We start from the raw sequence: 72,089 nt of genomic DNA, 5'->3' as shown, positions 1-72,089 counted from the left end.
TCGAATTTCAGCCCTGTGCAGTGATTCAGAGGAGAGTTGCGCATTACATTCCCTTCAGAGAAACCACTTAGAGTGAGTGATTCATATCTGTGGCATTACGCGTGAAACAAAAGCGCAAACCTCTCTCCTCGATGAGACCTTTGGCCCTACCGTGTTTGTGAGCCGAGCGAGGAGCTCGTCCCTCCAGATGTTCCCGACCGTGGCGTGCAGCAGCTGAATCCACTGGCCTGCATGCATCTCCTTCCGAGCAGCTGTGCCACGCTGTCCCAGACGTGCAGCACATCATCCAGATGTGACTCCTGTGCAAGTGTACAGCGCGTGTAAACATTGATCAGTGATCGTGTAGATGCGGGTCTTGTTCCGTGTTCACTACTGGAGCGTTTCCGACTCCAGACTTTTCTTGTGTCTGTCCTCTTGATTTACCTTCATCGTTCAACAACTGAGTCGTGATCCTGAATTCATAAACAGGTAATGAAACCTAATGATGCTCATACTCCAGTAAATGATCAGCAATTTATAGAACGTTTTGATCCAAAAATAGGCCTGCAACTACCAGTTATTTTCATCATCAATTCATCTGCTCTTTTCAATGATGAATCGATAATCATTTAGTCAGTGAAATGTCAAGAAAATATGACAAATTAGCCAAAAAATGATGTCTTCAGGTTTTTTTGTTAAACAGACTATAAGGATTCTTTGGATCAATCATAAATGACATTTAACCTGCAAATGTTTGACACTTTTGCTCCAGAAATGACTTGATGAATCGATTAAGAATAGCCAAATAATTTTCTTTGTTTAATTAATTAACTGTGCAGTTTGTTAATTTGTTAACGCCATCTTCAAATGCCTACTCAGTTTTCAGGCAGTTTCTCAAAGTTATATCACACAATAATCATTAAATATAGATTAGATTAGATTTTTTTTTGCCATTTGCACAGATACAGGTCAGTACAGGTACACTGAAATTCTTATGTGTCTCCCAGTCATCTCATAACTACAGAGGCAAATAAAGGAGCAAATACACATGTCTGATTACTGGAAACTGAATAAATGCATCCTCTGTGACAGACAGCGCTGGTTTAAATCAAAGCTGTGAGTGAATATTAGAGTCAGTTGTATAGTGTGAGTCCTGCCGGGAACAGCTGGGCAGTGAAGTAATAGAGTAGGTTGCGTTTTCAACAGTCACTGGTGTGCCATCGAGCAAGGCAGTGAGCCCCGATGATCAGCTCTGTGAGAAAGTGTTGGAACTGACCTGAACTTTTCAGAGTAGAAAACAGGAAGCAAACTATTTTAGAGCACAAGTGCCCCGTGAAGTACAGCATGCAAGGAATGAATCCACATCGCACTGTAAAGAACTTCCTTTACGTTCTTTCTTTAAAGAAAACTCCACTGTTTGTTTTTGTTTGTTTTATGAACCACTAGGGCTCTATTATTTCTTTCTATTTGGGGGAATTTTTACATGTTTTGGAGACTAGATAAATCATGTATATATTGTGTGGGGCACAACATATAATCTGTGCTCAAAATGTGGCGAAATGGTCAAAATAACTTTTTTCCATTTTATGTTGACGATGTAGAAGAAGAAGAAACATGGCGCTGTTTTGTAAATACGGATGTAATTTGTGAAATAAATACATACATAGACAGTAATTGTCTCATTGTAAACATTAGTACTTTTATTGATTAACTGCAGAAGACACAGTTGCATAGTACAACAAATATCGAGCGCATTAACAGCAGCTCGTGTGCAAATCAAGCTTATAAGACTCCCGAAACAGAAGATCATAGTGCATTATGATAAAATCAGTTACATGAATCCCTCTAAAATAGTATTGCACATATCCGCAAGTTCTCCAGCATTAGATCAAAACAAAACTCATTCAGTGCATTCGCGTAATCATAATAAACTGTCAGAGATGATTCAACAAACAAAATGTGGAATTAAAATGTGGGGTTGTGGAATAAATCCAGATTTCTTTATCTGACTGATTGTCAAATAAAACATAAAAAAACACTCTTTAACAACAGCACAACACACACATTGCACCTCTGCTCATATCATGCATATTCATAAAACATCAGCATTCACCACGTTCCTCTCAGACAAACCCGTACATTAGCTGCTGACGCGCAAACACTCACACAAATAGTGCAAACATAACAAAAACTGTCACTCATTTCTTTTGCATAGATAAAAAAGTTAATATACTGTAGTTATAATTGCACAAAACTCTCTTGATTAGACATACACTAAAAGTAAAAACACAATTTGATAAAAATGATTACATGTTGCAATGAAATTATGCCCCCATCTAAAGGTATTATACACAGAGTAAAAAATGTTATGTAGTGATTGGTGGCTTTTGAATAAAATTTACAAGACCTTATTTAAACCACCAAATCATTTTGTACTGTAAATCATCTGGATTAACAAAGGTTATACTGCGGTTAAATCGGAATGTACTCTCGTATACAGTTATGAGATGGTAAATTGCGAAAAAACAAAACCTGCTATATAAAAACAGTAAAGGATTGATATGAAATTCATAGTTGATGGATCAACATTTTTGACACTGCTCCAGAAAAATAATTTCAAGTCATTCAAGTACTCCAGTCACACAGATTGTCAACAACTCAACTGAAACATCTAAAGTTTAACATGAGACAAATACATAAATGTAATCGCTAATTCGCTAGGATTTAAAAGATAAGTGAAAAGAAAAGATAAATGAACATGCAAAACTACATTTAAAAAATCAACAATTTAAGATCTAACATATTAAGAGCATCTATTGTTTAACTAGTGAACTAAACTAATAATTAAAAACATTGCAACAATTTGTTAGATGGTGTGTGTGTGTGTGTGTGTGTGTGTGTGTGTGTGTGTGTGTGTGTGTGTGTGAGAGAGAGAGAGACAGAGAGAGAGAGATCAAGATCGAGTGATCTAATCTCTGACCTACATGAAAATCTAGTGCAGATGTTTCCTGAACAGCTGTGCAGTGCAGCTCCCAAGAACACAGTGTACCACACACACACACACACACAGATCCACTTAGAAGTCCTTTACTCTCACAGTTTCAGCCTTGTGACGGTCAAATGTCAGTTTGTCCACTTGTATCAAAGTCTTCTGGTTTGCTTCTTCGTCACTAAGATGTTCTGTCGCAGCAGCAGCAGCAGCAGCAGCAGCAGCAAAAACTGACTCCTGTATCCACTGACAGTTTTAACTCTGTCCACTGTCAGGTCGTTGGAGACAGCTGCTTTCCAAGAATCCGTGCATCTCCGCCAGTATATCAGCAGTAAACGACGTAGTCCTGTGTGACTCACAGTCCAAAGAGCGGAGGGGCAAAAATCAGATGATTCCCAACTCCAGATGGATCACACACCTTAAAAGAAGAGACAGAGGAGAGGTCAAAAACAGCCTGTTAATAAGCTACAAGATGTCCTGATACTGATAATGCCTGTACAGTATGTGGAGCAGAAAGACTGTGTGTGTGTGTGTGTGTGTGTGTGTGTGTGTGTGTGTGTGTGTGTGTGTGTGCATTTTTAATAATTTATTCAAATGATGTTGGTGAACCAGTTGGCTCAAATCCCAACAATTCCCTAGTTGCTCTGATTCTACTGTGTTCAACTTCACTGCATTTACATTATAGGAGCGGAGACAAGTAAAAAGATATAGATCCCAGGGGACCATCTCGGTTAAATAAGCCTCCGAAGAACGGCATCTACATATGCAATTAATTACCCAACACATCACACACATATCCTATATTACTTGGTGGAAGGGGGGGGGGGGGGTGAGGACAAAGCTTCCTAATTCTTGTATATAGATTGTTTTTCAAAGCATTTTAATGTTTGGAAACTACTGATTTAAGTTTAATTAACTGTACATTAATGTCTGTCTATTAATGGTGGTTATTACGAAGTGTTGATGATGTTATATTTGAGGATTGTTGTAGCCAGATGTTTGAGTGAGGGATCATGTGCACGGACTCGAACATTCATGGCAAAATTTTGTCTCGGTGTTGCTCGCCTTTCCGAGTGGCCTTTTTAACACTTGACTGTAAGCTCCTATTCGCTGCCCGTAGATGGCACACTCATAACAGAAAGACCAAACTCTCAATGGCATAAACAACCGAGACACACACGCGGTAAAATGTACCAACAACAATTCCCCCAAAACTCCTGAAAACAGCCATGTCTGTATTTGCCAGTCTAGACACAAGCTGCTCTCCCAATCACCAACATCTCCTCTCCTTCTCCTCCTCTCCTCCTCCTCCTCCTCCTCCTCCTCCCCCCTCCTCACCCCCACTATCATTGTCTGAGCCACCAAAGTGTTTTTTCCCACGCTTTATTTTTCTCCGTCCTGTTTGCAGCCAGGCAGCAGCAGCAGCAGGAGGAGGAGGAGGAGGAGGAGGAGGAGGAGGAAGAGGAGGTGGTGGTGGTGGTGGTAGATGAGGGTGGGTGAGTGGGGGCTGGGGGTAAGAACTGATGGGGTCGCCATGGCAACCCCACATTGGCATGCCCCTGATTGGACTATGTGGTGGCTAATTATTCAGCGCATATGCTTAAAAAAAACAATAAAGTGGGACGTATTGAAATGCAGAGCCGAGCATCGCATGGTGCACGATTAACATACGAGCGCCCGCCACTGCTTTTGAAGAAAAGACGCCTCAGTTTACTCCATGTACAACTTGTGAAAGTGTTACATTTGTACTCATATTTTATGTTAATGTTCAATGTATTAGCAAAATCTTAAAGAATTAAAAAAAAAAAAAAATTGTCATCGTTTGTTTGCGAAACGTGAACTTTTTGCCATGAACTTTACACTGCTGTGTGAAAAATCAATTAAAGTGAATACATTTATGTATAAGGAGATTAATAATTCACGTGTAAGCCTATTTGCATGTGAGGATTGACACAAACTTTACATTGAGGTTGCGAAAAACTAAAAAAACAAGAGCAGCATGCTAATGGCAGGCCTTTGAGCACTGGCATGACGGACAAATTGTGTGTGTGTGTGTGTTTGCGTGTGTGTGAGGATGGAGGGTCTGCTGTGTGAAAGAAATCAGTGGGGTAGGGGTTTGTGTGTGTGTGAGAGAGGGGGGGGGGGTTAGGTTAACAATGGCCGGCATTGTTTACCAATCTCCCTCGTCCATTAATCAGGACGATCCGGGTCTAATTGGAGTTTTGGTTAAGCTGGTCTCCAGACCCCCGTTCCCTCCACTGGCCTAAATAATGGCGTTATGCCACAAGTGCCGCCACACATTGGGGAGGACAATGTGCCGCTTGTCTGAGGGCCCAGGATAGGATCCCCACCCTCTCCTCTTCCCCTCCTTTCTTAGAGCCCCCTGCGCCCCCCAAAATAAACCTCACACAGAAAACACAAAGAAGGCCTCTCACTATTGAGATCTCACTGTCGCAGGGACCCCTCTCCTCGTCTGTCTGGCCCCCGCTCCTCCTTCCTCCGTCCAGCCTTTCTCAGTCACTACACTGTTTCCTCCCTTAACACATAGGTGGAGGAGTCACTCATAACCTAATCCCTGTGGTTGGCTGGTTTTCAAATGTTGTACAAAAACCTCCTAAATCCAAATCAGGGTAATCTTAATATTTTCACACCAGCTGAAGGGCTGCGTTTCTCAGGCTTGTAAAAACCTTTAAAAAATTTAGAGGCTGTGTGTCAGAAATGCTCAAAGCAAGACCAGAAAAGCTGGCACGATGGTTTTCATCCAACAGCAACAGAATGAGAACTAACTGTATGTTAATGTAGCTTATTTACAGTTAAATCCTGAAATGTAACTGTTTACACAACAGACATTTATCTGATCTGTTGGCTTGTGAAACATCAAAAATACACTGTAAAGCTGAAAATAAGTGAATAAAATACTTTTGACCTGCAGGATTTCCCTCTACAGCATTAGGGAGGTTATTTAAATGTTATTTCCAGTAAAATCTCAAACTTTTAGACATTCCTCAAATCCAGAAATGTGGTTATTGATAAATAATTTACCCTGCAACGTATTTCCTTCATCAAGATGATTATCTGATTATTTTTTTTAGACAACCCCTAACTTCAGACATTCCTCCAATCCAGAAATCAGTAAAAGTTAATGATCCTGTGTTAAATTATCCATAAAGCAACATTTCTTCTATTGCACATGTGAGAAAACTAAATGTGCTAACAAGCAGAGATTTATGAAGACCACTGTGTTGCTAATTACGGCTCCTTGTGGGTGTCAGGGAGCGTGTAGGTGTTTTTTTCTTTTTTTTTCTTCTTCACATCATCAAACGAAGCTGTCTGTGCAGCGTAAATATTGTGTGAATGCTCCACATGCACATGAAATAATGCCAGTTAGAGCAACTCTTTCTAATCGAAAACCCTCGGAATAATCTAATTAACGTTCCAGAAAAAACAAGCAGACGAAAAGGAATATTTTCAGAGCGTGTGTGGAAAACCGCAAAATGGTCGATCGTCAACGACGTCTGCAGAGGGACTACGGGCACGACGAAAGCGACGCAGGAACCGCAGCTGCCCTTAAAAATGCCAGCTTGCCGACACTGAAAAAGCCACCGGCTCTACGGTTTCCTCCTATCTCATCCCTTCCCCGCATGTCTCTTGGGGCGATCTCTACAATTAACACACTGGCAGTAATTAACACTGTCTTGAGGCAACCAATGGCGCGGAAAGGATGGAGGGCGCCAACATAAAGTGGGGGGAAGGTGCAGCGCTGGCTATCCACGTTCCCCTCTTTTGCAGCTGCCATTTTGTGCCAGTCTTAACACCTAAGATGGTGGCAGGACTGTGACTTGCCGTGTGGGAGAGGAGGACAAACTGGCAAGGGAGGGGTCGGAGGAGAGGAGGATTATGGGATTGAGGAGGGAGATTCTTATTTTCATTCTTCTAGTCGGTACATTGCTGAACGGTTACCAACACGGGTGGGGTGGAGGGGGGGTAGGCGGAGAGACAGAAGGAGGCATAATCGTCAGATTGCTGCCCTACATGCGCCACACATAGAGGAGGAATTCTCCCACACATGGACACACAAAGAAACACACACACACAAACTCACATGTCAGAGAGGAAGAACAAAGTGTTTGTACAGTGTGGGCGCGAAACACAACACCCTGTGATGGTCTGTTTGTGTAAAAAAAAAAAAAAAAAAAAAACGAAAACGTGTAATTTACATGTGCTTAATATACGGCGCACACATCCAAACACACACATGTGCCCATGCATGAACACACACACACACACACACACACACACACACACACAAACAACCAACACAGCCGTTCTCATGGTATGGTCTGCCCCTGAGCATGCAAATGACATTCATTATGCAAATGCATACAAATCAGAACCAGCCATCTGAGAATCCAAGCTGGGAAAAAACGAAAAGAATAAAATTAAATGAATGAAGGGGAAAAAGCAGAGAAAAGGGAAGAAGGATGATTTGGAAGTGTGCATGTAGGGGAAAGTAATGACACTTTGGCCTGAACATATCAACAGAAAAAAAAAACCAAAACTATTGTTTGTTGGCAGAAATTAAGGTTTAAAAACATAAAGAGCTGGATAAATCTTAATTAGCTGCGGGCGTTGATACTGTATAAACAGGCGCATGAAAAAGGGAGCGGTATTTAAAAGTTTTAAGATCAGATCTCACAGCCTTATTTTCAAAGACGCTAAGTGATTTTTCCAGATGAAAACACGTTTGCATCTTAATTTTGCAGATTTTACGTTCCTAGAAGCTGCTCATACTCAACAAAGTTTCATTAAAAATGGCACAGACGGATTGACACGCGACATTTTCCCTCACTGTCTTGTTGACGCCACACTGTCGCCCTTGTTTGTGAGAAAGTCTGCATGGAAAAGCAGCAAAATCAACTGCGGAAGAGCATCAACTGGAGGGAGACACTAAATGAGGGCAAAGTGCTGCTAATTGCCTCTCAAGGTGTCCTTTGTTTTGCTTCACCTCTCTCACCAGCACAGCTTCTGCATGAAGCACCTGCATTATCAGCCTTCATGAATCACCCGAAACCCTTAAACTCTCCCAAAATAGAGGAGATGGTTGTGTCTCTTGCCTGGTTATTAAATTTGGTATCTAACTGGCTAAAATACTTGTGCACACTTTTTAAAAATAGCCGGTATGTGGAGTTACAGTTAGCAGGTGTCTGAATGTAAAAGGCGGCAGCTGAGTGTAGTTCACACCTCATCTAACAACAACAAACAGATCTCCCTCCTAAAAAAACAAAAAACAAAAAGGATCCAGGAGAGAAAACTGTGCTAAAACCAAAATTTAGCCAATTATCTTGCATTAATGAAAAGACAAAAAAAAACAAAAAAAAAAGTCTAATTAGAATCAGATTAGGGCCGGAACGAAGTGCAGTTAGACAAAGAAATTCCCGAGCGTGCGCAATGTGTTTGTGCATGTATGGCTGTGTATTGTGTTTAAGAAAAAAGAGGGAGGAAGGGAGAAAAAGAGGCCAATGACAAAAGGGAAAAAACGTTTGGGATTTTCAGGGTGCGAAAGTCTTAAATCTTTAAAAGCAAATCAGTCTGTATCAGTGTCAGCATCCTCACAGGAAACCTGATTTGATTTGATTTGTGATCACTTGGAGAGGCCACTCATCTTGAAAAATTACAGACTGGATTCAAGGCTTTAAATCTCCGAGGCACAGAGAGTAATCCTCTTCTACTGAGTATAAAGCGGTATTAAAGCATCATTTCACAACTTCTCGTTATCAATGGGTGGGATTTGCCACGTAAGAACATGAAAAAAAAATGTTTGTCAATGGCACACTTGCCAGTTTTGTGTCCTTCTCACACTTGACACTCGACTCAGCCTTTAGTGTCCAATTTTGGCTACACAGTTTAGTTTAAGCAGATTAAAAACCGTGGGAACACATTTTTGGGTCGCAGTCAGCAACGCTTGTCCTGCCGTTTATGTTCTTTCCGCTTTGCATCCCTGCAGTGATTCATTGCACTTTTGTCAGTTTGATGCATTTCCGCCTGAAGCTCGATGTTTGGACAGAATACTGAAGGATTAACTCCACACTAGTAAAACAATGGGAGGTAATTTATGGAGAGAAAAAGGCTGATTTATTAAAAGAGGTGGAGGCATCGCAGTGTCTCCAAAATCTGTTTACCAAGTGGACACGATGACGTGACTCCTGTAGATTCTGTGTTTCAAGAGATGAAAACACTTTTTTGGCTGCACAAATAGTAGCCGGTGTGTATTTTATTATTAGCTGTGTTTGTCGTTTCACATATGAGTGATACAACTAAAATGTTGAACTTCTATGTTTTCGTCCTCATCAACTTGTGGCTAAACAGTTTGTTCTATACCACTGATGTTGTACTGATACACTGGTTTTCAAGGTATATGGTTACATGAAAACTGACAGTTATTGTATATTGTATCTCATGTACAGTGTGTATCGTCCATGTCTATAATGTGTTATAACACATTATGAACATACTCCCAGTGTGGTTAAAATTCACCTAGTGCTGTATGATCATATTCAAAATGCACATTGTAAAGCATTTTATACTTGACTTACAAGGTCAAGTATCAGTACTTTATAAATCCTGTTCACTCACTGTTTTTGTAAGAATCGCAGTGTGTTAACGCTCTTATAATTGTAAGCCATTACAATCACTATTACAATGCATTACAATCTCGTTTTAGGTTACTGTAAGTGGCCATTGGGTGCTTTCAGTAAAGTAATAACATCCCCGTATTTAAGGCAGATATTAAACATTACAAGCTGGTTATAAGTTACTGTGAGTGGTCGTTGTTGAAGAAAAGTGAAAGAAGAACATCTTAAAAAACGTGATTAAAAACATACTTAGTAACGTATACTAACATACAGTGAATGGATTATAACGTCTATATGTCTATCACAGACACTGGAGTGGTAATGACTTGATTAATGCTGTAACACTAATAAATATTCATGAGTGCTTATAACTATGATGATGCAGTGCTATAGACACATTATAAGTATGTTCATATTGATGTAACACATTTTAGACATGGGCTTCACAGAAATTGTCACCTCAAGGTTCATGTCTGTGGGGATGTATTCAGCAAAATTATGACAAAGTGCCTGTTTAAACAATAAAACCCTTCAGTTTGCAATCCTTTGAGAGTCCCTGTATCTGATAATAATGATAATAATAGTGTTCACGTGCATCGTAATACTGTCAAACAGTGATCTCTCTTAATTTTTCATACCTTTGCAACCCTGTATGCCACTGATTCGAGACAAGTTTGTGTGAGGAAATATTCACACACAAAAACTAAACCTCACCACACCAGTATGACTACGTGTACAACAAGCAGATTGGATGTGTTTTGTGAGAATAGAGGCGCTTGATTATCTGTGTTGCCTGCTGCTCATTAGCTCCTCTCTGAGAGCCCCCTCCCCACCTTATGTAACACAGCTTCATACCTTCACGTCATCGGCTGGCATCGTCCGAGCCCACTCCTCTCTGCTGCTGGCGCTTGTTCGTTTTATTTAGCTTTTCCTTCCTCCGTGCAGGCGTGTAATGGGATTCTTGTTACTTTCGGTTATCTAGCTTTATGAAGAATGTACGTCACTCATACAGCTAGATAACCAAAGATAACAGACAACCCCTCAGGCCTGCGGACGCAGCTCTCAGTGACGCACAACGTCGGACGCACCTGTGAGGGCAAATGATGACAGGGAAAAATGCTTAAAGGGCTAATTCACCCAAACAAAGCTTCGTTCAATGTGGGTTTTTTTTTTCACATTATTCCAGAGGTGGAAATAATGACATTAACGGTCATAAATCTGGAGTGTTAGTGCAGATGATTTATCGCATGGCGTTAAAAACGCCTCAGTGAAATGAGATGAAAAAAACAAGCATGACTAAAGATTCACAGGGGATACTGCTGAGAAAACACATTTTCCAAGCTATTAAGTGTCTTTTTTTTATATGACTGAAATGTGAATGGGTCCTTATAGGAATTCGAAACAAAGCATTATAGCCGACTATCCAGTGAACTAAAGACAACAACAATAAAGATCTTTATGAGGGGGCTCCAGAAGCCGCGGATGAAATAGCACTTAGGGGAATCGTTTACACAAATACTGCTGTAAAGAAAATATTAGAGCTGAATGCAAATGGGAAATCTCCTGAAAATTGAACGCATGCATTGATTTTACAGCAGGGGTAAATACTCAAGCACTATATAAAGGTATATAAACGGTATTCAGTCTATTTTAAAGACAAGTCTGCTTATATTTTTACTGCACAGGCGAGCGTTCAAAGACTGCTGAGCATTATTCGAACACAATTCAAATTAAACTCAAATATTCCCTAAATGTGGACAAAATACCTTGTCACTTAAGCTCAAAGGGTTGAATGTGTAAGTGCTGCAGTTAAACTGATTAAATTAGGGCAGCTATATGAATTAATCTATACAAATGTGGCAACAATGTGGATAACAATCTAATTTATACTACTGAGCAATATTTCCAGACCCTGCCATCTCTACTGCACATTTAATTAATGTGTTAGAAGATACTTCAGCAAGATGCTTATAATATTTTGAATATTTAAGGTATTTATTTAACCTATACTTGAACATAATATCTATAATACACAATTATATTTTTAAAAAAGTACGTTATTTAGACACACAACCGACTACACTGTAGTGTGTTAGTCCAAAATTTTACATACAGTAAAAGAGGCTTTCCTCTATTTAATTTTTATCCTTAAAGTGCCATTTTTTATTTTTTTTTTGAACGGGGTCTGGCGAAAGAGTGATAAGAGTGGCGAGTGACGTCACAGGCATCGCCGGCTTTCAATTAGTGCGTTTGCGGCGAGGTGTGATGGCACACGCCAACACACACACACACACACACACACACACACACACAGGCCACTATGAGGAGGACGTTGCTTCTTACAGCTTCGTGGAAATCAAGCGCTTCTTCTCAGAAACAGTTGAAGAGCTGCAGGTTGTTCACAGGTAAATAATATTACAGGACAACGCTCAGCTGCTGCTGCTGCTGCTGCTGCTGCTGCTGCGCGCTTTACAGGTTGTATTTTATATCACGGCTGCTTCCTGAAAACGTCTCCTTGCGCGCTGGCTTTGGATTATCGCCAAATAAAATCCATTGTAGTAGAGTCACTTTGCTGTTTTACGCTCGCAGGCCGTGACACACTCACACGTTTCAACATTTACACTGTATTTATTTAAAGCTTACAGCCTTTTGATGTTTTTGTGTTTGACATTTACGTGTTTGTCCTTCTTCTCCTCTCTAGTGTGTGTGTGTGTGTGTGTGTGTGTGTGTGTGTGTATTGCTGCAGCTTATGTGTTCAAGTGGCTTAAAAAATGAGTGTGTGTGGATTTTCTTCCTTTCTGAAAATGTAAAAAATCCGACTTGATTTTTCGTGTCGCATGAAACTGTGGCGTAATGATCGTTTTTATATTAAGACGCTTTTAGATTTTGCTCTCCCTAAAATTCTCTCAAATCTAATTTGAAAAACTAATAATTATTATAATGCTTCATTTCATTCCATTTCTTTTTTTATTTTAGGTTATTAAATTGATATAATTTGAGCTTTTTGTTGATTTAAGGCAGAATTAGATAAAATACTCCACTGCGAGCGGCTGTAATTAGACAACTTGTCTTCAATACACTAAATTAAAACTGTATTTTTTTTTCTTAATTAACGTTTGATGCATTTGGAAACCTCTAACGCAGATTACATCACAAGATACAGCGAGACATCACGGAGCTGTTTAAGACGCGCACTACAATATACAGAAAAAAAAGAAGAAGAAAGGCGTCATAGGTGTCAACTCTGTGTAGTTTTTTGTAAGTTGGCAGCAACACGGTGAGAAACGTTCTGCTTTAATAGATTGTCTGGAGCATAAAAGGCTGCTGTAAATGCTGCGAAATGTGAGCGGAACAGAAAAAGGATCCAGAAAGGATTTTAAAATGATTTCCAGGAGTAATCAATTAGTTCCACACAGCGTGCTGCTGCTGCGTGGACGCTTGGTTTCCAGTGTGTGTGTGTGTGTGTGTGTGTGTGTGTGTGTGTGTGTGTGTGTGTGTGTGTGTGTGTGTCAGAGAGGATGTTGGGTGTTACACTGTATGGATTTTCCTAATTTTCCCTGCATCGAGTAGCTGTAAGCCTGTTAAAATTGCGCGCAGCTCTAAGTAAATCCACGGGCCAAAGGTGAGAGAGCGTCCATATTCACCTGGAGGTCGGATGAAGTCATCGTCTTCATTTCTTGGTCTTTCAGGTGAACGTTTCTGCAATAAAACACAAAAGGTAAAAAAGTGAATTTTGGGGATGGGAGAGAAGTCCTATAAACGTCCCAAGAGGGAGGCTGAATGACGCACGAGTGTGTGTGTGTGTGTGTGTGTGTGTGGAGAAAAAAATCCCCGGAAAACACCCTGCGTGGGAAATCTGCCCACTAGGTCATAGAGAGCCCCGAGCGAGTCCAGTTTGTGTAGGTTGGGCCCCTGCAGCTCCACTGACTCTGCAGCAGAGATGCTGCTGCAGACCCCCCCCCCCACCTTTCCTCTCCCAACTAACGAACATTACAACTCGGGGGTGGATTTACATTTTTCACCTGCGTGCACCTGTTCGGCCTGATTGCAGAGTCATGTTCGCTTGCACACGATTTGCGCCCGTGCGTCATCGTGGCTTGGACCCTGTAGTCGTGAGTTCAAGGGCCTCAGCGATTAAGCCCGATTACAACAAGGGAATCTGTTTTTCTGTTGCCAAAGAAAAGTCCTTAAGTAGAGTGAGTTAAACAGCTGCAGCTCGGCGCCTCGATCACAAATACACTCACTGTAATTAAGCACAAATGCCACAGGAAATGTTCAGCACTACAGAAATAAAACACGCATGAGATGGGGGCTCTGACTCTCCACTCACACAGATTAAGCAGGGCCTTATGTAAGAGCTCTATGCTGCTACTGTACTGTATAATCCCAGGCTGCAGCCGCACGCTGTTGGGTTCATGTACAATAATCACCTTTGCTTCTTTTCAATCTTTTTTTAAAACATGCTTTTCCCTCCTCAGTGCGTAATATGCTGACAGGAAACAGGCCGAGCGCAACACAACACAACACCGAGCTGTGAAAGGTTGCACTGCACTGCCCGAGGCCACCGTGACTCCCCACCAAAAAGACAGGCCTGTGGCAATGTAAGGTTGTAATTACACTTCATTAAAATCCACAATTAGTGTTCGCTGTCCGTCCAGTTTGCGAGCCGAACTGGTGGAAATGGTGCAACGTGGACTTATGTAATGTTTGGGAGAGTCACAACAGAGAATGTGGCTGATTCCGGGTCAGCATCACAGAAAGGGTTCAAATTTTAATTGAACGTTGCTTCGCGGGCTCCAAAACATAACCAGAACTTCAAGTCAAATAAAAGCTTCCTCCTTAGTGTTTTCTTGGAGTCAATTCCTCCTCAAAATGCAGGTGAACCAGGCAGTAAGAGAGGGAATGCAGATCCTCATTCTACTAATTAAGATGACTTAACTAGTCAAACGGCCTTGAGAGAAGCAGGAGATCAGCCCACTGAGCTCGGCGCTCATTCTGCTGACACCTGACCACCTCAGGACGAACTCTCTCGGACAAAAGTGGCTGCAGCCACAAGTGAAACTACACGTCTGCTGCCGTCAGAGGATGCTCAGCCTTTATCTCGGATGCTGCTGCTGCTGCTGCTGCTGCTGCGCACCGTCCACACAGACCTTAAACTGGTCCAAAGCCTCACTGGAGGAGCATGAAGGATGGATTTAGCTGGCTGTAGCTCCACACTTGTACCACAATGGGCTTAAACACATAACACAGTGTGTTACAGCCTAAACGCGTCTGATGCTCGCCTCTGCTGCGCCGCTCCTGCAGCTTTTTTTTTTTTTCCTTTTTTTTTTCTTTTGGTACAAACTCGCACTCAAAATGCCAACAAAATCACTCATAACACAAAACACGGTTCTTACTGTGTCCTCCTCAGATGCAGATGCGGGTTTGGTTGAGCTCCTGGTAGGCAGCGGTCCCTCCGGACGTGCGGCATGCTGGGAGCCAAGTGAGCGCGTTCATGAGCGGCGTATTGAGCTTTGTGGCGACGGCGCATCGTGACGTCCCGTCGGCCCCGTCCATTTTTTTCTTTTTTTTTTCTCTCTTTCAAAATCTAACGGGTTTTTTTTTTTTTCTCCCCTCGCAGGGCTGTCCTTCACATCCACAGCCCCCGGTCCTCCCCTCGCCAAACAGGAGAGTTGGGGCTGTCCGCCTGGCTGGCTACATCTCCTCCACCGTTTGTCTCCAAATGGTTTAACGTCTCATTTGTCCTAAACCATATACGCCGTCCAAGGCCCACCCCCTCCGTGAGTCAGTGAGGTAACATTGTTCCCACCCTCCGAGATTTTTGATATTATGCAAGACGGCCGATGTAATTATAATAAGGACCTATGGCAGCGCCTCTCACGCCCCCCAACAGACGCATGCAGAAGTGCATGGTGGCACCGTCATTCATTCATCCAGCAAACATCACTCGCATGTCCTAAACGAGCTTTTACTTACTGTGTGTTTCGTCTGCATGACTTTACACAGCTAATAGGAAAATACATTTTCCTATTAGATGAACTTAAATGCCAGATTATGAATGAAACTTATCACCACATGGAACGCAGCTCATTTTTACCTCACCATGGTCTCACATTTTGCTGTTTCCAACCCTTAAATGGGCTCATATTTTGCTCTAGTACACAAAACTGCCATTCACAAATGCACTGAAAGCCAATATGAGTATTTACTTATGATTGCAGCACAGAGGAGAAACGTCACTTTAAAGGAGCACGATGTCATTTTGGGGAAGAGTTTGAGAAAGATCTTCATTGGCTGATTTTTTTTATTTTTTATTCATTTATTTATTTTTTAATACCTAAACAAACTAAATCAACAAACTGTCTTCACTTTCATCACTGAGTAAACGGAATAAACAAACTGACCTTAAAGGAAGAGGATTCATGCTGTTTTACTTTGTTTATAGGTGGCGGACCCTGCCACCTTTCTATCTATCTTCAAACAGCGTTCTGGGGACCGTATTTTTTCCTCTGAGAACAGCTTATTTTTTCAGTTATGGAAACGTCTGTATTACTTCATTGATATTGTAAATATTAACACTCTGAGTGTGAATTTCCTCTCCAAAACTACACACTGCGCCTTTTAATATTTCAGATGGTTAAACGTCGAAAGTCTTTGTATCTGGCTTCTCACCCAGAATTGACATATCTCAAAGGTGCCGTTGTCTGCAGCTGAAACTTGTGGAGACAGACTCGAGAGGCGCTCCGGCTCGGCTGATTATCATGATAATCGCACCAGAAATCTATTGAGTCCATGAAAGACGAATCCTCTCAAACTTTATTGTATTAAGGTCTCAGTCTGTATGTGCAGCCCGTAGACGTGCTCATCATTTGCATTAAATAGGTTAACTCAGTCATGTTGATCTGTCTAGACCATGTCAGTGTGGGGAAGTACCTTCACACACACACACAGGCCCAACTGTTGCGCCTCTTTGGCACAGACTGCAAATGTAGGCTATGTTTCAGATAATGTTTCAGATAGTAGACTAAATACACCTATTCTTGAATACTTGCAAGAAATGTTTTATCTAAGATCTATTAGTGGTATTTTGGAGCTGTTGTAAACTGTTAGAATACACTTTGGGTCGCCAGTTTGTGAAAAATGTGCTTCACTGTTTTGGGCCACTTGCCTGCCAGAAATAGGGGGTTGCAGAGTGTCTGGACCAAACCCCATTTAACTTTTGGAGCATTTATGGCAGCACTGTCGGGCTACATCACTGGAGGTGTTTTCACAGCCTGCCAGAGATGTGGACTCAAGTCATCGTGACTTGGACTTGGAGTCGACTCGTGTCGCTGATTTGATTACTTGCAATTTGACATTCGGCACTTGAGATTTCAAGTATGCCTGTTTTTTGACCAGCTGTCAGTATTTCCTTATGTAAAAGTGAGCAGGAGGTAATGTGTTTCTAATCATTGAGAGGAAGTTAAAAAATACTCTTTTTTACAAACTGATTTGCATTTTGTTTGATTACATATTGTCACTTAATATCCATAAGCTAATTAAGATCCAAGTAAAATGAATTGCCATTCCTTTTTAACAGGTTAGATAAATTGGCCAACAATATCATTATTAGACAAGTTGTGCCTCATCTTTTCTTTCTATAAAGATCAGATACTCCAGGTAAGAAATAAGCCATTTTGACCTGAGACTTGACTTGACTGGCTAAAGAATAAAAGACCTGGTAAAAACCAGCATAAAACTGCTAAGGACTCAGTGTGTGACTTTCCACTTATAACTTCACTTTTAAGGGTCTTTCATTAGTTGTAAGCTGAAACTATGACGTTTTATCAAAGAAATGCTCTCTCCTATCCCACATTTCTGATATCTTTAGCCATCAGAAAGAAGTTCCCTCTTAATGTGCAGTGAAACATCTTGACACAAGTAAACCAACGTTAAACGTGAAACACAGCTGTAGTTTGTAGCAGCTGTAAATCGACGGAGGACTGGCGGAGCCGAGAGATGCTCTGCTAACGGCCTCACGGATATTAACGTACAATGTGGCCTAGCTGTGTCTTTCTGCTGTTGCTACGCATGGACGGTCCAGAGACATTTATCTGTGTTGCTGGGTATCCTTTGTTAAGCGTGGGTATTTTACAGTATATAATCAACATTGTGCCCGTAGCATATTTGTAGGCTACCTCTCACCTCACTTCAGATATCCCAGTAGGCTTCAGAAACCCATTTTCGACACCAAGGCAGTCTGAGTGCTGTTTTTTCGGTGCCAGTTGCCTGCTATGGAACCAACACATTGCTGGTATAGAACAAAGAACCACTTTGGGAGCAGATTAATCATGACTAAGGACCAGCTACGTATGACTGCTATTTTCAAAAAAACAGAGCTAGTGTAATGTCATCTGAATTATCCATGGGAGGATAAGCAAAAGGTTTTCACCGTTTTCACGTATCGAAGTGACAGTCATGGATGCCATGCAGTAATGACAATCAAAGCCAGGAGCAGCACTTGTGAATGGTGGATGCAGTCGACCATAGTTGTTCTTAGCAATGCTGGGAAATCGGAGACTTAATCTGGATGAATGGCTCTCATGCATGCGGAGAAGCAAACCGGTTCCTAAAAGGTTCACGGGTTGGATCAACCCAGATCCAGCAGTGGTTGACTTCGGTTGAGACGGGGTAATAGAAGCCTACTAGGAAACAGCACCTAAACTTTATTTATACAGCCCTAAATCACAGATTTGTCCTGGAGTGACTTATTAAACTCGCAGTTCATGAATGATCGGCTATAGCCGAGGGAAAAACTCTCCCAAAACTGAAAGACCTCAAGAGGAGCAACAGAGGAGGGATCCCTGAACACTGTCGAGACATTAGAAGTCAAATATACAGTACAGGCTGAAGAACAGCAATATATCAGAGCCAGTTCAAATAGAGCTAATGAGAACTTGATTCGGCCCTTAATATTACTTTCCTCTCCTGGCCTGTAGCTGCAGTAAACCTATACAAGTCAGTTTGCTCAGAACTATAGAAAGTGTACAAGCACTACTTTTCAGTTATTACCCTTCCCATTCAAGATGCCTGTCAACTGAAATACAGAAGTAAAAAATCAAAACTTTTTATAAGGCTCCAGAAAAAGATCAGTTTGAGTGTTGGATATAATTCTGATATAGCTTTTTTTTTTTTTTTTAACAACAGGTTATATTTTACTTGTCCCAGCCTGTGTGTTGGAGTAAAACCTACAGAGATGTGGTGCCTGTAAATACTCAAGTAGGCTACAAGAGAGTCACCTCAAAGCACAGTGCCCTCTGTGTGCTGCTGCTGCTGCTGCATGTATCAGGAGATAATGTGTTTTAATTACATTATTTAAGACGTGAAGTGGTTGATATAACTGGCTCCGTTGCCATGGCCACGACACTAGAATCTAACTTTTGTCGTTTCTGACAAAATCGCAGTTGACTTTAATTCCCTTAAAGTCGTAACAGAGAGGCGGAACGATCGCTCGCTGCCCTGTTGGTAATCGTAACGCGTTGCGCACAGGCCGTGAGAAGCAGACAGTCTTTTGGCTGGTGGGTCACAGTCTGTCTCAGACCCTCCGACAGCAGTAAAGCACCCTCACCACCCCTCCATTGTTTTACTGCTGCCAGCCCCCCCAGACACCCTGCAGGCTTCGCTGAGCACAGCGGCGGCGCACATGTGCGTCAAAAAACGTCGCTTTTACGGAGCCAAATGTCGGTACAGTACAGGTGACGCGCACACAACCTCACCTGGTGTCACTGTAAATGTGAGCTGGGATGCTTTTGCCTGGCCACAAGGATTCAATGCGTGTGCCTGTGTGTGTGTGTGTGTGTGTCTGTGCCCGTGCACGCAGCGACCTGGCACCCTTTCACCCCCACGTCGCGCAAATATTCAAATGGGGAACCTCTGATTTGAATAGGAGCTTAATGAGACATGGTGGTGTATAATAAATGAAAGAGGGGTCCTTCATGAGATGGAAGGCAGAGTTATTTCAGAAATGTTGCAAGCCTCTTTAGGAATTATGTGTGTTTACATATAGGAATACCAGAGAATAAATACAATAATAATATGAAGAATAAAGTGCAGGAGGATCTGTGGCTGTTGGAATACAGAACTTTTTGTCTGACAGCCAAAACTGTCCAAGCTCCTCAAAGCCTGAGCATCAAGTCAACTGGTGGTCCATGAAGAGGAGCACCAGCCGGCTCCCCATCACTCCTCCTGTGAAATGTGTTGGGAGTGGATTTACATAATGTGAACAGTCAAGACTGTGGCTGCAGATCGAAGTCTCTGCTGTCATGTGAAAACTGGAGAATTGCTGCTAGAATCTGATTCAATCAGGAGGTCACAGATCTCTACGAACACTTCTGAGTTTTAAATTCTAGAAAATAAAAGCACCTGTTATGCAGCATCTCATTTTAGATCCCAGTGACACCATGACCTCAGTGCTTTCTGATCGTCTGAGATCAGGTGATCATTTTTACTTCCTTGCATTTTGGTGATGCCCTCGGCGTCTCTGGTGTCTTTCTCACAGCTGATGAAGCAAAATGAGATCAGTTAAACATCTTGTGTGATTATTACTCACATGAGGGCTTTGTGCAGCATTTCACTTGATGTTTTTGTATTGTTTATTAAAGGATCTTAGTTACCACAAAAAAAGAGACAATGCTTCAATTAACAAGTTTTAACTACATCTGGAAGTGTTTTTAAAGGCATTTTCTTCCATATTAAGATCCTTACAATAAAGACTAGTTAATATGGCCTTGACAAGTCCTCGTCAGTGTTAATGAGACTATTTAAGTGTTAATAACTGCAACATAAACACTTTTATTGTCAGATTTAAGAGTTAAAAGAGTTTATAGACTGCAAAAGAATGTTAATACAAGCCTCATGACTGTCTTGACTTTATTATCTTACCCATTTTGTCTCTGTTAAAACTTTTCTAAGTTTTTCAGTTTTTCTTTCTCCTGTTCTTTTATTATGTATTGTTGAGTTTTCCTATTTTAAAGGCCCATGTTGGGATGGGCATTGCAAATATAGCTTTGGCTATAGATACTGTGGCTCATGGCATCAGTTTATACTACATACTTGTCCCCATACAAATACACGTTGAATAATAGCATAGGGGTGAAGTTAAGTTTTTAGTTGACTGGATGCGCGCTGTTAAAAACAGCCAGCCACTTAGTATTCCTGCAGCAGCTCCTTTAGGTTGACATGGATCCTACAGACACACTGAATGAGGCACAAGACTTGATAGATGGATAAATAAATATACTTGTACAATTTAAGTTCTACTTCATTATATAAGACATTTTTTATGTCAATTTCCAGATTAATTAAACAAGTCTTTAGTGTAAAAAAGACCATGAAAGAGATTTTAATAGGGAATTATTTAAAAAAATAAAATAAAATAACTTCCTCCAAGAAGAATGAAAGAAAGTAAAAATATTCTTAATTTTTGAATATCACTTTGATATTGTGGTTGCTCCTGAACCCTATTTAATCTGATACTATTTAAGAATTTTAGGTCATTTTTTATGAAATAGGTTATTTAAATTCTCTGTTTATTGTAAATCTAACCATTTTTTTGTAATAATAACAACAAGAAAAACGGATATTAGTCTGATTCGATTTTGGACATTAATGTTAACAACATGGAAATAAAGCGTGCATACATAAAGAGTGCAATTACATTTCGTAATGAGGAGATTATGAGACCAACAGGTGCAGCTTCAGACTTCACTGGCAGCAAGTTTACAGACATGTTTTAATTTAAAGGATATAAGTTTAAATAGGCCTAAATACATTTAATATTTCTATATTAAAAGTTTATATCCTTGAGAAGTTTTATAACAGGATTTGATTGTTTTAAATAATTTCTCCATCCCGCAAAGAGCCTCAGCTAACCCGCACTGTCCTCGTTTTATGTTCTTTTGTCAAAAACTCGCGAATTATTTTAATCATTTTTGAGCATTTTAAGATTTTAAATGTTTTTTTTTTTTTTTTTTTTTTTTTTTTTAATAGAATCGCGCGTTTCAAAAGAAACTGTCCGATTATTATTTGGGATTTTACTCTAAATATATACATTTCTCCTCTGTGGGCGTTAATGGAGATGCACCAGTAATAACAGGCCAACCATCATGTCAGTGTCACCGCCGTCAGTAAGGACAAATCCGCTTCACGCTCATTTTCAGGCTCAAGTTGTTCCTTCATAGATCATATTTTTAAGGAGGAATGGCTCTAATTCAGAGTCCCTTTGATCGCGTATTAATCGTGTTCAATTGTTTCAGGGATTTAACTCGCAGAATCTCTTCTGTCAAATCAAAAAGCCAACATTTTGTTAATTAAGTAGCCTAAATATGAAAACACTGTTGAGAATACAGCTGCTGTATTCTTTTATCACCTCACGTGATAGAAGTATTAGGAAATCTTCAAAATGTATTGTTATTATTTTTTTCCCCAAAGCACAATAAATCAAAACTCAAACAGATCGATCTCAGGCGGGTATTCAAGCCTTTTCATTTTGATATTGTGCTCAAATTCTGGGAGGTGCAGCTGCACGACTCTGATCTGCAGGCGACATAAAGCTCTTTTCCATGCAGGCCCTGGTTTCAGATTTTTCCTGCATGCTGAGGAGGAGCAGCCTTCACTAAACGTGCAGTACAGTACAAGTCGTCTCACATCAGCACAGCTGGCTTCACATCTCCAGCAATCACACAGGTACAGAGGTTCAAATCCGTCCCTCCACCTGCTGCAGCGTGCGATGAGCCTGCACGTCAGCCGCCACTAAACTCATGTTCGCTGATTTAAAAAATGTATCGAACTGTCTGATTTAAGGAATATATCACATGTCAGATAACGTCCGGCCTCGTGTTGTGTAATCGGGGAGGAACGACGCAGTCCTTGGAGGCAGAAAACAGACACAGCAGGATTTCTCTGTTCTCCTGCTGCCATCATGCGGACGTTGTGTGCATTACAGCCAGATTTAAATGGATTATTGAATCACGACTATCTGCTGCCCCGTGTGGACACACAGTGAACAGACAATGCTTCTGGACTAAACTGATAATAATGATAATAATAAAGTTAATAATAATATCTGAGAAACTCAGGAAGATCTTTAATAAACATCATTTCAGACATGTATTATATATTGCACATGTCATGTACACACAAGTACAGTTACTGCATGTAGTATGGTTATCTTTATTTTAATGTTCTATATTTAATATAATAATATAATATAATATAATAATATATTTGTGATCAAATTGTTATTATATTCTTCCCAATATCTCTTTATTACTGTTTCTATTTTTTGAAATTCACCCTTGTGCTGCCACTCATTTCCCGCTGTACTGCCGTGCTACCTGGGGGATCAATAAAGGATCATCTTATCTTATCTTGCCTTATCTTAAACCAACCAACACCCTAAACCAGAAACTTGTCCATCCTCAGGACAAAACACCCAGCCATGAACACAGTAATGTAGTTTGTGCTGTTAAATGCGGCCAGGACTGCACAGATTTGTACGAAGCAACATCTCCATAAACGAACGGCACAACACAGGAGGGACAACTCCTCGGGTCAAAGACTCTGCTGTCCTCTAACATCTGAAGGAGAAAAATCATTCCCTTGAGGACAAAAGCGTAAACATCGTGGCCAGAGAACGCAGATAGTTTGAAAGAGGAATAAAGGAATCCGTCTATGCCAGACTAGAACGAGCGTCTTTGAACAGAGGAGGTGGCCTGTGACATTATTATCACCCACCTCCATTGCAGCACTGAGTTCCCTCCACACGCAGCTTAACAACCGTTCACACCTGGCCTCGCCGAGCCTTAGCAACCCACATGAAGGCCAAGGTCAACGACCCAGAGGTGGCTCTAACAACCCTGAAACTCAGAGCTCACACTCCCACACAGAGTTTACAAAGCCTGCGTCTCTCCTCATGGCAGTTAGTGCTGAAGAAGCCTCTTGGATGAGCGGTGAAACATCCAGTCTAGTTGCTTTCGTTTCAGCACTTGACAGTGATTCTAATATTTGGTTAAATGTCTCTTTGGCCATTTTCACCTCAGTTAGGTGCTTTTAAAGCCAGAAACAAGCCTCTGGTAGTCCTCTGGTTGAATTTTAAACATCTTCACTTGACACAATTAGTGATCAGTTCAACTACATTTGTTGGCTTCCTGGCACAACTTTGGGAAAACCATTCCAAAACCTCAATTCTCGGCTGATGTAGCCATTCGTATTACCACTTCTGATGTGTGTTTTGGGATCATTGTCCCATTAGAAATCCAACTGCGCACAAGACTGGGTTGACTCTCAACCATCCCGACCAATTTTCTCCAAGCTTGAAATGGCTCCAAGTGACCGTCCTGACTCATTCAGATCAATAACGTGCTCTTTCAGATCAATGCTGAGCTTTAGAATCTCCCATTTTGGTGTTTGTGGACTAATGGCTTTATCAGATGAGCCTTATTAAAATGGGCCCAGAATGGTCACCAGCTGTTATCAATCAGAATCACTCAGAAGAAGTTAAGAAGCCAAAGTTACAAAGAAAATTCGATCAACACAACCTTCTTTAATCACCAAAATTGATCACTCAGGTTGCTGTATATATCGTTGACACAATAGATTTGGCCATATGTCACTCACTATATACATGTTCTTTATATTTACATTTAGATTCAGGGCATTTAGCAGACGCTTTCGTCCAAAGCGACTTACAGCAACTACATTTGTCACAAGAAAGGAACCACGACATATTGCTGTCGATAATAAAGCAGAAATTCAGCCATGCCATATAAGCGTATGTAAACTATTGACCACAAATGTAGCCGCAAGGTGTAAAAATGTAAAAACAACAGTGTAAAAATAAGAAATAAAAAAAAACAGCGACCAGAAGAGAGCAGGCAAGTTTTGGTCAAGCATTGATTTTTGCTTTTGTGGACTTTTAAAGTCTTCTGGAGGAAAGATTGAATGCAGAGGTTGCTGAGGTCAGGCCGACCTGACCGCACTCGCTCGCTGCTACTTTTACTCTCATGTTCACACAGCTCTCTTAACCTCAGGTTAGAGGTCGTGCTCAGTCTGTCAGCGGTTCAGTTTTTAACTCGTGGACCGTTCGACTCCTCTTCTTCAGCGGCGCTTCACACATTTACAGTGAAGTCTCGAGGCTTTCACAGTGGCCCCTGAGACTTTGTGCGTTTTGGCTTGTCTCACACAAGCAACAGCTGACAGGCTGTTAAACTGGCACTATGACAGCATGTCACATAGGAAAGGTAATGGTATAAATGGGCCTAAATGATGCTTTTAATCTTTACAAGAATCTCAAAATACATCAAAGCGTGAAAATTACTTGAAAATATATCCTCGTGTCTTGGTGATTATTTAATTTCATAAGACATTAAAGGAAAGAGATAAAATTATCTTGTTGTTGTCTCTGGACCAGGACAAATCTGTGTAGCCCGATCATGAGATTTCTGTCTCCCTGTACTTCTGCACATTCATGAGCACATTTATCAGTGAAAATATATTTATGAAAAACACCAAGTCCCTGCAGTTATAGACTTGTGGCAGGCTGTGGGAGTTACAGAATATTATCATTTATTGGGGCCTCATTGCTCACAGAGCAGTGCAGGCAGTAGAACAGAATATGAGAAGCAGTGCAGGGACAAAGAGGGGAGTCGAAATGTGGAGCGTGCATTTTGCATAGATCAAGATGCTCTTGTTGATGACAGAGGCTGTTGTCTCTCAAACCACTTTCTGTAGGGGTCACACTCAACAAAGACAGTAATTCATATACTGACTTCAGCAAGGGAACATTAACATCACCAACAACCAGACGTGTGACTTAAAATCATTTAAGTCATAGGCTGTGCCAAGTCAAATTGAGTCCTTAGGGAAAGTCAGGTCCCCCTCTTGTCGAGTCAAGTTGCAATATATCAAAACAGAGACTTCAGTCGACTCGAGTCTGCATCACTGCCGACAAACAGTAGAAGGTTTAGAGTGTGCAGTCATGCTTGTAGCTCTGTTATCTTTCAGCTAAATTCTTATGTTGACGTGTGTTGATCGTGCTCACAATATCGGTGTTGTCATGCTGATGTTAACAGGTGTAATGTTAACCATGCTCACCATCGTGCTAACATTTGCTGAGTAGCAGTGAATGTAAAGTGCAGCCGAGGGTGATGAAAATATTGTTAGTGGTAATTTACCAGACAAATTTTGGATTTTGACCTGATGATGGCGCTTTATGAAAAGTGAACAATTTGCTATTGACATGCAATTAGGCAATTTGGGATTTTTTTTTCAAACTACATATCTGTCAATTAATTATTTGCTTTTTTTCTCATAAACAACACAAAACATGAATAAACAGAGATAGAGACTGGAAAGATATTTCAAATGTGGGTGCTTAATAGTATGTGTGTTCAAAACGTCCCTCTAAACTGTGTGCATGAGACACGTTGTCACAAGCCGCCATGTTATTATATTCAGTACGACTTCTCGATCTGGAATCAAAGCTTACCTACGTACCAGAAATGCACTGACATTTAATCAGCGCTGACAAAACATCCTCGTGGGTAAAAGGAGTGAGAAGATAGAATGAGATCATAAAAGAGTAACATTATGGCAGAGCTGAGAGCGCGTGGGATGGTGGTGTGGAGTGTGTGTGGGCAGTGGAGAGGGGTAGACCTGCATGGAGAGCACTCTGGCTTGTTTTTTTGTCATCACCACATAGACTTGTAAAGCACGTTTCCAGGGAGTCAGATGGGATTTGATGACCCCCTCAGGTTTGTTGCGCTGCTCTCCGTTCAGGTTGTACACGCGAACCTGATGTCTGAGTTTAATCCTGGTTAGAGACTGCATAACTCCAGCCTCTGAATATCTAGTGTTAACCTATGGATTTATAACAAGAGACATGATTTGAGGTTGGGTAATATGACAATATAAATATTTAGAGATCATTTTGTCAATCAGCGAGCGGTCACCTGGTTATTGTATTCATATGCAGTTTTTCAGTTGATTTGTCAAAAATGTGTTCTAGAACAAGAATATATATGCTACCTATGTAAATGTTATATTCTTAAAGGGCAGCTCCACCAATTTTACACATTAAAGTGTGTTTACAGGTATTGGGGGGGTACTGCTGCTTGTGTTGAGTGCAGAAAGAGACCAGTGGACTACTTTTAAAAAACCTGGGGCCTACATTACCCACAATGCAACTTAGCTATTTAGTGACATCACTGGAGGCAATTAATCAGATTACATACAGCTTCCTCTGGAGCCACAAAATGCTTTATACTGCTTTTTCCACATATTCAGTAGCATTTAGTTCCCCAAGACCCGTAAACACACTTTAATGTGTCAGAATGGTGGAGTTACCCTTTAAATATTTATCGTGTTTATTCCATCTTTAATTTAATATTTAGCCCGTATTTGTGGCATTGTTGTCACACTGCATTAAAGTGAGGTTTTTCTTGTCCGCGCCCAATGGGCTACTGCATATTTATACCATTTATGTCCCTTAACTTGAATTAATGCAGGAAGTATGAAGCTGATTGTGGCTACAGTCTCACAAGGATGGAACCGCCAATGTTGCAGTTTCCCTGCTCCACCAGCTGATGTAATGCCACCATGCTACACAGTTCAGTCAAACCGTTCCTTAGCTGGTGTAGGACATTTAACAGATGCCCATTCGGTTCTGTTGAGGAGCCTGAGGCCAGCTCTTTGTGAAGTTTCCTCTTATTTCTGTGCTGCTGCCTGATCTCTCTGCCCTTTGCCCCCTGCATTACATTCCCTCTGACTGCCTCTGGACACTAGTATGCTACAGTCTTGGACTTTTCTACTTACCGCTGGACTTCATTCAAATGACTTCAGTGAACTTCTCAAAACTTCCGGGTCATCACAGGATTCTTGCGAACTTTAACTGCTTTTCCTTTTTCCTGGGGGAGCCTTTTAACATGTCTTCTTTCCTCCATCCACAAGAGCACACCTGGTTCTTCTAATCCTCTAAATGATCCTCCTGGTCCGTGTCGGAGCCGGGTGTCGCGAGATCCGTCTGTGACTCATTTTCCAGCCTATTTGTAGCTTTTTGGGTTTGAATCCAACAAATCAAGCCAGCCTTTGATAGCTGTGTTTCTAATCCAAGATGTCCCTTATGAGGCATTTTTCCAAGATGTCATGTGTTTCATCTCTGTCAGCGTCTCTATTCCCAGTAGTCGGCAGCTACTGGGTCTGATACAGCATTTGTTTTTAAACTAGGACACAAGTCTGCCTAGAAACTCAGAGGAAAGAGGGATAAAGCAGGCAGCACATTAATACAACTGTATTGTTTTTTTTAAATGCATTTTCTTTGCACAGACGAATCTCTGTTACAGGATGAGCCGTGCCTGCTGATTTCTTACTGGTAGATTATATGACTGTCATGGGTTAACACATTTTTAAAGTTTGCAGATGGTCTCTAACCATTTGAAGTTGCCTTTATTAGCCTAGACGTATTTATTTTATATCACATTGTAAAACCTTATGTCAACTGTTTTTATTATACTGCAATAATATTTGAGGCTGATTTATTTAGTTATTTGGGTTTGTCAAGCACTTCAAACATCAGCACTATCTTTATTTTAAAACAATTGAGGTCAGGCGATTAAAATGAAGGAAAACATTTATGTGCACCTTTTATTCATGTTTACATTGATTAAAAAAGTTTTATTGGGTGCACCTAAATGATAGATTGAGCGCAAGCAGGGTAAGAAGTTGACTGACTAAAGCCAGTGTTTCCCCCTTGTTTTCAGACTCGGGAAGCTAAGATAACAACCAGCTGTGTTGAACACTGTAGTCTGGCAAACGCACATGACAGTGCTATTGATCTGGTCATCTCGTATTTTTTCAAAAAATGTGGGACCTTTAAATGCAGTGCAGACAAACCAGCTGTGGAATACTACTTGTTCTCAGGGCACAGTGACATTTCTGTTGAATTATGAAGTGTCTGAGGAAATACATCACAGTGTGTCATTGTCTTTCAGTAGCCTATAGTAAACCACTTCACATTTAAAAAAAAAAAAAAAGCTCAGGGAGACGACAGTGATATCTTGACAACTATAGTACTACCAGGTTTCTCTTCACCTGTCATGCCACACTGTGAATAAACTCCTTCAGAGTGCCTGTCAGTGTTTCTCATTGAAAAGAATGGGATAGATTATGCTGCCAGGAAACTAACAACAAACAGTTGTTCGCTGCCTGCCGAACCCATTTGAATGAAATTGAGCATGATAATGAGATGTTTTTCAGCTAACAAGGATGACACAGACAAGTTTTTTTTTGTTTTGTTTTGTTTTTTTGCTATAAACTGCCTGTAATACTGCCTTCGTAATACTGTAAATGTCTCAGGTAAATGCAGCTTTCTCTTGACGCGGACGTGCCACATGTGGATATTCACAAATACACTCATTCAGACCAAAGACCTGGTGAAAAATCAGAATCCGCTTCATCTGCCAATTATCTTCACACATCCAAGACTGTTGGCTCCTGTTCTGGTACATAATCCAGAGAACAAATTCACGAGAGGATTCAAACTCAGACATGCAGCTAAAGAAATATGAGATACAGGAAGTGGATGGACAGCAAACTCCGCTCTTGCCTACATACCAGAGAGGAAAGAAAGTGTTTATAGTCCCCTGAAATGACAATGAATCTTTGGTCATTTTTTTTGGAATATATACCATAAAAGCACAGTATATATACCAGGAAATCAGTTAGCATTTCTGCATATCTGGTTCCCTTGTCTCAATTAGATTTTTAATTATTTATTTTTTTTCGGTTAAAGTGCCTGAAGTAAGTCTGTTGTTACTACAGACAGTCTGTTGTTACTACAGCTTAAGATATTTACACGTTTTGTCCTGTGATGTGTTTTATGTCATAGGACGAAACGTGTAAATATCTTAAGCTGTAGTAAATGTCCTACGATTTAATTTTAAAGTGCTTATGTGTCTTTAGAACAGCAGCTGCTAATAAGTGTCTAAATGAGACTACAAAGGTTGTCGGGGACATAAATGTCACCACACCGGAGACTCACTGAGTCCGTCTTAACAGGCCGACTTTAGTTACACACAACTTTAATTTTAACTTACCAACTTATAGAATTTATATGACGTGACCACAGGGTAGTTTGCTTAGAGTCTAACGTTAGCTTTTTACTTCTAGCAATTAAATAAATAAAAACAAAACAAAACAAAACAAAACAGGGTGATGCTAACTTCCAGGATTGCCTGGAATAATATTTTTATGTAGATTGGGGGTCCTCCACAAGGGTCAAGAACTCAGGCCCCTGTAGCTTGTTAATCCGGCCCTGTGCTGGATAATGAATTAATCACTTTGTGTGTGTAAGTGGCTTCATGTGCACATATAGTAATAGAATCATGCTATTGCACGGTTTATGATAATATCAGATTTTTTTTAAATCATCGTCCTCACAGCTGATTCTTTAATATCTCCCCACATTAATTCTGCATAATGTCAATTTCATCGGGCTACTGTACGTCATGATGCCATAACGTCTGATGGCATGATACTACGAGGTCTGTGAGAGCAATTTGGACGATTACCGCCTCACAAAGTCCACATTTCCCTCCTTTGACAACCGTAAACAGGCCTTAGCGGACGGTTATGTGCCGCTTCCACGGTTGTGGTGAAGACAGACGTGAAAAAAACAAATGGCCTAGCGGGTTTCTCGTATGGAAAGCAGGCAGGGCACAGTGGGGCTACAGTGACATTTTCCCCACATGCAAAATCATGCAAAAGGTAAATACTGAAGCGGAGGGATACAAACACTATTGCAGAACATGGCCGTCACCTCCGTCATGTCCTCTCTCGCAGAACGTCCCACTTCGACGACACCGCGCTCTGATTGGACGAGGGGCCCGCACGTCAGCTGCTGATTGGATCGTCGACGGGTCAATCACGGGCTAATGTCAATGACGTTGATCGTACACTGGGTACGCTGTATCGCCTGGGTGGACAGTATAGTTACTTCAACATTAAATGGAATAAAATGCCGCGGAGTTATGTAAATAGAGACGTTGCTTCAGCGTAATTAATCAGTGCTCCTTAATTAACACGGGTCGCCTTCGGAGCCGTTGGCTGCTGGCCTATTTTCGGGTTTTATCAGCAATATTTCAGGGTAAGTGGAGTGATACATTTCCTTCCTGCGTCTTTTTTCCTCGCACAGGGAGCAAACCTGCCCGCTTTATTATTTAAATACAGCAAAGTAATAACCAACACCGAGCTGGTGTGTATTTTAAAGACGGAACGGGCGTGATTTGAGTATAAAATGTCCGTAATGTGGTTTAAAAGTAGTGCGTGTGTGCTCCAGCCCGCACAGTCGAGTTATATGGAGAGTGTAAGGAAGGTAATGGCTGTCGGTCGACTCGTAACTTGAAAATTGTGAAATGGCCTGTGTGGAGTAGCTCGTCCTCTGCTCTGGGGATCAACCCCGGCTGTCGTGTCTCGAAGGAGGCTTTTTCGGTTTGGTAAAATGGGCACACGCGATTTTGACAGCAGTCTCAGCTCCCCAACCTGTCAAATTAGATCCTGTAGGGTACCTGTCTGCCGTCAGTGGGCCTACTCTGTCTCCAGGCTCCCCATCTGTCATGTTTGTATGTAGGATACGGACGAGCTCTTGCTTCCACTTTTGTTTTTTAAGAAAACAGAATGTCATTTTAAGCTCATGTGGACTCCACATACCAGATCTAACATGGTCAGTAGTTTAATGACATTAACGATACACATAACAGACCTTTTGTTCAAAGCTCTTCATCCAGCTGCCTTTTTTTTCACATCAGCCTCAGTAAAAAAAAAAAAGAAAAAAAAAATTACATTCTCAAGCACTGATTGTGTGTTTGTGCAGAGATTTTGGAGATTTTCTTTCTTCTAAAAAGGACACATATTATTGATGCTAATTCCAGAAGTGGTGATGCTGTTGACAGGCAAAAGGGCATCTGCATGGCCCCATTTACTGTACCTTACATACCTTAAGTGCAATCCATGTCAGGCTCAGTCAAATTAACACAATGATTATGGCTTATCTCGGGCTATATGTATTCAAAGGCTGGAAATCAGTGCCGTCCCAGGGTAGATACCATAGCTGCCGGGCTAGAAGTAGGCCAGTTTGACAGGGTGATACACCACTGTGTGCCGTCCCTGCAGATGGATTCACATCAACATCTGTAGATGATCGAGAGCAGAGATGACACATTTCCAGCAGTATGTGTGTATTTAACTTGCTGCTGAATCATTGTTTGTTTTTTTAAGTCAGTGCTACAGATGGAACTACAAAAGATTTTATCACAGAATGGATAAAAATTTCAGAGATAACAGTGAACATCCTCACATGAATTACTTGAAAAAAGCTGTCAAGTTTGCAGCAAAAAAAGTCCTGTATTTGATTTCCTGAACATTTTGATGGCTGAAGCTTGTCATTGTGACTCATTGCATTTCTTGCACATTTTATCCCCCCAAAAACAATATGTATGTATGTTAATCCTGTGGTTTACAAACTAAAAGCTCACTGAGATGAGGATAAAAGCATTTATTTCTCCTTTATTTGTACAGGAAGACTGTATGATATATGATTTACTTATTTAAGATTCTTTGATTGTTTGTTTTTCTCCAAAATAACGTGTGTCCTACCTGTGATTTAATAAAGATAGTTATTTCCCAACACAATTTAATCTTTAAGTGATTCCAATTTGTTTTAGTATGATTTTTTTTTTTCAGGTTTTTATATTGAAGTTGAAGTCGGAACATTAGTTAATGAATCGCGATTATGTTCAACAGAATAATCGTAACATGAAATTTTCATATCATCCCGTGCCTAGCTAAAGCTCAGATATCCAAGTCCCCAAATTTAATATTGTTTGCAAAGATTTCTAAGTCCCATTCCTCTACTCTCCTCACAGCAGCATCAACACATTGGCTGCCCAAAAGGCCTGCTATCATCAACAACAAGTATTTTATTAAAAATGCTTAAAATAACAGTGTTGTTTAAACTTGCAGTTCCTATGGGTAGGTCTTTGAGCTGACAAAGCTGGGAGTGGTTGCCAAGATGAACAGAATTAAACCAACCGAGGGTTTCTCAAAGTCCACAGCAACAATTCCTTTAGACAGCTTGAATGATTAGCATCATTTTGTGTATGGGAATTCAATATTTTGTCTCTCTGGTCAAATAAAGCCTAAGAGATATTTGTTGTAGCAACACGCATAATTTTTAAATTAAAAAATGGCGATTATTGAAGCAACTTATCTTCAAAATCAAAGGGGATGGACCAGCAAAGATGAGATTAGATTGAAATAGACGTATATAAACAGAAAGGAAACGCAAAACACTTTTTATCCCCACACATTTACATATAAATGCAGTTGAGCAGTGTTCACTCCAAGTTTCAGTCCTCCGTGTTGGAGCAAAATACTGCAGGAATGTCTATGTTGTGTTTCATTTAAATTCTTGTTATGGTAAATCTTGGACATTGACTTCTGCTGAACTGCCCTCTTAGGGAAGACAGTGATTATTAGTCAGGGGCTTTTTTTATCTGGTTATTTGTATCAGGAATATTTGCTGGAAAAAATATTTGATGGAAAAAAAACTGTCATTGCGATACTGGGATATGAAAAAAATGCAATTACTGTATATTCACCAGATAACTTGAACAGAGCCACTTGGAAATTGTTTTTCATTCTAGAATAATTATGGTGTTTTTGTGTTGAGTGCATTTGATCAAACCACCAAACTAGGGCCTGTTTTGTTTGATGAATTGGTAAATCAGTTGCTTGCCACTCACATGGAATAAACTCCCACTCTCCCAAGAACTCTTCAATCAGATTAAATTCTGTTTTATTAGACAGGCTTCCCTTGTAGATTATTCATGGTGAATGTGAAGTTTTCCTTTTGTATCAAGCAGCATGACAGGTTTGAGTTGATCTGCCTTACTTGGTGGTGTACATCAATTGGCAAGTGTGTTGCAACTATTGTGCATGTGTGATATGATGTATTGGGCTGCCCAATGTGACATATTCACATAGTCCATCGCATTTCAGGTGGAGTAAGGGATTCTGGAGAGAGATGGTTTGAGTCTTGTTGAGTCTCTTTCCCAGGGCATCAAATATCAATGATTTTAGTGAGTGATGCACTCAGCAGGCTCTGTGAATTGTTTCTAATATCAATAAGCACTAGAATTTATTGAAAAACTTATTCAAAATAGAAAGTGTGTAGCATTAGAAATTATAGTTGGTTAAGTAGTTGATTGACAGAAATGAAATCAAACTATTCTTGATAATCAAGTCATTTTTTTAAGCAGACGTAACAAAATCATCTGATTTCTAAATCTCAGATGGGAGAATTTGTTTTTGTTTTTTTCCCAGACATCTGTGAAGGTATACAGAATATATCTTTGTGTTGAACCCACCATTGGGTAATAAAGATGCAGCCTTGGAATCTGGTATGTTATGTTCTCACATTCTATTGACAAAACAGTCAAGAAAATAATCAGCAGACTAATCGTTCATGAAAACAGTAATTAGTTACAGATCTGATAGCGTGTAGTTCTTGTAGGTCACATGAATATATTAATCTCTCCTCACTACATGCTCCTTTTTATCGTCAGGTGTAAGGTTGATACAAATCAACTCTGTCCATGTTTTGGGGAGCGGAGATGGAGCCATTAAGACTGACCTAAACCCCCTGTACATTTGAGGCTCTGACCATTTATCTCAGGGCTTTGGCACATTTCATTGGCTAGAGCATAATCCGCTAAAGGTCACAGCCACTAATTACACTACTCCAAAACAGACAGATGCCTACCCTGAGCTTGATTGTGCTCCCTCTCCTTCATCAGAAGAACAGTCAAGGGTTGCATAACCAGCACTTGGATGATTTGAATACCATGTGCGTATCTCACTTTTCACCAGAGTCACCAAATTCCTTCCCTCTTAAGATAATGAGGCAAACCTGGTCCAGCCAAAAAAAACATTCATTATCCACCATAATACACCTCTATCTGGTCTTTTCTGATGTGTCTTTAGATTGACTCGTAAAATGTCTTTTCTTCCTCTGTGGCGCACCGTATGTCACTGAGCGAGCTTGATTTGGCTGGATGCGATGGGCTCAGTTTTAGCCAAGCGGCGACCTCATTATCTTTGGCGTCCAATCAGTCCTCCGGCCAGCTCCTAATTGAGCCATCAGCGCCTTAAGGGGGAAGAGGAGGGATGAACGTGTCAATTACAGTAATGAGGGGGCAGCCATGCAGAGGGCAGTCAGGGAGAGGAAGGCTAGACAGAAACCTTGCAGTGTAGCCTCATTCTGATCAATTCACAGATAATCAAAGATAAAATTGTACCCTGATAGTGGCAAAGACTGTAAAGTCAGTAGGGAAGAGTGGTTTTCATTTTCCCCTCTAGCCTTGGGATATTTCTACATGTGTTGTTGTTGTAATTGTCTAGAGTTGGTGCCTCACAGTTAATGAAAGATATATGATGGTGTGAATACAGATATAATGAATGAAAATTCCATCGCAGCACAGCACAAACCACATCATACATCATTAAATCTTTGGAGTATTGGGTTTGTTTTGTAGACTGTCTGTATAAAATGTTGCTTGTATTGAAATAAGAACTGCTGTAGAAACATCTTGCAAAACATCTTTTTTTTTTCTCAACTATACTTTTGCTTGTATCTAGAGGATACTGAAGTATTCTAGGGAGGGAATTTTTTTAAATAAATTATCCATATCAACCGTATGACAACACTTTGAGTTGCTAATTTCAGCTAGTAGAAGCTATGATATAGTGTGGAAACAGCTAGTCAGTCGGCATAAAATGTATCTACAACTTATTAGTTCATCTTTGTAAATCAAGCAAATATGACAGTAAGATTGCTCTGTTCATGCAAAGCTGGCAAAAGTGAGTATTAGCAGTTTTTATTATCTGTTTACTCCTGTAAATCAGTGGGTTTTTAAATTTTGGACTGACATCCTATAGGGTTCTCTTATTTTGTAAAGATATGTAGACTAGAAATCACTTGTAGGTTGATTACATGTCAGAAAACAAATAAAAAGAGGCAGAAAATGTTTTCCTTTTGAGAAGCTGGACCTGAAAATGTGTGGTAATCAGTAATCCAGATACAATAGGCTGACTTCTCAGAACATGTCATCACCAATGTTGTTAAAAGTGTGTTAAAAAAAAACAAGAGATGCACGATCCAACTTTTCCTTTCCCAGTACTGATATCTCAACTCAGGATATATGCTCTATAGTAATGATAGAATACCAGTTACCTCTTTTTTCCCCTCAAAATGAAAATCTGTGTACCTCCCTGGAGTGATTTTTGTAGTATGTAGGATAACATTATGCCAGGGATTACTAAAGTGCCAAAAGCCTAGTTGGTGGACAGCTGCAGCTCAATGAATAGCGATAGTGAAACCCGGAATTTCTATAATGATATTGTGGTAGAAATCAGACCCAGTAAGGTCAATATTCGTGCTGATCCCTATCTGGCATATTCAATCCATGCAACCATGGTGAAAGCTAGTTAGCGAGCTGGCAAAAAAATCTGACGTATTGGATTAAATGGTCGATACAGATCCAACCAAATCACCAGAATAAATGTTGATGATGTATGTGTCTGTAAACCACCAATATTTTGAAACTTTAGGTTTCTTTATGTTGCAACTTAATATTTCTTTCAATTTTCAATTTTTCAATGTTGTCCCAATGCTGTGCCTATGATCGGGTTATGTTTAGACACAAAAAACATTTGGCTGTGCTCAGGAAAAGATCACGTTTTGGTCGCTACAAACATGTCTTAAGATATACAAAGATTTTGGGCAAAACAGTCTTGTTACCACAAACAGGACTGGAGATGCCCCAACTTCCCATCAAAACCTTCCGTTTTTTTTCGCTACAACCATTGCTGGAAATTGTCTTGACGTCTCCCTGAAATGATCCAGTGGTGTTATACTTACCAATGTTGAAAAAACTGCGGTCACTGGCTTGGCAACCTTCTCACCTGTAACTCAACCACCTTCCCCTCCACTTCCTGATATGACCGTCATATCATAAATATGTAAAATGAATGTGATATGACATGTACTGTGGAACTGTCAGTATGTTATATGGACACATACAAATGGGAATGTGTCAGTGGTTCCTGTAAAGTGCCAACATTTTATCCTGGCGAGTGGGTTGACAGATCCTAGCTAAACCTAATATGCTGGATTTTATTACAGCTTCTGATTAATTCTCAAGCTGGACACTCTCTAAAGTGTTGAAATGTGGTTTGTGGAGGCCCCATGTGCACTCCACTGGCGTTTTCATTTTTTCCATCTGGCCTAACAACAATCCCCAGGAAAGCACGTACATGTAGGGTCAAGGCTGGAGGGAAAACTTAACACAATTGCCACTGAGCTGAGTCTATGTGTAAGAAGGAGAATGGGTTTTAGGAACAGTGTCAGGACAGCTATATTATAGAGTAATCAGTCAATCTCTCTTTCAGTAAAATGCCCATTATAATGTCCCAGAACTCAAAATGTTCTCTTCAAAGTCTGTGTTTAATCAGTCCAAGAGGCAAAGATGTCCAGTTTACTATCACAAAGGAGAGAAAAGCAGGAAAGTCTCACGTGAGAAGCTGAAACTAGGTCATGTTTAGCTTTCTTGCTTGAAAAATGGCTGAAATGATTGATCAATTATTAAATAGCTACCAGTTCCTTCTTCTTCTTCTTCTTCTTCTTCTTCTTCTTCTTCTTTTTTACGTGATTGGCAATAAATCAACTGTTCTTCTCAGCTCCATGTAGTGCTTGATTTAATGCACCAGAGCAGCCACCCTAAATGTAAAGCATCAGCATCATACCTGAGGGCATTTAACTAACTGTTGGAGGTGGAACTGTGCTTATTATATGATTGACTGTACAGCCGTACTGTAAACCTAAATCACAGTGGTGGACGTGTTTAAAGCTCTCCTCTTGGGAAGGATATGTGCAGTTGTTAGTGTTAATTTTGATGCATTATAATGAGATTAAATCACCTGTTTTAGATATAGATCCACTTTCCCTTTGCTGCGTAGTGTTAACTGTGACATCAGCATCGTTATATCTTGATGACTACCATTTGATTAACTTAATGCTGCTATAGATGTATTTCTAAATCTACATCTTTTTGACTAAGGTATTTAAATTATCTACACTTTCTGTAACAGTGAGTCACAGATTAATCAATTACCTGTTAACTTTTCAATGTATTTATTTATGCCTTCACCAAGAAACCGCCGTCAAAAAGCCACTCATAGCCACAAATAATGCTCAGAACAGCACCAGACTTCAGCAACACTACAAATAGGGTCACTGCACATAGTTCGAGGCATCTAACATCTGCTAGCTTTGGTTTCAAATATATATCTGTAACTCATGCAGAGGTAGCAGAGTCATTTGCTCTTTATTCTCATTTCTCATTAACTAGTCTCTGTCCTTCATGGCAGGGTGAATATCGGGTTATGGCCGTTTATAAAGAAAAGAAGCAGTGACTCAGCCTGCACACAAAGATGACTCGCCAACATCCAGTACTTCCTCCAAGGATGTGTGTGAAGCTGTTTTAGTCACTAATATGCCACCTCTGATACCATACAGCTTTTGACTGCAAATAAACACTTAACCTGTGCTGTGATCACACCCACGTGACTTAGCCTGGGATTGTCTCTCAACATTTGTGATTTAATAAGAGTCTGTCTGTTGACAGTGAGGCATTCAGTCAAAAATGTTTCAACATTTGTTTTTGTCTGACTCTAATTCAGGAACAAAATCCATACAGATTTATGGGCTCGTAGAGAAGACTTGACCTTTACTTTTACCATTCAATCAGTTAAGCTTTCTGTTTAAGTTCTCACGCTGTCCATCTTGAACCATGTTCACTGACGAGCCGATTTATGTAGAGCTGTTTTGATTTTCCTTCAAAGAAAAATGTGATCGATTGTTTCAGCGCTGTCAGTTAAGGGACTGAAGTGTCATACTTGTGTAAAAAAAAACATGCTGCTACTTTTTCTGATTACTCGCACATTAAAGTCTAGGTTTAAGCATTTGATAATCTATTAATCTCATCCATCGATGAATCAGGTTTAGCATGAATTACCCAAAGAGATGTCCTCCGATGTCTTTTGTGGCTGGATCATGTTGAGTAGTTATAAGACATCATCTGCTGTGTTTATCAAACACTTAAGCTATGTAACTGGAGGCAGGATATTTTACAGTTTGAAATTAAAATTAAACTTCACTGGGAATTTAATAATTTTGAATAACCCTAAGCATCCTCTCTGCATTTTAATCTCCATGAAAAGGATTAATCAATTAATCAGGACAATAATGAGAGATTATTCGATAATGAAAATTATCATCAGACAGTGGAAGTGCATTTAATCTGTGATTCTAGTGTTGGCTAGATTGACACCTTACTTGTCTGTGACCCCTCTGCCCTCATAATCAGAAGACATTGTTGTTTTCGTTGGTCTCCAGTGAATACACTTTAACATCATAGATCACACTGTCCTTTTCTTTTTGTCACACAATAAGAATATTGTATTGATTTTGTTCCCCCTCACGTCTCTTTTTTGATGTGATGAGACATGAGGGATGTTTGAGTAACCTTTCTGTCTCTCTCTGTGTGTCTGATGCAGGAGACGAGTGACGTCTTTCTCACCACAGCAGCTGCGGGGAAGTTTTGTCACTTTTGTCCCTGTTGAACAAGCAATGAACTGAGGACCTCCACTCCTCAACGCCGCACATCTCCACAGCACCAGCTCTTCATCCTCACAGCCTGTCAGTTGAAGGAGTCGACGACGTCGCCACATCTGGACAGAGAAATGTGTGTGCGTGTGAATGATCGGATGCATGACTGTGTCTGAGTGTTGCTGGGCTGTAGTACGAGGTCGAAGGCTGCACTTCCTCTCTCCCCCTCCGAGAGGCACTTCTCCACGTGACTGACCGTGACTTTTGTCTCCACACCTGCAAAGCATCATGGGTAGGAAAAAGATTCAGATCCAACGAATCACCGATGAAAGGAACAAGCAGGTGAGTGTTTCATTATTCTGACAATTACTCTTCTGATTAATCAGAGCAAAAACATTTTACGTGTAAACTGTTCTATATTTCATGGAAATAAACTTCAAGACTTTTTGATACCAGCTAAAGTGTGTCTTTACTGTGTAGAGAAAATGTTAAAATACCGCAAATTGAGATTATGTGATGAGATTAGTAGTCCCTTCTCTTATTCGTTGCCAATTTCCAACCGTTCTGTTTAGATAGTGTTGTGTGGCTGTTTGTGTGATAACATTTAACACCTGAGAGCTTGTATGACTTTTTCTCTCAAAATAAGTTTCAGCAGAAGTGTTGTTTTAGATTTGAAACTTGGGTTTTGTATCAGATCCAGTGTTGAAAAATGTCAGCCACCCCCACTATGACAGTTATTAAGTGTTATTATGGCAAGGACAGCACTGCTTCATTGTCTGAGGTCTCTTTATTCTGGACATCTCTTTAAAATTTAACTAATGTAACTAGAGTATCTTACATATTTCTTACATAACATAGTTAGATTTAAGCCTGGTTTAAAGTGGTAAAAATTAAGATGATCAGCCATTTTCCATAGTGGTTTAATTTCAAAATAAAAGCCTTAATTCCATAACTCTTGGTGAGACTTGTGTTACATTGCTGGATGGATCATTGATTCTCCTTTAATTGATCTGGTTGGGTTCCTTTTTATTTGATATTTCTCTAAGTTTTATTCTAAAACAATTTCAATACTTGAAACACTGCGTTTATGTGTTTCCCTCAGCCAGTACTGTCTTGACATTTATTATTTTGTCATTTTGCTCTAGGTTAATTTTCATAAGTTGATACAACAAAATGGATGCAAATTAAGTGTAGAGGAAATTAGCGATTCGTAGACATGTTGAGCTGATTAAACAGTCTTGAAAAGTCAATTTTTAGCTTCTCTAGAGCTTTTGATCACATCTACATCCATCCAGATGCGTTTTTGTTGTGGAATTATGAAGCTCCAAATTAGACTTATCATAAATGTTTTAAAATTACAAGCTAAGTTGACTGATGTCAAACTGTGGTTTTTGGTACTCAGGTCCAGAGGTTCTGTATCTTTCACTACCAGCCTGAGGCACCGAGCAGATTTTAGACCTGAAGCTGTTCTGTTGTTGTATTTGGCTTTCTGCTTGTGTCACTGTCCGATTCAATGATACACATTTGCTGCAGAGAAGAGTCTCAAGTACTCCAAAGCAGGCAGTCCTCGAGAATTTGCCTTTTTCCGTTCATTTTGTTGTTTCCTCACTTCATGAGGCTGCCACCACACTTCACAGTAGGGGTGGTGTTGGTTCTGCCAAACAAAGTGCTTTGTATCACAGCTGAACAGTTTGATTATGGTTTCATCACACCGCAGAATATTTTCCCTCATGCACTCGGTCCTCCACATGTTTGGTATTTAATATCCAATCACACTGTCGTCATGTGTCATGTCTTTTCCACGATTGCCTTTCTTCAAGCACAGATTTGTGAAATGCTGCTTTGATTTTTGCTTCTTTAAATAGATCCAGCTCCTCCCTGACCAGGGTCTTTCTTGTTTTCTCAGTTGGGTCGGATGAGTAGTTGGACAGAAATGTTAATTCAGTATTTTTGGGGATTTTCCCTGTTATCACTGTTTTTGTGAACCACCAAGAATGTTCTATTTTGTTTCTTTTAATTCTAATTTTATCTCCACACAGCTCTGGCTGTAAACTCTGCAGACAGATCCTCAAACCATCTGTACAATAAATACTGAACATGCTCCAATTTAAAATGTATGTTAACTTGTTGAGACATGAGATATTTAGATGAACTGGTATGCAGCATAATTTAGTTGATAGTGTCAATGAAACATGGATAAATTACTTTAAAAAATATGTGCCAAATACAAAAATGTAACTTTGATTCCATTTAAATTCAGGTTTTAACTACTCATGTCAACATTTATACTTGCTCAATGAAAAAACAATTAAAAAACAGTCACGTGAGAAGAGGTTGTCACCATATCCTGTCTGCTTTTGACATCTATTTGGCACTTAAAAGGAAATTATTCCCATTCATCATTAAAAAAGCGGGTATTGGTACTGGTAGCAATGTGTTAAGCCTGAGAAAGCAACCCGAGAGACTGGAAAACAGAGAAATGTGATAAGAGAAAGTCGCACATCTGAATTTGCGACCCTCAATGAGTTTTTAAAACGACAACAACTTTGGAGTGACAACACTCCTGAGTCCGTTATTGTCACCTTTATTATTTAATTTAACTTAACTAAAACGTACATACTTCTTCTCTCTGTCCCTCTCCTCTTCTATCTTTGCTGTTTTGTCTTAGGTGACATTCACAAAGCGAAAGTTTGGCTTGATGAAGAAAGCCTACGAGCTGAGTGTGTTGTGTGACTGCGAGATCGCTCTCATCATCTTCAACCACGCAAACAAGCTGTTCCAGTATGCCAGCACTGACATGGACAAGGTCCTGCTCAAATACACAGAGTACAATGAACCTCACGAGAGCCGAACCAACGCAGACATTATTGAGGTAAATGTGTCTCTTGGTGTTGTTTAAATTCAGATCATCCTAAAATGCTCTTTATTATTACAAGTAGACTTTACCCTTAAACAAACCAGAGATGTTGATCAGTATTTATGGGCATTACCAGCTTCTTATTAGAAGTGAAAGTCAGAGAATCAAATGGAAATCTGGGAGAAAAATAATACAGAGAGACAGAACAACCAACTGAAAAAAATGCCCCCCGCCCATGTTCAATAATTAAAAACTGTTCCTCCGAGTCTGTGAAAAATCATTTGAATGCACCGTTGTGTGACTCTATCCAGACACTTGGGCTGGCAAATCTGTAAAGCTCCCCCAGTAATGACTCTGTTATTTCTCCTCTCTTGTGTTCGTCGCAGAGATCAGTGCCCAAAACAATCAGAAAGCCAGCTTCCATCACTTTCATCGATTAAAATGACATATTAATGTTAATTCCCTCCCCTTTCTAACTTGATGGCGAGCCAGAATAAGACTCATTTGTCATTGGGTTTGTCTGCTCTGCCGTGCAAGCTGGTGTCTGTGGACTGCCAAAGATTGTTTGTGAGGGAAAGAAGCATCACTCTGTAACACCCGGGCAGAGTGTTTTAGTAGTTTTTATAGTCGTCACATTAGTTTCCTTAGTTGCAATCTTCCAGTTTACACTTCTGTGATATCATATCAATAATTCAAGCCTATCAACTTCATAGTTTTGAATAAAAACCTTTTTACTTTTTGGATCAAATAGTTCTTGAAAAAATAAGGTGTGTCAGATTTAGAAGGCGCTGACTGTTATTTCAATGTCTGAGATACATATTTAACGAACATTTCTACTTAATGATAAGTATCAGTCAGCCAATGTTAAAAGTGCTCTAGCTCATTTTCTTTGTTATTTTACATTCACAGACTTTGAGAAAGAAAGGCTTCAACGGCTGTGACAGTCCAGAGCCAGACGGTGAAGACTCCATCGACCAAAGTCCCCTAAATGACGACAAGTACCGCAAGACCACAGAGGACCTGGATGTTCTCTTCAAGCGCTATGGAGTGAGTCCTCTGATGCCCGTAGTTAGTCTGTTGTGATAACTGTTTGTTCTGCTTCTCTCTTGCCTGCAGACGTGTTGGTAAAACATTTGTCTGTTGTTATTCAGTTTGGCTCAAGTGCCTACAGGAAGCAGCTACTGGTGTGAAGTTCCTCTAACTGGTTGTTTCACACTTTTTTTTTTACAGAGTGCTAAACACAAGACTATAAACTTCAGATTACAGAGATAACAGATGTAGGGGCAGCTTTTTGACCCCTGTTATATCTGGCCATATTTCTTAAGGCAGATTTCAAGCGGTTATGGAGACTGCATTGTATTTTGAATTCTCTTTGACACATCTGAGCATTTTGTTTCAGTTATTTTTCCCTTTAAGGACTAAATGTTAAGAGCAGGAAAATCCATGAATATTTTCAAACAAATGAATTTAGGTGGCAATTGGTTTCCCAAATATCAGCATAAGTTAGGAAAAAAAATCAGCCTTCAAGAAAACACATTTAAAGTGATAGTTTGGGTCTTTTGATGTAGGGTTATATGAGATACTTAACCCACTTAGTGCTTTACCTGCAGTAGATGACCATCAGCTCTCCCCTTGTCTTAAGAAGCAATGCGTAATACCGAAAAGGAAGCAAAGCTTTGATTGCTTAACAGGAAAGTCAGGAAAACCATCTAAAGAAGGGCAGGGTTATGGCAGGGTTAGGGTTAGGGCAGGGTAGCGACCTATGTTGAGGAATGTAGTGCCAAAGGAAAAGGCTGTCTGACGGCAGTGTAAAGTAGCAAAAATGATCAAGAGAGCAGTGACTAGTTGTTGTACGAAGAAGACGAAAAGTAAAATTCTCTCTTCCCGCTTTGCAGCAGTCGACCGCTCCGCCCCAGACGTTCTCCATGCCAGTCACGGTCCAGTCGTCCAATCAGAGCACACTGCAATTCAGTAACCCTGGCAACGCACTGGTAACTACCTCCTATGTAACATCGTCGTCGCTCACGGATACCCACCTCCTGTCGCCACAGCAACCGGCTCTTCAGAGAAACACGGTATCTCCGGGGTTGCCACAGCGACCAGCCAGTGCAGGTGAGTGAGTGTGACAAGAGTTGTGCACTCGTTAGTACCACCGGAGACTGACTGAAAATCACTTGCCAACTCTTCATGGATTTTGGTCAGAGACATGAAAAAAGAAAATAAACCTCTTAAGTGAAGATTTTGGCTACAGCTTGAAGAAAAATGTGACCTCTACTTTGATGCTTCTAGTTCTGCATTATAAACTTGTCCTTGAAATCTATCTATCAATACATGTGTTACTCTTTTATAGACCAACAGAGGGTATTGTATGTAGTGCTTATCTTTACATGTAAAAAGTTTCTCAAGGAGCATTGCACATTCCTCTGTACTGGGGCTGCTTTCCAATACCCATACTACCACACTATTGAGTATTTTCGGAAAAGATCCTGTCAAAGGCCACAAGGAGCTACTTGCTTTATCTTTTTTGTGATGCAAATTCCAGCGAAGATGAGTAAATTCCTGCACAGTCTTTTCACCTCTGCACTTATAGATTTCTTTAAAAGGTTGTCATTTCGGTCACAAAGACCTTTCCAAGACATCATCAACAACAATAAGTCTGGAGAAAGGTCTTTCTGACTGAAAAGGTCGACCTTTTTAATAAATCCATCAGTGCAGAGTTTAAAAGTGTGTGCCGGAATTTACCCTGTCTTTGCTGAAATACCAAAAATAAAAGAATTACCGGGATGTCCTCCTGCAACCAGTTGTAATTTGCAGTCTGCAACCAGCATGCTTTTCTGGCTGTTCTGACCCATCAACAGAGAGCTGCCCAGAGAGCACAGACATACCACAGCTGTTGGGCTGCGTACGAAATGGCAAGAGGGTCAAAGAAAGAAGTACAATGTAATGAGAAAGTAGAATACGATTTGACTTTTGTCACAGTCCACTTCCAACTTGGCAAAATGTTTTACTTTTGTATTAACTTCTAAATTACTTATTTATATATTTATCAATCAAATACTAAGCAAAATGGGTGGGAGACAAGAAGTGTGCCTTTTAATCACCTTTGGCCCCATTTACAGTCATTTGAAGTGTCTGTATGTATTTAAACGTATGTGGGGAAAAACACAGATGATATTTAACACACTTTTATTTATACAGTATATAATCACCTATAGGTTCCCTGTTGGCCGAATCTCAAATGGGATTGCAATCTGTTAGGTGGTTTTCCTTAGCTATGTGCAAATCATCTGTCCTAGACTCATGACTAAGTGTGAACAGGGCTTTATCTATCTTTTTCTTTTTCTGGATTATGACTCAAGATACAACGGTGCACAATGTATGTGTTGAAATACAGGGTTGCATGCGCTGATCTGTACTAAAGAGGCTCTTTTGTAAGAAGGAATAATAATTAGAATCAAAAGAGTAAAAACAGAACAAGTAAAATCAATATGTAAAGGATAACAATTAGAATAAAAAAGATCTAGTAGTTAAAATTGTAGTGTGTAGGTGGGCTAGACACACATGATGAGTGTACATTAACATCTATGTACATTGAGAATTTGTTGAGATTGAAAGCTTACTGGAAACAGCAGCTGACAAAACAAAGTCCTTCAGTAGCTGTTGAAAGAGATTTTGATTATTTCCTAAATTAGACTTTTCAGGGCTGCAGCATGTTTTATGCCAGAACAATTTCCACTACGTCATTTCTTCCTTCTTTTTTTCTTATTTATATTTCTGTAAATGTCAAAGCCTCCAGTGGCTTCTAGTGTTATCATTCGGTATTCTATCCATCTCATCCTTTTTCTCATCCTTTAATAGGAGCTCTTCTTGGAGGCGACTTGAATAATTCAAATGGAGGATGCCCAAGTCCAGTCCGTGAGTACTCCTATATTTGCTCATATCATGAGTTTGCTTTCTTGTTAGTAAGACTTTCTTACAGCCAAGTGTTCTTGTGGTATCTGCTCTGTATTAGAGTATTTATCCCAAATCCTTTCCAAGGTTTCCTCCTCTCCTCTTCTCCTCTGCATCATCTGTGGTTGTGCCTCAGAAGGGGATGCCACCAGTAACATCAACAGACATGCATGGGATTCCCTGCACTTCCCCTAAGACATGTAGTCCTGTTTCATAATTCACCTTTTAACATTCATTTTTCTCAGGTCTGTCTTTGCACAGGAAAATGTTTTTGTGCGCTTAATTTCCATCTGTTATTTAGAGTGAAAACACCTTTTTAAGGTCTTCTGGCTCCAAAATCATATTTATTATTTCAGGCAATATCTCAAAGAAGACATCGCATATGATTTCAGTTGAAGGAAAACGTTTTTCTTGACATCCTGGCCAATAATCACCAACACAAAATTATTCTGAAGTCCTATGTTTGCTTTGAAAACAGCCTTATTCTGTCGATGTTGACACGTGTTTAATTCGGAGCGTCGTCGATTAGAAAAACAATTTGCTTTAGAGGATTTTTTTAACACAAATTTGAATTTCACACACAATATTTGCACCCTGCTGTCTGCGTTCACCTGTTTGATTTTTCCTATTGATTTCTGTCCATTTGCACCTCTATCACCCCCGCAGCTAATGGATACACCAGCGCCAGGGCCTCCCCAGGCCTCCTCACTGTTTCCAACGGCAACAGTCTGGGGAAAGTAGTTCCGGCCAAGTCTCCACCCCCACCTCCGAGCCCCCAGATGGTCAACAGCCGCAAGCCAGACCTCCGAGTCATCACCTCACAGGGGGGAAAGAGCCTCATGCAGATGGTGAGCTTAACCAAGCCGAACTTTTGTAGTCCGGTTGCTTTAATTAACATTTTAAACCTCATCCACTGAAAAAAATGTGACTTTTTACCTCCGTAACACAATAAGTGACTTAAGGATCCTACAAACAACAAAGCCAAGACACATGAAACTGAGAAGATGTGTTAAAGGACATGAGGGGATAGGAATTATTATTATGATTCCGATGAGATGGAAAACTAAACAAGAACATCAGGAATTTATATTGATATATTAAATGGAATCCAAGAGTTTGACTGAAGATAAACAGTCTATCAGAGGCTGTCTGCCATCATTTTTGTGATCTTAGTAAATACCTGTGAGCAGAGATTTGAGCTCTCGGCTCTGTGTTCAACATGTCATTATTTACTTTGGCAGAGTTGATAAAGTCTCAGATGAATCACCCGACTCCCACTGACAGACTTGTGAGATTTCTCAGAACCTTTTTAAGTAAACATGCGCCCACATTTGCCTATAGCCATATTTAACAGGGTATGCTTACCACCAACAGGCCATTAAAACATTAATTCCGTTGAGGTCAAAGGTTTATTTTTGACTTTGGAAACCGTAGTTGACAAAAAAGTGTCCCAATGAGGTCAATTTCATAGTTTTTCTTGAGCTTTTGATCCCATCCCACAATCGTCCTCAGCAGATAGAGCTTTTGGCCATGCGTCGTAAAGTTGCAGACCAACAAATGTCCTTTTTTTCTGAGCATTTTAAACCTGCAGGATTTTAACCAATGGATCACATGACTTGTATCTGAAAGGACCCACAGAATGATCACTTACAGTTCCAGTCTGCTCAAAGAAGCATTTTAGTGTCTCTCAGCTCATTGTTATGGTTTTTATGGACGGCACATTTACGGTTTGGACTCAGTCTAAACCTGGACTGGATTACAGGAGTTTGGGCCTACTTAATCCTGATTCACCCCTCCAGACAATTAGAGGAGAAATCTGATCTTGGACCTCGGTACCGATGCTCGGCACAGATTATGTGGTATTGTGAGTGGTGTACTCTTGAACTGTGTTTTTTAATATACATGTAGTTACAAATCTGAATCAGAGTTGTAACTCTCTGTGTTACCACCCTTTGCAGACAGAGGATGAGCTGGAATTGGTAAACGAGGTGATTTCCTCCACGTCAGTCACTCGCATGAGTCGATGGCTATCGACTGTCCGCACATTATTAGCATGGTTACACTACTGTACAAGAGTTTCTCATTGTTTTGGTCTTGCTCCATTTCTTGACTGCATGTGGTTCGAGGCTCATGGTTGTGTTGTTTTGTAGTGTTAGGGTCATGATCTTCTCAGTGAAAACATAGAAAATCCTCCATGTACCTTCAGTCAGTTCACAGTGCTCTAGCAGAACTCTCCTTAAGTGATCGAGTCAGTTTTGAACCAGGACCATTTTCTTCATCATATGATACCACTTAAAGCATGGGTGTCTCTTCACTTGCCATTGGGGTGTGAAGCGCCGCAGAGCATGTTGCCCGTTCACTGACACGTACACCGACTGTCATCGTCACCTTCCACCAAAACTGTCGTTTAGAGGTGTTTATAAAAACTAAGTGACATTACATTAAAGGCATTTCTCTCAGATGTTTTCCTTCAGACTTTATGTACATCAGCTCCAACAAAAGCTTAAGTTGAAACATGGCTGCAAATAACAGTTGTTTTCATTATCAGTCAACATGCAGATTATTTTCACTGTTAATCGATTAGTCGTTCAGTCTGTAAGGTGTCAAAAATTTGAAAATGCTCAATGCTCTTTTACCAGAGCCCAAATTGTGTCTTTGTCAAACAAACATTACAAAACTCATTTAATATTATTAACAACAAAGAAAAGCAGCAAATCCTTAAATATTATAGGCTGGGACTAACAATTGTCTGACATTTTTGCTTGATCAAAATAAATTCTTTATAATTGATATGTCATTTAATCAACTAATCGTTCCAGGTCTCACTTTATGTATTTTAGGATTGTGTGCATGCTTATCTTTAGTTGCATTTGATGTTAAAACATTTAATTGATCAGCAGAATTTGAAAGCAGAAATTTCAACTATTTTCTAATTTCAACTTCTCAAATGTGAGGATTTTATGTTCATCCCTGTCATATAAGAGAATAAACTAAACTTTATTCTGTTTTGGACTGTTAGTCTTATAGAAAGCGTTTAAGTATACCATCTTGGCCTCTGGGAAATTATAAAAGGCATTTTTCACTATTTTCTGACACTTTACAGACAAAACTTATTATTAATTGTCATTGCTTGAATAATGGGCCATTAAATGACTATAATAATAAATATTATAATTGCCAGTTGCAGCCCTGTGGATGATGCTAAATGTTATTCATAATGAAAAATATAAAATAGTAAAAAGAGCGATAAATTATTACACGCAGAAAGCTTGTTATCCTGTAAAATCCTGTTTTAATTGAAGTAGAATTTACTGAGAGAGAGGGATGATGGCTGCTGCTGGTGCTGATTGTCAGTCACCCCTTTTATATTTCCACTCAAAGTTGATGGGCAAGAATCTAATTTTCCAGAGGGTAGTGATTCATTTTCATCACTCTCACCCTGCCGCCCCTCCTCACTTCTTCACAAAGGCAGTTAATTGAATCTGGCCCCTCTCTCCGGTCTATCTCCTCTCTCTCTCTGTAAATTCGGCGTTACAGTCATAACTCAGGCCCAATGTTTCCTCTCAGGATGATCTGCATTCACGAGGTGTCACAATTCAGAAGATTAATTCCAGACCAGAATTATTGCATCTTTGGCTTTTGTATGCAGACCCTTTAGATTCAAAGGGCCTCAGTGTGCTTTTATCTGTGTTATGATTCAGCTGAACCAGACTCCAGAGTGCTGTGCTATTCAGAGATGTGTGTCTTTCAGCACAGGTACATAATAATAAAACCACATGGTAGCAGTTTCACAGATCTAGCAGCACCTGTGTGAGAAACACTGAATATTTTGTCATCTAAATGTCTGACTTAATGTACAAACACAAAGTAAGCACCAGGTTTGAACCCCGTTGCCTTCCCTCTAAGAATGAGTGATTGAAACATAAAAATGTGGTAAACTGTCATGGAGTACACCTAAACCACACACTGTAAGACCTTTAGTGACATCCACTGGAGAAACACGAGATGAGCTGCACATTCAATTCAGAGTTGAACAACATCTGGATCACTGTAGTTGCAAGGTAATCATTTACTGCACGAAGACGGTGACAGTTTTTTCTGAGATGTTGTGGAGTGTGTGGAATACAGAGTGGACTGTATACAGTTCAGTAGACAGTATTAGAGCTAACATTGCATAAGCTCCTGATTCACACACTTGAACACACCAGCAATTAGTAATTAAAGAAAATTAATCTGTGTTAACTTTAATAAACTGTCAAGAAAAAAAAGACAGAGTCAGCTTCTTAAAATGCATATTAGTTCTTCTGTGATGGCAAAGCATATATGGTTGAATGTTAAAATATTTTCTAACATTTTTAAACTTTTGATAAATTGATTCATTGTGAAAATAAAGGACAGATTAATTATTATCACTTGATAATACTTGGTCAGATTCAGAAATCTGCAAACTCTCAAACGGCGTTCTCCGTGTTGTTGAATCGGGTGTTTCTCAGCTAGAGGGCAGCAACTTTTAAAGGAAGCTGATAAATGTACAGCTTTTAATTGTGCTTACAAAATCAATAGCTCTGTTTTGCGTCTGGTCTGGATGAGAACCTTTACTGCCCATCACTTCTCATGTCTCTCTCCATGATGTCCTGCCCTCTCTTCACTGTTGCTCTCTGATGAATAATAATAAAATACCTTAACAAACCCCTGATACATAATTATATCTGATGGTTAAATAAGCTGCCTTTAATGTAATACGTCTGTTCATGGCACACCCGTAACAAGGAAACTCTTTTTGATGCATTCCATCAAGAACCTCCTGATAGTAAATCCACTTGACTTTGAGATTTACTTGACTCAGTACATCATTATGAATCCAACCATAAGCACATCATCATCCCCAGCATGTCAGAGTTTACATTATTGATACAAGTCATTTTAGCTTGAGACCACATTTAAAAGTGTGCTCCTTGTTTCTGCTAACACATCTGTGTCCTCTCCGGTCAGAACGCCCAGCGGCTGGCAGCTGGAGCTCAGGTGGCGCAGACCCTCACCACACCAGTGGTCTCTGTGGCCACACCGAGCCTCCTGGCACAGGGGCTGCCCTTCTCTGCCATGCCCACAGCGTACAATACAGGTGAGCTAAACACACGAGCTCCCGTGGCTGTAAAATTAAAAAGATGAAAAGATGTGTGTTACTAACCACTATGACTTGTAGAGATATATCCAAGGGAATACAGTGAATCAGATGTGACCTTTACCCTTTGTCCTCTCAGAGTACCAGCTGACCAGCGCAGACATCACTGCTCTACACGCTCTGGCGTCACCTGGTGGCTTGTTGCCAACCAGCGTGTCCACATGGCAGCAGCAGGCTGTTTCTCAGCAAACGCAGCAACAGCAACAACAGCAGCAGCAGCAGCAGCAACAACAGCAACAACAACAGCTTAATCTTGCATCACTTAGCAACTTGGTGTAAGTCTTTTCTTCCTTCCTCCCATCAGCGCTGCGTCTTTTTTACCCTTCCACAAGCGTCAGAGAGGATGTTGATGGTGGGAGCTGGTATGTTTCGGGTAAAGCTCTCAGTCAACTGATGACCCTTGTAACATTCAATTACTTTACTACTGACCTTCCCAGACAGCTTGCATGATATTCATACCATAACCTTATATGCAAGCAACTCACATTCCTTTCTAGTGAACTGGTCTCTCACCAGCATCTCACCATCTGTTCATAACATCAATCTGAATATCTGGCCTTCACTTCAGCCATATGAAACATTTTGCAGCGTTTGGAGAGATGAAACAGTTTCACTGTCTGTTCCTTTAGTTATACTTAGTGTAACATTTGTAACTGGAGAATTTATGGTTTTTTAGAGGGAGTTCAGTGCTGGTATCAACATCCATCTTTAGCAATCTTATTACAAATGAACAGCTCTCAGTTCACGTTTGGCATTAACAAGCGTCTCAAGTCACCACTTGTGATCAGATCAGACTTCCCTGCTCCTTATGTAAATGTTAATCACAGAGACAAACCGATACAAAGGTTTGTACAATTAGTAAAAAAACATCTTCATAACATTTAGAACATTTGCATAATTAACAAGAAGGCCAGAATACTTAAGAATTTGCAGCATAAAGAATTTTATGCAAACAAGGTCAAATACACAGCAGGTAAACATCAGGCGATTTATAAATGTACCAACAAGAGCAGAATCACCTCAGTCAGGTGTTAATATTAGCTCAGGATGCCTCCCAGCCATAACATAAACCACTGATAGCTTGTTTAATGTTTTATCTTCTCACTTTTATTCAGATGTTAAATGATCATCAGGTTTACCTTGTTGCTGACACTTGCAACGCAACTTTGTTCAGTCTTTCAAAAGACATTGATGATAATATTCAGTTCAGTTAGAAGTAAAACCAAACTTTTCTCTTAAGAATTGAAAGATCGTCACTCAGTGTCACTTAGAAATGTCACTTCTTTGAATGTAACTTGCTGTGTGGATACAGTTTGTGGATGTTTCCTAGAAACGAGAGGCAAAGACAAATCGCTGGACAAGTATTAAACAGATGAAACTTGATTTGGAGAAATTCTTATTGAATCTAGAGCCTTATGGAAAAGCTGGTGGCAGATATTTTTCACGTCAACATTGAACATTTAATGGAAAATCCTGACAAGCGTCCGTTTTAGAGCAGGGGACAGCTTGAGTGTTACAGCAGCTGAAACGTTGCAGGGTTCAGGTTGGGTGTGTTGGTGGCGTGAACACCAGATCCTTGAAGTGTGTTCTCTCCTCTTGTCCACAGCATGTGGGGCGTGGACAAACAGAGCAGCGAGCTGAATAGCCAGGTGTCCAGCCTGGCTGCCAATCTGAGGTGAACAGCCACTGCTAGTGTGTGCGTGTGTGAAATGTCATGACCTTGTCTGTAGGGGGGGTTTGTAGTCTACTTTGCATTTGAAGGGCTTTTGTCCAAAACTACTTGCAGTATATGGAATTTATTTTAATAACAAAGGAGAGTAAAGTAAGAGTCAACTTTCTAAACCTTTAACTCTTACAAATAATTTGAATTGTTCAGAAATACTGAAAATAACTGTATTGGTCTGTTCTATATAATAGTACAGACTAAATTAAACAATTAATAACTTGGTTTGAATCAAGTTAACATTTGCCTTTAAATTTATCAAAAAGCAAGTCAACATGGTGGAGACACACTCTCTCCTACAGCTGTCGTCCACATACTTCTTTAGGCATTACATTTTGAAGTTTGGCCCTCTGAGATAAATTGAATAATTTTGTGATTCTTCCTATGTGTATTCTGCAACTCACCAATCATTTATTTTTCATTGGATAAAATTTGTCCTGGACATCAAAGAAAGTTGTTGCTGAATGTTTGCAGGAATGGAATTAATACCAATAAATCTTTGATTTTCAGAAATTATTATCTCAACTACTTTTCAATTTCTTGCAACCAAATTTAGTTGCTCTGTAGTAATAATGTAGCTCTATCACATCCAGAACTTATTTGATCCCACATACAAAATTTGAGTGCCACAGATGTTGCTAAAAATAGCTTCAGAGCTAAAAAAAAACAAAAAACACTTTAGATATTTTGACTGCATATTTTCCCAGGGAAGAGTGTTTTATTTGAAGCTTGTTTTATGTGAAAGTGTTCGTATTTACACATCCTTTTTTAACAGTTGGAGGATGTTTTATAAAAGTTGTTGCACATTGAGTCCAATCTGTTAAATAGTATATATGTAGTGGAAATTCCTGATATACGATAGAGTTGACAAGCAGTGAATAGAACTTTGTGGTCCTCACTTCCTGAGAAAAGGAAAAGAAAAAAGACAGCTAGGCCTGTCAGATCCTGAAAAACAAACAAAGAGTGAGGAGAGCTAATAGAGGAGCTTCCAGGTGTATTTCAGGATGTCAGTTGTTTTCCACCAATTTACTTAAACCAGTTCATCCTGAACTGTGACTGGCAGTACTTCTAGGTAGGCACATCAAGAAGGGATGAAGACAAAAGACAGCAAACATGAGGTCGCATATATTTTTAAACATGCAGTTATTTTGGGGGGGGGATTGGTCGGTGAAGGTCTTAACTCTTTCATCATGTAATGATTTTTTTCAAAGAAGTGAAAAATAATTAACTGATGAGGCTCGGAGTACACAGAATTACAAAACAATGAGATTTGACTCCAATCTCCAAACTTCAAAAAATCAAAAGTAAGGAAGTTTGTGGCGTATTGGACTTTGCAGTGTTCCACAAACTTAATAGAATTTTTTGAATGAAAAAATATCCATGACATGAACTGTGAAAAAGTTTTGAATTTTGATTGAGTTTGCATGAAGTGACTTATCCGACACACAATTGTCAAGTCCCAGCTCTGACGTGCTCTTTAAACTGACCCTTCCTATTTGATGCTGCCACTCTGGAACAATCACAAATACGGTGGCCTGTCAGGACCAAACACGTGCAAGAGTGAAAGCCTCCCACTCAAAATCATGCAAACGAAAAGCACAAACTTTAAGGTTGTTGAGATGCAATGTACCTACCAAAGCTATCAAATATTTCAGTCATGCTCCCTCCCTTGCAGCAGATCTCTGTTGTTTCTGTTTGTGATTTTGCTTTCACTCTTCACTCTAGTCTGCATTTTTGTCCTTAGGGAGCCACCGTACACACACTGTAGTTAAGAGATGCACAGAGCGTCACTTTTCTGATGAACGCATTTATTCTTGTGTAAATGCTCCGTTCACCATTTGATCAGAAAACAAGATTTTCAGCAGGTTAGGGTCTCTGTTTCTGATGCTGAGACATTATTAACATTATTGCTGTTGTTGGAGAAACCTTTGCTCGCAATAATGTTTCACACTTTTCTCCACACATGCCTTCTAATCCACCTCTTCCCTTTGGTTTGGGCTCCAACATTTTGTTTTCTCCCCACAGTGTTGGTTCTCCGTCCAACCTGCTCTTGGGTAGAGATGAGTGGTTGGGCCGGTACTGTATCACACTTCCTTTTTCCTGTGTGTCTGTGCGCTTTTGGCTGGCTCCCCCCTCAAAGCATGTCTGGTGCTGTCTGCAGTCAAACAGGAAAGAGACGTAGATCCGGTTTCCACCATGTTCTCTAACCCGAGGTTGTTTTTCTGTTTGTCATCTGTAGTTTCTTCACATCATAGCTACCTCACTGCCAACCACCCTGTCACTGATCATTTCATGCTTCCTGGGCTGTTCTGTTGATCTGTTGGGAGAAGTTTCACTTATGCTGTGAAGGCTCAGAGTTGTTCGGATTTACTGAATAATCGAATGTGGCTTATCCCTGTTGGTGCTGTGCCTTTGTAATGTTGGTATTTGTCTTGCCGCAAGTCCAGTTTCTCACACACCTTTGTCAAGTAGCTAATCATTTGTTCTCCCCCTCCCGCCTTTCCTCTTCTGTCCCTTATCTTCCATCGTCTTCCTCTCTGACCTTCCTCTCAGGCCTGTGCCTCATATACCTCAAGGCGCCATGCTGACCGTCAACACGAACTCCAGCGTGAGCATCAAGTCTGAGCCTGTCTCGCCCGGCCGGGATCGCAGCACCCCTTGCCCTCCTCCATCTTCTACCACGCCGTCCTCGACCTCAGGAGGAGCCATCCTGACTGCACCACCACAGTACCCGGGCTCCCTGCTGTGCCTGGAGCCCCCGACCGGCCGCTCGCCTGCGGACAGCGTGAGCAGCAACGCCAGCTCCTTTGAAGGCAGCGATCGTGATGATGCCGGCGCAGCTGGTGGCGGAGGCGCAGGAGGTGGAGGCGGAGGCGGTGGCAGTGGTGGTGGAGGCGGCGGCGGCGCTACTGGAAGCGGCAATCCTGCCAGCCGATCCATGCCGCCCGACTTCAGCCCTTCAGCCGAGCTCCTCAGGGCGTCGAACGAACCGGAGCAGGAGGGAGGGAACATCAAGCGCATGAGATTGGACGCCTGGGTCACATAGAGGCGACACCTCTCCCATGGCGAAGTTTGGTGACACTCGCAACACACACACACACATACACACACACACCCACATTCATCCTTACGCCCCCACTGCCCCGACCCCACTGCCATGTGACACTATCATCACACATCTGCCTCTGTCCACGTTTATACAACTCAGCTGCATTACCCAGACTAATGAGGCTTTGCCAAGCAAAAACAAAACATAAAAAAATGAAATACGTCGGGGATCAAGCCCCGACTGAGGAGACGATGGCTTCGTGCTCATCTGGGTGTTTTGTCCCTGGTAGGCCCTTGAATATAGAGGGACAGTAGATCTTTAAAGCCTTCTTGCTTGAATGGACTCACGTTTAGTAATTTCTTTTGGTAGAAATTAGGTGTTGGACCTTTTTTTTTTTGCAACCTGACGAAACCACAAAAACATTTATCTCACGTGGTTTCTGCATAACCGTCATGTATTTACATCCGCTACGTTGTTCACGATGTGATTGGTGGCTTGTCGACATTATGAGACTCACCACTTCCTGCTCGCTGAAATCCAACTGGATTGTGTGCTGTCCATTCTTCCATAAATCACCTCTAAACTGCACTTTTGGATCTTACTTAAAGTTTGAGGACTGAGCATCTATGTGGCACTGAGCGAACAGACTCAAACAGGCCCTCCTAGGTGAGGATACGGTTCTTTCTGCTGCAGCCCCTCAGGTGGCACTCTGTGGCTGTGGAGTCGAGGACCTTGCCAGAGTGCCAATATTGACCTCTCTTCAGCGTCAACAACAAAATGCCAAATGCCTCTCGCACACGGTGCAGGGACACTGACGAATTATCACTCGCACTGTCACGGAACTAACAAGAACTAGAAAACTGTCGATGCTCTTCAGGCTCTGAATTCGCCGTCGCTCTCTCCTTGGACCGGGTGCTCTTCCCGTCCCGTCCCGTCCCGTCCCGTCCCGTCCCGTCCCGTCCCGTCTCACCTCATCTCTGGACCTCGGATGGAAATCGTTGCAACAGAAATCCAGCCAGTCGACTCAGCTTATTAACCAGGAGTAGATGCCATCCAGTTAAAATGCATAGAGTTTTTCGAGCCTTTGGTGGCTTTTATTTTGTCGGGTAGGGAAGTATTTGGTTCTTTCAGTCCAAGTGTTCTTTATATGTTGGTATTTAAAAGAAAAAAAATCTGTTTTGAGGGTCCGTTAGTCGTCCAAGAAGTAGGAATTCTGACTTTGTATAAAAATCACTCCTTATACAAAAGCTTTGATGTCCTCTTTAGCTCTCTAGCTCTCCTTAGCTCTTTGCCGTGTTTCAAAAAGTGACAGGAAAAAGACATTTTCTATATTTCTACCGCTTCAGTTGGCGACAAAGTAAAAATAGCTTTTCGGCTTCAACGACGTGTATGTACATATGAATATATTTGCATAGACTTTGCTAGGTATCCCTAAAAACAAGCAATGTGTTGATTCTCAGTGGATCTGTTTGCATATATGAGTGTGACTTTGATATGTTTCGAGCTACGGTGCAGGGGTTAACGCCGCACTAAGTAGTGCAGGTGGACCGGACTTGTTTCAGTAAACCTATTTTATGCTAGTGTTGATGGTGTGTGCACTTTCTGTCCCCCACTCACAGAGGCCTGCTTGGTTGTGGTGTCATCATATTCTCCTACCACACATTTTTTAAAAAAAAAACCCACGATCAAAGTCATCCATAACCACCTGAACATGAGCAGACTAGGACACTGCCATTCACTCGTAGTGTAGTTTGAGAGGTGAAACACTTCCTTGATTGACAGAACCGTGTAAAATCTTTTCCACGTTAGACACAGATTATGCCTTTTTTCACTTTGAGATGAAGTCAAGACATTGGCTACCAAGTGCTGTGTTTGTGGTTCAAATGTATGTTTTCTAGTTTTGTCTGAAACCATTTCAATTTTGTGTATGAGTGTGTGTATACACAGGTTGTTTATAGCCTACAAATAGAGAGTTTCTCCTTTTTGTTTTCCTTGAGACGATGCTCAAAGCGCAGACTGTTGTTGTTGACTGATTAGACAATCCTACACTTTAAAGTCAGTGTGGGTGGAGTGGAGGAAGTGGACCCGGCTGCACGTATTTGATGATGCTCGGTGCGATTAGTCACAGCCCGCAGCACTGTGGGTTTGTGGCGATAGTCTGGAAAAAAACATCCTCGTGTTGACGATGTTTTCAATGATCAGGCAAGATTTCTCCGTCCCTCGTTCGACAGCGTGGTGGGTAGCTTTTCTTCTCTCGATCACCCCTGATAAACAATTCAACATCCAACACATTCAATAAACTCATGTTGGAGAAATTTGCCCCTAAAACAGTTAAAGGAATAGTTTGACATTTTGGGAAACTAGCTTGTTCGCTTTCTTGCCGAGAGTGAGCAGAGGAGATCAGTATTAACTCATATTTGAGCTGAAATTTCAAGTATTACAGCTGCAGCCCCAGCGTGAAGATGATGATCGATTGTCCCCAGGGACTTTTAACAATCTTTCAAAGATGGACTCTTTACAGTGGTTAACCAGAGCCTGGTAATGATAATGCAAGTCTACCAAGGCCCACGGTTACACAGTACAAGGTGGAAATTTCTTGTTAAAACAATGGAAACAAATATTTTTCCAGCCCAAACCATAGTCACATGACTAACGTTAATTTAACACAGATCTGAATATTCCAAAATCATGACTCCCTGCTACATTTTCAAGTTCACAGCTGTGGCTATATTGGAATTAATTATTATTATAGTTTAAGTATAATTAATATAGTTATTGATTGATAAAGAAGACAGAATAACCACTGCTTCATGGTCTGAACCAAGACCTTTAACTTTTATTCGGCTCACAACTGTAGCACATGCAGACAGACTTTTATTGTACCTTTCACAATAAAAGCCTCAGGAGATATGCACTGTTACTGCTCATTCACCGCTAATGACACATTCATGTCATATTGTTGAGACTGTAATTACGAACAATCAGAGGCCAAGTTTTTCTCCAAATTCAGAATACATTTTAGACTAGTGTCAAGAAAACTGTCTAAAGAAAATGTGATTTAACGCACATTTCAATCCACAACCCCTCCGGTCTGTGACCATTGAACCGTTTCACTCTTGCAAAGAAACCAAACAAGTGTTTCCCTGAATGCTGAACTATTCCTTTTGAAAGATCCAACCGATGAGTGGTACCAGCCTCGGAAAATCATTTTCCATTTTTAAAAAAAAGCTTCCTCGAAAACTCTTTCGTGTTTGTGGGCGCTGATGGTTGACTGAAATGTGACACCACACCGATTGGCTTCGGCGTTCTGCTTCACGCAGGTTCGTTCATGTACAAAAAGGTTCTCTGTCCAATCTAGCAGTGTAGTCACAAGACAATCTATATGAGAAATGAAAACCTGCACCCCTGTTACTCGTTGTGTACAATGTTTTTTAGAATCTCACTATTTTTGGATTAATTTTGTGCTGGTGACAGTTCCATTGTCTTATTATTATGATGATATTATTATGGAGCTTTTTATTTTATTGCTATTTCGTGTAGGATAGTCGACTTGTTTTTATTTTCTCTCTCTTATTTTCTCTTCCTTATCATAAACATATAGTACTGGTTTCCTTTTTTTAAAACAACTTGCTGAAAATTGCACGATCAGTTATTGTGGTATTAGCAAATGCAACGAAGGAAATACCAGTTTAAATGCTGCAATTTTAATTAAGATATAGAATATATTTATAAATGGGAAACAACTGAAATTAGTAAATCATGAAATTTGAAAAATGTAAATGCATGGGATACAGGTAACAGCGAAACTTAAGTTACGTAGAGTAATGATACAGGACATGCATCACAAATGAGTTTGAAAAACGACTCAGAATAATGTAGCATATGAAATACTAAAGATGAAATTTATAGCTAATATATTGTGTTGAGCTAGTCTGCTTTGGGTTTTTGTTGTAAAGAAAATATTTCTTTTTGTTGTTTTTTTGAGAATGATATACAATTTGTGTATATTTTCATATACAAAGTATGCACTGATATGTTATTGAAATTCTATACCGCTTTTACAAAAAAAGTGTTTGTTGTACCAAAGTATCCAAGTCCCTTGAGACCTTACCCTTTTTGCGTATGTTTTACCGTATTTTATATATTAAATAGACAAACTGAGTGAAATGAATTTGTGTCTGGTTTATTTTCTAAACTGCCATGAAAATCAAAGCACGGTTGAGCCGTCGACCGTGAGACCAAAGCAAATCTTGCTCCTAAAATAATCAATCCTGGACAGTTTCTTGCCAGTAAAACCTCCAGAAAGGAAGTGTAACTCCATCCATTTCAGAGAGCTGGTTCTCTTTTGGTTCGTTTCTTCTTCATCTCCTGCTCATTGTCACAGTTACAAACACGTGCGATGAAGCTTCATTTCGCACATTCAGTGATAACTAGACGACTAAATTTAGAGGATCTCTCGTGACCTCCTGCGAGGTAAGAGAGTCAACTGTGTTTAATACAAAGATTTAACTATTTCATGAAGTAGCAAAAGAAAACATCACGCCTTCTGTGTTTGTCTGATGTCTCCTTTGTTTCTTTTTTTTGCAACTTTGAATAAAATGTGTGTTTTCAGATCCTGCATTTGAGTAAAAGCAGCAATACCAGTAATATTACCCATAAAATACTATTTTACTCCCTAAATAGGAAAACACCTGTGGATCCACAGATGGGTAAATCGCACTTGAGGTCAGGAATACATTTTTAATAATAACATTGTTTTAGTACAAAAATCTCTATCTGTGCCAACTTCAACTCATTATCTGCTGTAAACAAAAAGTATTTAGGACATTATAACAACCAAGATGAAGGTTGTTGTTGCTGAGACATTCCTGACCTCAAGTGAGATCAACTGTGTCCAGAGTTTAATCCGAAAAATGTACTTTGTTATGCAGAAGACTGTACTGTGTTTTTATTATTATACGTTACGATCTGAAGCAATTCATTCATTAACGGAACTTTAATGGCAACTATTTCTGACAACTGAAAGATGGCTGCCATGTCCTGTTTTTAGATCAAAAATAACCAAAATGAACTCTGTTCAGTTTCTCATGTGTGAGGGTTTTCTAGTTTAGTCACATTCAACTTTTGCGATTCTGAAATGACGCAGAGGTATTAAGAAGCAAATGTTTATGTTGTTCGCTGTCTTGAAATACTTGCTGATGGCTGACTTTATTACTTTCTAATTTCTAAGCACAAAAAGTAAATGAAGCTTATCACCATTCAGATTTGATGTCGCTCGAAAGCACATCTGAATCTGAATGTGACCGCAAGCAGAATATGCATGAGAGCTGAATTCTCCTGTTATTTTTATCGATTTTTATTTATTTATTTATTTATTTCAATCTATTTATTTCACACTCTGCTCAGAATGATATATCTGATTTATCTGTTCCCATTTAGGATGATGGTATGGAAAAGCAGCAGATGCAGGAAGTCGTAATCATTTTTGTGAGACGAGTGTAGCTCCTGTTGAGCTAGAGGACATGTTCAGTGGGATTCCTTCACAGGTTGTAACAGGTCGGCTCGCCATAAAAGTCTGATATCAAGCGAAGCGTGTAAACATGAGCAGAGCAGAGCAGAGCAGGGGAGACAGAACGACTGGGAAGGAAGTAACAAAACTTTGAGAGCTAAACAAAGATCCCTCATGTAACTTAGTGTCGGAGGAAGTATTCAGTCATCTTTCTCTAATAAAAGTATCATCACCACCATGTGACGATACTCAACCATAAATAAAATGAAAAGGAAACTATGTAGGTTGGGAAAAAAAAAGGTTCTGACATCAGATTGTTTACTAATGCATACATGTAAACGTAGCATTTATTCTTGTAGTGATAAAGTTTTTTTTAAATACTTCTTGGTGGTTTAATTTTTCACAATGGATCATTTTATAAGATGATAAGAAATGTTTTGCTTGTATAATTTCATTCTTTTGTCCCAGAGTTCTGTTTTCTGTTCACACTTCTCTCTACCACGGATCTGTAGAAACTATAGATTTCTTTAAGTTCACTTTCCTTTTTTTTCTGTTGTGACAACGCTCTGCTTTTGCTCTGGTTTGGTTAAGGCACAAAACCACTTGGTTATTGTTAGGAAAATATCACGATTTGGATTTAAGTATCAACACAAATGCAGCTGAGATGCTCAGATTTCATGTCAAAAATATTTTGTTGCCACAAGCCAGGTTGTAAATCTTGTAAAGCCAGGCGTTTAATCTGTTCATTCATATAACATGTTGATATCCATGCTACTTTCACAGCACTTATGTCTGTTAAAGGTCGACAACATGCGAGAGTGGAGAGGGGTTGGTAAAGGGTTAACGGTGTGGGGTAAGGCCGGATTTTGGGTTTCTTCAAAAGCCAAAAAGTAAACCTGTCGAACAGTACGGACACATGAATGGATCCTCACTCTGTGACACTAACACCGAGACTGAGCGCTGAATGTTTCTTTTCTTTCTGTTTTTACACAACATTTTTGTGGTGTTAGTCGTCGTCCCCCCCTCCCCGTCCGCCAACTTCAACTATGACTCTGTTGTTTCTTTGTTTCCTCTGTTGAAAGAAAACCTGCTCACATTCTCTATTGTTCAAGATGGGCTACATTTTTTCAGGATATGAAATTGGGCACCGACTATTTGATCTTGTAGAAACTCGCCGCGTTGACTCACGATCACAGAGGAACCCACGTTTCCAAGTTACCATTTCAGCTTCCATTCAATTATTAATTAATTATTTGGATCTGGATCGCTTGCTGAACACATTTAAAGTCACAAATATTAATGAGATTTATTTTAAATACTTGTGCACTGATATGAAACAAACACTCTTCAAAAGAGAGAAAAGGAGATCCACAAATAGCTCGACGAGTGCTACTGCTGTAAACAAGGAGAAGCCTTTGATCAATAAAACAAAGATGCATTTTACAGTCTCACTTATAAATATAAAGTCTTGAGATTACCAAAAGATCTAGTTGTGTGACAACAATATAAAAATGGGAACATTCATAAAACATCTTGATGTTAATAATTCATATAAAAAAAAATAACCAACTCACTTGATTCTGTGCTTATGACTGACAGGTTGGACTTTTCTGTCATAGTGTCCAAATGTAATTAAACTCTTTTGCCTCAAAACAGATTTTATCAGCTTAAGACTCAACAAAGGTGCAGAGTGAATCATAAGGTCAGTAAAGGTAGTAAACACAGACTGAAGCAGAGATTTGTAGGCGTAAATGTTAACGTAAACCTTTTCGGCTTCCTTTCTTATCTACAAGATGATCAGTTGGTTTTCTGTATTATGTTTAAAAAAAAACCAGGAAGATTTGAGTTACAACACTAAAAGTTGTAAGTTGTTTTCACGACATCAAATCCCATTTTTGATTCTATTTATAATCGCTCTACAGTGTTTTGTTCAGTTAAAAACAAGACTGAGCAAAGCGTAGTTTCATCAGAAGTAGGTCACGTAACCCATGACTCTAATTAGAGCCAGAGCGATATATGAGGCAGGAGAAGATTTTTCTCTCTAAATCCTCAAGCAAGCTCGAGTATAATCTGTCATTTTCATCGACATGTTCTGTGAAATGTGCATACAAATTTGAATAAAGACATTCACAGGAAAGGATGCATTTCACTGATGTTTGCTCTCTTTACACTGTCAGAGCTGTATTGAGCTACTGCTAATGTAAGCTAAATATTTTAACTGCTACTTCACAATAAAAGCTTTCACGTTGGAGGCATTTTAGTGTGAAAGGCAATGTTCACACCGGCTGCTACAAAAGAAAAAGTCACTGGTCATTTTTGCTGATTTTTGACAGCTGATCATAAGTTTATGTTTGTATGTTTATGTTTGGACTGTAAACAGATGATCAAGGAGCGAGTGCAGTTGCTGGAACCGCCTTGCAACTTAAAACGACACCAGAATAACGAGTCAAGTTGTCTGTCCGGGTGTTATGATATTAAAAAGTCCTCAGAGTTGTTTGTCTCTTAATGTCGCCTCCGCCCTTCAGCCCCACCAGCGCTGCCTGGGAGGAGGAGCCATCGTGGGCTGCTCGACGTCGAAAACGGACCCCTGTCCGACCGACGAGCAGACATAGTACAGGTTGACGCCCAGCATGACCAGTATGGGGAGGAAGGAGAGGCCGAAGCCGAGGCCCCTGATGGTGCTGCCCAGAGAGAGGCAGAGCCAGTAGATCAGCCTGCAAGCACAGAGCACAAATGATACGTTACACATGAGAGGGAAGCGCTCGCTCTCAGATCTTTGTCCCTGTTTGATGTAGATTCATAATCAGCTTGATTTGGATAAAAGAAGACAAAAAGATCTGATCACTACCCACATCATCTCACACACCCACTCTCCCTTTTCAGCAGGAACATTAGAAGGCTTAGCTCCTTCAAGTCTTTCATCCATTTCTGTGTCAAGTGCGTGGCGACTCAAAGGATCCGGATTAACAACTTAATTGATGCTTTTCTACTCGTTTTCTAATTTTCCCCTCATCATGCTTTTGATGCTGCCAGAGACGACTTCTCAGAGCCTACAGTCGTCACACAAACCGTCTCTGAATGTGGTTGGTATGGAGAGAATAGTAGATATGTTAAATTATATTAATTTAGATCCTGGGATGATTTGGGATCAATTGAGGAGCCGCCTATCAACAACAGAAATTTGCATTTAAATGCAATATGACGAGCGCCGTGACGCTGTCGGCTTGGCGGCGCCATATTTTCTTAGGCAAATCCTTTGATCGCCAGTGTAGATAGCTAAATCAAATCTTTAATTACATGATACTCTACTGAAGTTGTGCCTCCCAACTTTCTAACTACCTCAATTATTTTACATTGTCAGCGCTTTAAGTTGCCGTTGAACAGCCTCTTCCTTTGGTGGTACATTGTGCGTAGGAATACGGACATTGTATGGTCGAGGAAATGTAGTGCCAAAGGAAAAGGCTGTTTAACGGCGACATAAAGTGCCAAAAATTTGTTCTAAACTCATCGTACACTTAAAATTATATATATATATTTTAGGTGGCTAAAATATGTCTTGCTGCTTTCAGCTGTACAATGCTCTACGTCTGTGGCGGCGAGATGACAGTGATTTACGGCAGGTAACACACCAACTAAGTAAGACATACTTCCTCCAACAACACCACATCAAAAGACCCGAACCAACGCTTTCATGTATAATCTGGTGTAAATGTAAACACACAAGCAAAGATAATTATATGAAGAAGAAGAGAAAAAGACACTACACAAGATAAGAAAAGGGATGAAGGAAAACAGGATGGAATAGAAAAAAAAAAGACTCTTCCGGGAGTGATCAGATGGGTTTAAAGCAAATCTCCGGTTCAGCCAGTTTATTTGGAGATGGAAAAGGTGACTGCAGCCAAAATGACTTGTGTGATTCTCGTCTATCAGCGATGTGAAACTTTGCACGGTTGACTCAAGGTTATAACAGGAAGTCGCTCTTAAAAGGCCATGAACACTAACCGACAGACAGATCAGTTAATAAGTTACATGTTTACTCCCACACACAGTCAGTAGTGTAGATACTATCATTAACCTGAGGATATGTCTTTGTATTAATTAAAGCCACTAAACAAAGGCAGGGAAATAACAACATGGCACATCTCGCCCTCAGCTTCACCAGTACGATGGGTAATGAAGACAAGCCACAGTCTGTTGGGTGTCTCAAAATACTAGCAGACAGGATGACAGTGACTTGAAAATATTGTTATCTACATAAAAGGGGGCCACGCAGAAAGAGTTTGGGAACCACTATGTTTACAGATTTGTAATTACTTTCCTTGGCTCAAAGAAAGTTTTACTAAAAATAAATCCTCCTAATATAAATATTATAAAAAATATATATATATATATATAAATATGCCTTTAAATGTGCCAAAAATATGATTGAAATAAATACAGACAGAAACACGATTCTTTACTATCTAGAAATTAGATGTGCAGCCTGATTTTCTTGACGTAACTCCCACTGAATCTCTGACACTCACTCATAAACAACACTGAGACTTTGACTTCTACACATCAAAATCATCTTTCCCTCAACTTCCACAGGTTTGAAACATACCTGCCGAAAACGAATATGATGGTGAGCAGCGGCACCAACTTCACCAGGTCCTGGCTGATATAGGTTGCCATGACAGCGAGCTGCAGGAAGAAGAAGAGGAAGAGAGCCAGCGATTCGTTGATGTAGTGCCAGTGCACCGCCACCTCTTTGTTCACCTGATTGCCCTTGTAGAGGGGCTGCAGGGCGCTGTAGCGCAGCCGGGCGATGCCCAACACCAACACGCCTGCAGAGACACGAGGGTCAAGATAAACCTGGTTTCATTCTTTCCTTTCTACATCTTAAGTGTTTGTTTCAATACATGACAACACACTGAAGTCTTACCGAGCAGGATGGGGATGATGGCGAAGAAGGAGCAGCGTAGAGTGTACACCACCCTGAGGGGGGCGCTCTTGAGCATTGGCGACTCAAAGGGAAGGAGGGCGTAACCTCCCCACACCAGGAGGGGGAAGATGATCCCTGCGGCCACCAGCGTCAGAATCACCTTCAGTTTCTCGCCGCACAGATCATCACACAGGTCTGAGGAAGAAAAAACACAAGGATTATTTTATACAAAGTGATTTGTTTTAACTGTAATCATCACCTGTAGATATCTTTATTGGGACAGGAGGAGACAGCGGGACGCAGACTGAAGTCATTGCATGATTCATCTCAAGACGTGTAATTACATCTGATTAAGGAGAAATGAGACCATGACGCTGCACCGCTCGGCTCAGAGTGCAGTGACTCATTGACTGAGTGAAAGTGTGCTCAGCAATCTGATGTGCAACCAATTCATCAAATGAAAGCTGCATGTTGATTTTTTTTTTGCATATAATATATGATGTTAAATCCACAGGAGCTCATGAGTCATAATAAAAATTAGTCGTTCATCACTACTACCCTTTCCTTTCTGTCACCTCTCCACTGTGTCACAAATAAAACGCTTAAAAAACACCCATACGTCCTTTTTCACAGCAGACATTTTGACTCGTCACAGCAGGAAAAGCTCAGGTGTTGCTGATTTGAGGATTAGCGATTGTGACAGCGTGCCGGTGAGCTCAAACATCATTAAATTCAATATTTACACCTGCACCTTTTCTCACCGTGACACGTCGAACATGTCTGCTGAAAAAAAGGTTAGAAGTGGGTGCTGTGAAAACGTCTGTGGCTTGAGATTCACCTCACAGGACGCGCTGAACTCCCCACCAAACTGACAGACGCTCATCCAAACAGTCAGCAGACTTGGAATATTATGAGGAGAAGATGTGTGTTTTGTTTCTAGCAAATAAGAAAAAGTTTTTAACAGATCAGCAGCTGTGTAGCGACTTCACATTTACCACAAGCACTTGAACACTTTTAGCTGCTCTGCCGTATTTGTAATTCGAACGCAACCAAAACTAAACGAAAAGGATTTAAAGTCTTAAGCAATCAGAGTCTCAGGAGGGTTGTCAGTTTAAGAACTTCAAGTGTCCGCACACAAATCAGATTTTTTATTTTTACATTAACAAGATTAAAATGATGATTTTCTAACAATTAAATCAACTGAAGCCTGTGTGAGACTTTTGACAGATCATTAAAGGGATCCTGGAGAAAGACAGTTGAGTGTCGAGTCTCATTCACAGCTCATCAAATATTTACTCTCAGCCAACCAAAAGCAACTGTATAATTATGGTTATTAAAAGCTATTCTGTGCCAATAATTGACAGGTGAAGATGGCAACATTAAATTAATTCACATTCCTATGTGAAGAGGTACACAAATATGAAACATGTTGGGATTTTGCTTTTAAATGGACGTATATCATGACCTTAAAACATAAAAATTTCCTTCTGCAGTCTGGTTTTCTTTCTTGTTTCTATTGTTATGCCATACATATATCAGATGACATGCAAGTTGTGTAAAATGTAAGTGAAAAGATTACAAACCTTTGGAAAAAAAAAAAACTACATGTTTTGACCAATAACATCGGTGAGTAAAATGTAGGATTTAGTGGAGATGTAGGGTAAATCCATGTCTCTGATTGGCTGTTCCTACATAGGCTCAACAGATTAGCTACGGTTTACTGGTTGCAGGAGTAATACGGGTGTCTCAATGCTTCCAATCAACAAATAATTAAAGTAATTCTTAATAAATATGGGCCCAGATGCTTGTGTGTTATACTCACAGAACTTGTCGTCCTGTTCTGCCCACTCTTGGTAATAAAGCCCGGCTGACTCTGGCTCGTCCTGCAGCTCCTCCCTGTCGTCTCTCTCTATGAACAGCCTGCTCTCCTCAGGAATCTCTTTACTTGATGGACGCACGATTGTCACTCGTGGGGTGAAGTTCGGAGATGTTTTCTCCGAGATCCAATTTGACTCTCCGTTGTCGTCTTCTTCTTCCTCCTCTTCCCCCTCGTCTTCATCGTCTGCCAGCGAGCCCTCCCCTTTATCATCTCGCTGCACCTCGATCTCATCATCCCTCCACTTCTCGCCCTCAGGCATGCTCTCCCTCCATTTGCCCTTTCTGTCGCTCTCCGCGTCCTCTGACAGGTCCTGGCTCCCGCCGCTGATCCCCGTGTCCCTTTCTTCGGACTCAGAAACTCTTTTTTCTGACCAGGCTTGATTGTTGTCGTCCGTCTGAGGCCTCTTGTCCTTATCTCCAGGCCACGGCAGAGTCGTGGGCTCCAGATGAGCTGAGTTTGTCACTTCTTCCTCGTCATCCTCCTCATTTAAGCCTTCTTCTTCTTCTTCTTCTTCCTCTTCTTCTTCTTCCTCTTCTTGGTCTGTAACCTCCCTTCCTTCCTCCGTACTGTCACTATCTCGTGGCTTAATTGTGGCTATTTTCTCTGCAGCTGGATCAGCAGGAGGAACAGCCACCTCATCTGAGATTGGACCGCCCTGGCCAGACATTCTTTAGTTTTGAAACTCAACTTTCCTCTTTATTCAGTTGAAACCTGTTGCTCGGTCGAGAGTTTGTTAACAAAGCTGCTTCCAGTTGCTAAAAGTCATTTTTGGCTTCATTTGTTGAGTTTTCTGCGAGGGGGAAAAAAAACAAACAGAACAAAACGTGAGTGTGCGTTCAGCTTCACGAAGAAAATCAAAGTTCACTATTTATTACGGGTGTGTCCTGACAGGCCAACACGCTGTTAGAGCAAGTTAGAGTTTGTACAGCTGTCACCTCAGTCTGAGTTTATGTCAGAAGATTAAAGATTGCTTTTTGCCATAACAGGGCTCCAGACTAACGCTTTCATTTAGGCATACGCAATACAAGAATGAAAGGTGAAAATACACGTTTTTTAAAAAATGTTATACATTTCAGGCGTACCAGAGTTACCAATCCAAAAGTTCAGTCGCATTTGACAGATATTTTTGCTGTTTGTGCAACCACAATAGTTGAGCCCTGGAGCCCTGTATAACCAGTTTAGCCTTACTGACTGGTGAACAATAACACTACATAACACCCAAACAATTACAGCAATAAATCCAGTGAGAGTTAAGATTAGAAAAATTGGAAATCAGGATTAAGTCTGATTATTTGAAGGAGACAACAGCATCACACTACTGTTAATAAAGTCAAAACCATTTGTTAAAACATAAAGTACCGAAGAGCTGCAACTCACGACAGCTAGCTTCATTAACAAATAATCTACCAGTTAAATGTTTGGCTTATATAAAAGAAAGGAGGCTGGTACAGATGGTGATTTTACCTTTGTAGCATGGTGTCAAAATTAAGAATAAGCAGTGATGAAATGCAGCTAAGTCCAATTTACTACAGTAATATTTTTGGTGCCATACTTTATACCATTTTAAGCTACCTTAAACATCTAGAACACACTTACTTGATCATTTAAGTCAGATATTTACATAACATTGTTGTGGATGAGACACTGATTGAGACCAGAGTGGTTCTCCGTAAAGCGAGGACGCTTCATGAGAGCCAGTACAAATCATTTTATCGAGAATTAGAAAAAAAAGATGAATTCCAAAATCTGAAAAAAACTGATCATCAACCCTGATAAGTTCATCTATCACCCAGTTAGCTGATTGATAATAATGTACTCTGATGTCAACATGGGGGATATTCTCTTGGACCATGCGCTGCATTTCTGAGTTACATAAATTCATTTCGCACACATCGAACACTATGAAGACAATAAAACCAAGTTACATAAAGCACCGGCAGAACTACACATAACAATACAGGACAACTGCACAAACCCCCAGACCAGCTGCTGCACCTTTTTACCTCCCCAGGTTTAAAACACCAACATTATTAATACTATAACTAATTATAACTAAGAATCATCTGTACATCTGAATATGACTTACGCTACTTAAAATTAGTCAGGGTTATTTCAGTGTTTCACTTGATCTGAATATCTACTTTGTGTGTTGTGACTATTTACGGTCCCCCAAAATAATGCGACACATTGCTTTAGAGTTTCCACTGCCTGTCCATGCACATGCAGCAGACATAAATTATTTGGAGCAGTGCATTTTTTTTCTTCCAGGTGTGTCAGACCTTTGAGATATCTGTGCGGCCAATTATTAACAGAAAAACTAACAGATCAACAGATACATTTCAGCTATAAAGTGAGTAAAGGAGCTGAATCAACACGGCTGCATTCCTGCTCTCTGAAAACACATGAGACAGCCTGGACTTTGCCACAGACAGCAACAACAGCAGTGGCTGTAAAAAAAAAAAAAAAAGAAAAAAGAAAAAAAAACAAGAAAAAAGAAAATGAAGCTGTGAAGCATGGCAAATATAGATTTAATGTCTTTAACAACAAAAATAACCCTTGAAGAACTACTTAGTTACTTACTTACTTCAGCAGAGACTTCCAGGTGTTTAATGTTGACTTTCATGCTGCACTCCTTCCTCAGAGTCAACTTTATTAAACTTTAAAGTCCTTGTCTTACTTTTAATTAATGCCTCACATTACTCTCCAAACACTGGGAAAACTCCAGCCTCTGCACACTCTACCTTTGGAGCCACACATAAAGGAATATCTTTGTTTGTTTACCAACTTTTATAGTCCAAAGTTTGTTTTGACAAGTGAAGGTCGTACAGAGTAGATTTTTATTCCTGAATCTACACTGAGGCGGAGCTCATTAGGCCTGCTGCGGTGCACCGCACTCAGGAATGTAGTCTCAAGCTAAAGGCTAAAACTTCTTTAGCATTTTTGTATTTATGCCCGAGTTTTGCGACCTTTTGAACAAACAACCGTATTTTTAAAAAATGTAATGGTGGACGTACCTGTTTTGTTTTGATTTTTACCCCGAAACTATCCGTAACTTTTGTGTGAACGCAGAGACGTCAGTAGTGAAGCTGTTCCTCTCAGGTGAAGTGAAAAGTCACCCGGCAGGTGTGACCAGGTACTCAGTCCATTCTCTTAGCACATAGCAGGAAAACCGGGAAGAGGTACCACTCTGTTTTTTTTTCTCCGCGTACAGAAAAAAGTCACCGCCCTTTGTCGACTGTGACGTCACTCAGTTTCTTCTTCAACGGTCCCCAAAGATCGTTTATTTCCTTCTCTGTGCGGGTTCAAGCTCTTGAAAAGGGCCTTTAATGGATCCAGAGGGTGTACTCTTGGTACAGAGAGGCAATAAATAGATAACTATGCTCTCAATTTAATGATTTACACTCACTATTGTTAAATAACTAATGCTCTCTCTTACTGATATAGTCCTACCTCTCCAATAAGCTCAGTGGTGGTCACGCTTTAGCTAGGCTAGTTTTTAGTAATAAGTAATAATGTTATTCATGTTGTCATTGTGTTGACTGTATAATTCTTGCCCTTGTAGTTTTAATAATTTGTGAATAAGCCAGTGGCTAATGTGTTTGTTTGTGGTCACTTAAGTGAAAATTGATCTCAAATTTTGTGTTGCTAATTTGTTAG

At 40.3% G+C, this 72,089-nt stretch overlaps 2 protein-coding genes and 1 long non-coding RNA gene across 11 annotated transcripts; 1 reads left to right on the top strand and 2 right to left on the bottom strand.

Annotated features, from left to right (window-relative positions):
• Positions 1-1,663: 1,663 nt before the first annotated feature.
• Positions 1,664-15,192, bottom strand: LOC119017436. The gene is made up of 4 exons (XR_005074426.1): positions 14,997-15,192; positions 13,245-13,299; positions 10,456-10,688; positions 1,664-3,386 (listed from the first exon to the last, which is right to left on the bottom strand). It is a non-coding gene; the product is annotated as an uncharacterized LOC119017436 (long non-coding RNA).
• A 14,959-nt stretch (positions 15,193-30,151) lies between these two features.
• On the top strand, positions 30,152-60,291 carry LOC119017199 (myocyte-specific enhancer factor 2D homolog). Of its 8 annotated transcripts, XM_037093704.1 has the most exons (14): positions 30,164-30,399; positions 30,475-30,778; positions 39,307-39,700; positions 42,027-42,230; positions 43,125-43,262; positions 44,111-44,327; positions 46,074-46,130; positions 46,833-47,014; positions 48,125-48,154; positions 51,159-51,288; positions 51,428-51,623; positions 52,955-53,023; positions 55,097-55,147; positions 55,625-60,291. In XM_037093704.1, exons 3-14 carry the CDS (start codon positions 39,647-39,649, stop codon positions 56,115-56,117), a joined length of 1,821 nt encoding a protein of 606 aa, XP_036949599.1. In that variant the 5' UTR covers positions 30,164-30,399; positions 30,475-30,778; positions 39,307-39,646; the 3' UTR covers positions 56,118-60,291. The 8 variants fall into 8 exon arrangements, with proteins under 8 accessions (XP_036949600.1, XP_036949605.1, XP_036949599.1 ...); XM_037093705.1 differs by having other exon boundaries at positions 30,152-30,778; positions 44,114-44,327; XM_037093703.1 differs by having other exon boundaries at positions 30,164-30,778.
• Positions 60,292-62,923: 2,632 nt separating this feature from the next.
• LOC119017201 (transmembrane protein 79-like) lies at positions 62,924-71,605 on the bottom strand. 2 transcript variants are annotated; one of them, XM_037093713.1, is made up of 5 exons: positions 71,447-71,605; positions 68,376-69,222; positions 66,554-66,748; positions 66,233-66,455; positions 62,924-64,343 (listed from the first exon to the last, which is right to left on the bottom strand). In XM_037093713.1, exons 2-5 carry the CDS (start codon positions 69,097-69,099, stop codon positions 64,151-64,153), a joined length of 1,335 nt encoding a protein of 444 aa, XP_036949608.1. In that variant the 5' UTR covers positions 69,100-69,222; positions 71,447-71,605; the 3' UTR covers positions 62,924-64,150. The 2 variants fall into 2 exon arrangements, with proteins under 2 accessions (XP_036949608.1, XP_036949609.1); XM_037093714.1 differs by lacking the exon at positions 71,447-71,605 and adding an exon at positions 71,013-71,091.
• Positions 71,606-72,089: the final 484 nt, after the last annotated feature.

Source organism: Acanthopagrus latus, chromosome 3, assembly GCF_904848185.1.
Source record: "Acanthopagrus latus isolate v.2019 chromosome 3, fAcaLat1.1, whole genome shotgun sequence".
Lineage (NCBI taxonomy): Eukaryota > Metazoa > Chordata > Actinopteri > Spariformes > Sparidae > Acanthopagrus > Acanthopagrus latus.
The sequence above is the reverse complement of the archived record's forward strand: the minus strand, read 5'-3'. Positions and strand labels throughout refer to the sequence as shown.

What these genes read in the sequence shown, in the direction of transcription:
- LOC119017199 (XM_037093704.1), top strand. Translation starts at nt 39,647, where the DNA reads ATGGGTAGGAAAAAGATTCAGATCCAACGAATCACCGATGAAAGGAAC. An exon ending in TTCTCTTCAAGCGCTATGGA is followed by an intron (nt 43,263 to 44,110) that starts GTGAGTCCTCTG and finishes CCCGCTTTGCAG; the next exon opens with CAGTCGACCGCTCCGCCCCA. An exon ending in AGAGATGAGTGGTTGGGCCG is followed by an intron (nt 55,148 to 55,624) that starts GTACTGTATCAC and finishes CCTTCCTCTCAG; the next exon opens with GCCTGTGCCTCATATACCTC.
- LOC119017201 (XM_037093713.1), bottom strand. Translation starts at nt 69,099, where the DNA reads ATGTCTGGCCAGGGCGGTCCAATCTCAGATGAGGTGGCTGTTCCTCCT. An exon ending in AGAACAGGACGACAAGTTCT is followed by an intron (nt 66,749 to 68,375) that starts GTGAGTATAACA and finishes TTTCTTCCTCAG; the next exon opens with ACCTGTGTGATGATCTGTGC. An exon ending in ATCATATTCGTTTTCGGCAG is followed by an intron (nt 64,344 to 66,232) that starts GTATGTTTCAAA and finishes CTGTGCTTGCAG; the next exon opens with GCTGATCTACTGGCTCTGCC.